We start from the raw sequence: 72,089 nt of genomic DNA on the forward strand, positions 1-72,089 counted from the left end.
CACACCACACAATGGGCTACCACGTCCGGCCACATTGTGGTTTCAAAACACGTCTTTTCATTAACCACACCCTAGGTGTCATGTTTCTAGCTTTCTCAATTTTTGTGTCTCGTTTTTATGCAATGACTCCGTGGCAGAACTTTTCACGTAGGTAATCATAAATCATTCATTGCAAACTTGAAACTAAACTAGCAAGATCATCCAACTCTATTTCACTTTATCATGCTCATGTTCACGGAAACACATTCAAACAATTACCATATGCTTAAAGCATAGTGTCACATGGATGGACACCTTTGGAGTGAAAACCACTTATGCTTTATCACACATCAAACAAAATCCTAGTAATTATGTATACATGCTCATAACCATCCAAAGATCAAAATACGAATACTTTCAATCAAGCGATACTTTCGTATCTTTCAAAATTCGTTCTTTCTTCCTTTTTGGAAAGTTCAAAACAACATATGTTTATTTGGAGTAAAAGTTGAGTTTATTCAACATGCTTATATTTCTTTTAGCGGTTTTAGTAAAATAAGTTTGCTTGAAATTTTTCTTTCATGCATTTCAAATAATATAAGTAATATACAAATTTTCTTTTATACTTCGAGATAGTGAGTAGGATAATCTACCGTTCTTCTTGGTAGTGGGGATGACTACGGAAAAAGATAAGCACGTCGGCTATCGAATGGAATGACCTCCTACGGTAAGCTTCCGGTAGTTTCGAAAGAGAAAAGATAAGACTTTCTTTCTCTCGAAACTAGTTCTTGGCTAAACTACTAAACTTTTTGAATCGAAAGGGTGGTTGAGTGGTGGTTTAGTGGCGGCTTAGGATAAGTTGCTTGAAGAACTCAACAAGAACTTAAGAACACCAATAACAAGAAAGAACAAAGAACAAACACAAGGATTTCTAGAGAGAGAAGTTGGAAGGTTTGAAGGTGTGAGTTGAATGGCAAGAGTGGCGTGCAATTTATAGCAAAATTTTGGACTCCCACCCCGTTCTCTTGGCCGCCCCCCCCCCCCCCCCCCCCCCCCCCTCTTTCTCTCATTTTTTTTTTGTTTCATTGTCTTGTCCAATCAAGCCTTACAAGCATGCCAAGCCATGTCAATCCAATTTAGGTGCAAGACTAGGTAATCATGGAGATTTTCTAAGGCTTCAAGGCAACCCTAGGTGATTATAACCTAGGTTGGCAAGTCTTACAAGTCTAAGAGGTTAGCCTTCCATGTTTAGTCCATCCTAAGTCTAGGTTGTAGTCAAAATCTAGGGTAATTAAAAGTTAGGATCTAGGATGATTAAAGGCTAGATTGTGTGCTTGAAGTAGTCTAGGAATGAGTTGTCATGTGGTAATTAGGTCTAAGGGCTAAGGAAGGAGTAAAGAAGCATAGCTTTCTAGGAGAAAATAGGCACATGCACACACCTCTCTCTCTCTCTCTCTCTCTCTCTCTCTCTCTCTCTCTCTCTCTTCCTAGGACTGTGTACTTATATATATGTCTATGTATATATAAGTATACTCAAGTGCTAAGTAATCCTATTAAGAGCCCGTTCCAGAAAACAAATAAGAACTTATTTTTTGTCCAATAATAATGGTTGTTCCAAAAAAATAAGAAGGTGGTACTTATTTTTTCAGAATTTACATAGGTACCAATGGACGCCGGGGAGGGAAATCATACCGACGGCCGCGCCTGGCCGTCTCCGGCCACCAGACGGCCGATCCGAGCCGTCCAAAAATTCTAAAAAAAAACCCGAGGGGGCCAACGCAGGAATCAACGACATCCGAGGTGTGTAGGGTGCTTGATCCAAACACCCCTTTTCCATGTAAGGTGCTTGATCATATATACATGGAAAAGGGGTGCTCGGATCAAGCACCCTACATACCTCGGATGCCGTTGATTCCCGCGAAAGCCCCCTTGTTTTTTTTTTTTTAGAATTTTTTGACGGCTCAGATCGGCCGTCCGGTGGCCGGAGACGGCCCAGCGCGGCCGCTGGTACGATTTCCCTCCGCCGGCGCCCATTATCATAGCAACAGTCTTATTTTTTGTATAAAGCAATTTCAAGCTCAAAAATCATGTGTTTACGCAAATAATTTTCCTACTACTATGTATCTTGTTTGATAGATCTCATTGAGATCTTTAATACGGTGCAAAAAAAAAATTGATTTTTTTTTTATTTACATTGTTTTTTAGTTTGAAAATGTGAAAGGAACTTTTTATTTGGGTTTTGTGGAATGACCCTTCTTATTTTTGAATGAAAAGTGGCAAAATAAGTACTTATTTTTTAAGAAGGTTTTCGGAACGGAGCCTAAGTCTAAGGAAAGGTAATGATTGAAGTTAAGCTTTCAAGTGCAAAGCATTGTCCAATGGGTAAGAATTTTCCAAGAAAGTATATCTATGTATATATAGCCATGCTTATAATAGGTTATGAGGTATCAGAGCGGTTCCCCTGAGGGATCCTGGAAAATTCTGTGGTGCGGGATCCTATTGTGAGCCGTTGGATTTAATCCAACGGCCTGGATTAGAGAAGCCCTTCAACCTCGCTGGAAATTACACTTTCCCCCTCACACTCACACTTTCCCCCTTCTCATTTCATTTACGGACAGACCAAAGAGAGAGAGAGAGAGAGAGAGAGAGAGAGAGAGGCGACGCGAACCAGAGAAGACGAACGAAGAGGAGAAGATCGAAGACGAACGAATATCCACCCAAAGACGAACGAAGATCCGCCGAGATATCTCTGTCATCTTTTTCTCTCGGAAAAAAAAAATTTCTGGATCGGAAGGAATATTTTCTCAGAAATTAGGGGTTTTTTTTTTTAGGACGAACGACGAAGAACAAAGAGGAGAAGAAGAACGAAGAAGATCGACTGGAGAACGAGGTATCTCTGTCATATTTTTCTCTCTCGTTCAAAAAAATAAAAATCTGGTTCGGAAGAAATTTCTCAAAAATTACGTTTTTTTTTGTTTAGGACGAACGACGAAGAACGAAGCACAGTTCGATCCAAACGATCAACCCTAAAGTCATCTCAAAGCACAGTTCGATATCAACTTTTGTTACAAAAATAAGTTCCACTCTGATCTCTTACTTGAGGATTAAACTCGAACTGTGGTCCATGGAAACAAAAGTCAATATCACAACTGATATATTGAGTAAATACCTTAGTTTCTGCATTTGGCAAGTAATAAACACTGATATCCCAGCTTTTCACTGGGACCAGTAGTGAATACAACGGTTCTAGTATTCATTTCCTGCTGAAAACCCCTTGACTTAGCTAGTACTTGCACAATGGGTGAATGTTGCAGGTGGATGGGTTTACTGCGTGAACGGTGGCCGTACCTTGGAGGTTTATTGTCACCAAAATATAAACAAAGATTAAGAAATCTGAATTTTTGAAATTAAGCACTAACTAAGAAAACAGCTTTTCTCCTCACAATCCTGAACATTTTGAGACATCAAAACATCGACTTCTAATAGATACATTTGCTTTCCCGTGATGTATTCTTTCATTAAACCTATTATGCTTCCTGTGATGTGACCACCATTGACACTTTGCTTTCATTAAACCTACAGAGACATAGTTGGGACTTAAAATATGACCACCATTGACACTTTGCTTCTCCTAATTGTTGTCATGAGTCATGAATTAGACTTGTTTTTCCTTTTGTCATTGTTTTCCCATGTTTATTTCCCATGACTTAAAATATGAGTCATGCTTCAATTGAATGTATTCCATTGTCTCTGCTATTTCCAGTTACACATTCTTAAAGTGGAAAAGAGTTCGAACTAGACCAAAGAAGGAACGAAGAAGAAGAAATGGAACAAGAAGATATTTCCAGCATCAATCCATTTGGATATGTCAAATAGAACTGTTTTACTGCTGCTCTCCTGCAGCAGTTTTGCTACTGTCTTCATGCTAGTGTCTGACTAATCTTGTTGTTGCTGCTATTTTTTTGTGTTGGTTATGGCCGCTGCTGTAATGTTGTCTGCGTGGTGTAACCTAAGGCTACAAGCTGTTCTGCTGCTGTATTATATGTTCTGTTGTTGTTCTCCTGTTGTCCGTGAGGTTCATTTCTAGCTATGGGGCTGTATTCTCTTGATAAGTGGAATGGGCTGACTAATCTCAATGTGGAATTGTTGTTCTTCTATTTTTTGGATGATTGGGCTGACAACTCTCATGTGGAATGGTCTGTATTCTCGGTTTGTTGGGTTGGTTTCATGACTGACTAATGGTACATGTGTTGGATTATAATTTGTATTCTGAAGATGGTTGACGGTGACGTACTTGAAGATGGTAAAGTTTGATTGTATCATTTTGATTGGATCATAGTCCAAGTTCATTTTTTGTTGAATTTTCCTCTGTTTGTATCATCTCAATTTGTGAGCCAATATCCTCAAACCAATTATGTGTAGTTCATACTTTCCATCTGTGGGGTAAAAGTTCTACGATTGTTGTTTAACTGGCTCAAGTTTTCCATCTGTTCTTGATTGAGGCAACTTAGCTTTTGCATGTGTTTGAGTATACGAGCAGTATTAGAAAAAGAGTAAGATGAACCGCGATTCGATCATATGTGGCTGGACATACCCTTTTCCACATGTGATTCCACACACAAATAAAGGGTATAAAAGAAGGCAAGTCAAACAGGCTAAGGGACGGAAATGCCTTTCTTCCAGTTTCCACTTTTTTTTTTCCAGTGTTCCTACACTACTATAAAGGTCATGCAATAAACCAATCAACTTTATCACACCACCATTTCATGGGGTACCTGGATTCCTGGGTGGACTCCTCATATATTCTGAAGCTTGAGTAACGAAAACTCAGGAGAATTTTCAATCCATTTGAAAAAAGGGATGTAAGACAGCTTATACAAATACTCCGTATGATACATTTTCTGTCACATATAACAACAAAATCAACATCCAGTCCCTCCCTGGAGGAGACCCTAATTTTAGTTCGAAATAGTTGATGTTCAGAAAAAAAAAAAAAGTTGTCTGAGTCGGTGCACCACCTTATGTGCCAAAAACTCATTAGGACACAAAACGGCACGGTCCAACTAAATTTCCATACAAATTAGCCATAGGTAAGAAGAAAAAACGATCTCAAAATAAATTAGCCATACATCCAAGGCCAAGCTAGATACACCAAACCAAATCCCAACAGTAAGCAATTTCATATTCCCAAACATACTACAACTACTACTACTTTAGTTCAGTGGCTGCTTTTGCCGCACATGTACGACACAACACAAAAAACAACAATCTAAAGGTAATTCCAGTTCATTTTCCCCCCATTTCTCATTCTCATTTGCATTGCATCAATCTCCTTCTGCATGGCTTCAAATCTTCATCTGCATAGTGATTGTTGTCCTCTGCATATCTTCACTAATGCTCATGGATGCCTCGAAAGTCCTAAATTCCAAACAAGAAGGAGCAACAAGATAATCCCAGGATTTAGTGATTCCAAAGGAAATAGAATCAGCAGCACTAGACAAGTACATTAATCTAGCAACTTAAAACAGCAGCAAGGTTTATACGAACAACGTAAGAGAATTCCATTAATGTAGCAACGTACAAGAGTGAAATGGGCTTTTGTCTCTCCTTCATGTAAGAGAATTCCACTTTTTTTTTTTTTTGTTAGAGATTGGAGAGCAGAGTGCTATTTCCAATTTTAACCTACTCATACGGACCATGATTCTGTAAACTGACTACAATGTCAATTAGCAATCTGTACATAAAATCGCTCCAAAACCCTCAAATTAATGTTAATTGTTAAATAATTGATCAATACAAGTACTGATAGGAGATTCACCATCCCACGGATGTTAATTCCCTATTGTCTAATTAAATCAGTTCATTGCTAGGATATAGATGAGTTCACCAGATTTTCTTCATAGTGCTTTATACGAAAGAAACTCAAAGCTACCAAACGTAACCTTAGTCGTGTCTACATACAGGTGGTCTCGGCTGCAAACCATCAACCTCAAAATAAAAGAATGGATTGAATGAATGGACTGTTCATTCAACAAAGGACATTCAACCACCATGTAGAATGGATTTTCCAGGCCCATTATTTCTTCTTCTTCATTCCTTCTTTGCACACAACAATGGTGGCAAAGGCTGTGGTGGATATTACAACCCCATTATTTCTTCTCTATTTCAAAAAAAAAAAGACAGATTTTTTTTCGGAGGATCCAGATTTTTTTCCCCTTTGAACTAGAATAGGCCAAATTTTTTCCCCCATTCAACCCACCTGAAACTCCCACCCACTACAAATTACCCAACCCAGTTGAAGCCCTAACCTAGCCGAACCTCCAGACCATTCAAAAAAAAGCCCTCATTTTGAACCAAAATCGGCCAAAATCTCGCAATCAACTCGATTTTTTTTTCCTGAGAAAGAGAGACAGAGATACCTCGGTCTCAGTGGATGCTGGTCGTGTCTTCGTTCGTCTTTGATCTTCTTCTCCTCTTCGTTCTTCGTCGTCCTAAAAATATATATATATATATATATATATATATATATATATATATATATATATATATCTGAGAAATTTCTTCCGATTCCAGAATTTTTGTTTTTTTGTCCGAGAGAGAGAGATACCTCGGTCTCAGTCGATCTTCCTTCGTCTTCTTCTCCTCTCCGTTCGTCGGGCTTCAATCTCGTCGATCGCTGCTTCTTCGTCTTGCGTCGCCTCTCTCTGTCTCTCTCTTTCTCTCAGCGTGAAATGAACGAAGAAGGGGGGAAGTGTGAGGCTGTAGGGGGGAAAGTGCAATTACTTGGGGTTTTTTTCCCATCTCTTATCCTGGCCGTTGGATTAAATCCAACGGCTCAGATTAGACTCCCGCACCACAGAAATTTCCGGGATCCCTCAGGAGAACCCCATTGTATGAGGTATATATACATATATATACCAAGGGAAAGATCTAGGAAAGCAACTTTGGTGGATAATTAGGTTTAAGACTATAATCCTTAGGTTTGCATGCATGGCAAGCATAATTTTTTTTTTTTTGATAATCAAAATCGCCCAAAACAGGCTACAATGCAAGAGAAATATCTCTAGATAAAACAACAAAGACACTAGGGGAAGGGGAGGACACTCAATTAACAGGCAAAGAACCCCTCAATGCTTCAGAAGCCACTTCATGAGCCAGCCCATTTGCATCCCTCTTGATCCAAGCACATTTAATCAATCCCTCCTTCTTGGCAAAGCTGCCAGATATTCGAAACCACTGCCATGACTTCCCAAAGGGGTACCAACTCAAAAACACTTAATTTGATGGCACGGCAAGCATAATGATTACTACTTTTGGTAGCATAATGATGACTTCCTTTGATCCAAAAGGTTCAAGTAGAGTTGGAAAGGTTCATAAGGTTCATCTAGGGTTAGGAGGATTTAACTAGGTTGAATTGGTACTTAGGTTTCTCTAACTAATCGGTTGAAAACTAATTCTACTTGCCAAGTAGAATTTCTAGCCAAGAAATATAATTTAAAGATTTTATTTAACTCGCTAGGAAAATATATAAGTGCTTCTACAAGCATACTTGTCTTTGGAAAAGAACTAGATTGCCCGGTGCGAAGGGACTTAATTTTATAAGTCTTAAATTTAATTAAGGCGGATTATTTTGCTAAAAGGAAAACTATAAAGGAGTTTAAGAATAAGAAATTTTCAAATATTAAAACGAGATTTTTATTTACTAAAAATCGAGATTGTTACATCTTCAAACCCCATTTACTGGATTAAAAAAAAAACCTTTTGCATTTGTTTTTGGGGGTAATTAAACCCCATTTACATTATTATATTATATATATATATATATATAAACATATATACAGTACACAACATATATGTATATACCGACACAGTAGAAACCCAAATCAACCGGCCACCACAAATCCTCCATCTCCGACAGCGGCGTGTACCCACCTCTCTCTCTCTCTCTCTCTCTCTCTCTCTCTCTCTCTCTCTCTCTCTCTCTCTCTCTATATGTATATATATATATATATATACAGTCCGGCTCTTATGAGGACCACCTCATTTTAATAAAATGCGGACCTCCCTTTCCCGATCGAATTTCGATGATCCGAGCCGCTCAATATGTTCAAAACGTGATTATAAGGGTACTCGCGAAAATCAGCAAAAAAATGATCGGGAAGGGCTTCATCCGAGCAGTTTTTGTTTATGTTTTATCGAACGGTTCAAACAAAAACTGCTCGGATGAAGCCCTTCCCGATCATTTTTTTTGTTGATTTCTCTTGAGTAACCTTAAAATCACGTCCTAAACACATTGAGCGACTCGGATCATCGAAATTCGATCAGAAAATGGAAGAAATGAGGAGGTCCACATTTTAACTAAAATGCGGACTCCCTCATTTGAGACTGACTGTGTGTGTGTATATATATATATAGACCCACCGTCACCGGCGTCGTCTAGTTCATTTCTGCCATTGTCAATTTTGATTTTGATTCCGGGATCCGTTGTTGATCGGGAACAGGTCTCCTTCGTTGTCTTCGATCTGGATCCGTGAAAGCCAAGGGGGGAGAGAGAGAGAGAGAGAGAGAGAGAGAGAGAGAGAGAGAGAGAGAGAGAGAGACACCTACGCGCGAGAAGCAGGCCAAGGGAGGCTGGAAAACCTCGCCTGGTGGGGCGAGGTACTGTAGCTGCCAAGCAAATAGGCAAGGTTGGAGCGAGCCTCCTGGGTTTGGGATTTCACGATTTTCTCGCCGTTCTTGTCCAATTTTGCTCTGGAGCAAGGCTTCTGGAGATGCCCTTATACAACATCAAATCGGGCCTAAATATGGAGACACATTTTCATTTCGGAGAACAAATTTCTAAAAAATATTATGGATCACTCGACGATTCTCCCAAAAGGTGCAAAGAGTGAAGAAGAAAGAGAATAAATTACAAACACTGTGTTTGGTTTGCAGTTTTGAGATAAAAATTTCTATAGGTTTGCGTATTGTTTTTGTCTTTAGTAAAAAATTTTAACAGACTCTTTTACTTTTTGAATAGAGGTACGCTATGTACATCCAAAAAGTAAAAAATTAGTCAAAAAATCACTAAAGACGAAAAATTATTTCTGCAAGGAGAACCAAACAAAGTGTTTCATCTTCCCTCATTAGAGTGTACCTAAGAGAGCATCCACAGTGAAATAATAAAAAAATTGCCACATCATCTTTTGGTTATCCAGGTTGCTAATGTTAGCGATGTAGATGTCTACAATGACATAATCAAAATTGAATAATCAAAACTTGTCACATCACATTTTCAACCTATAAAGATTTTAAAGTTGTCACCATATAAAACATTTTTTTTAAAATAGTTTTTAAACTAATAAAAACAGGTTATTTGAAATAGAAATTAATTTTTTGAAAACTTTTATTTTGAAAAAAAAACACTTTTCGGAGAAAAGTTTTTAAAAAAAAGAATTTTTTTAAAATAGCAGTTGCAAAAAAATAAAAACTTCTTTTAAATATGAGAGAGAGAGAGAGAGAGAGAGAGAGAGAGAGAGAGAGAGGAGTGTAATGATGAGTGTACTTGATTGAAAACATGAGAACCACTAAATTTGGTTATTGGCAAAAGATTGCTAGTTTTAATCCAAAAGCCAAAATTTAATGAGTTGCTAAGATGTTAAGTTTGGTTATGCGAGCACTTTTTGGAGGAAATATTACTAACTTTAACAACCCTAGTTTTGAAGGAAATATTACTAACTTTAGCAACCCTATTTTTGATTATTCCATTATGGATGCTTTAATGACATAATCAAAATTGAATAATCAAAAGTTATCACATCAGCTTTTGGTTATTCATTTAAGGAATTACTAAACTTAACAATGTTGAGCTCCATAATGTTCCATAATCAAAAACTCATTTCTAGTCTTGAGATAGAGAGAATTAGGAATAAATAGAAGTGAGTTAGTCCATTGAGAGTAATGGAAGGGGAGAGAAAGAGAGATAGTGTCGCCCCCATCAAATTTGGTTATCCAAAGGAAAAAAAATTGCTAGGTTTGAGATTGTGCCTCCTTTTGCTTGTATTGATAGTTCACCAAAAGTGCTACACGAACAACGATTGTGCAAAACTCTTTACACAACTGATCGCTACCCGTCTGTTGTTGTAATGGATAGTCTAGATTCACTCAGGGAATAATAAACTATTCGCGCAAATAGTTTACTTAAAATCTGGACCGTCCAAACACATCTAGACCGTCAAAATTTAATACACAACACACACAACGGTTGTGTGTAGCATTTTTTATAACCCCCAAAGTGCAAATCAAGTTGGGATGCTATGCATTGTGCAAAGCTGCTGTTACAACCAAATGATGAAACCAATCATTTTATGGAAAATCAATCCAAATTGAACACTAACCTCTACAAAGTACCATTTTACATAGAACAAACCTGATCACCAAATCTGATACAAAGTTTTTAACTCAAATACGCATCAGTAAGTATAACTTAAGAAAAGCCCTAAGTTGAGTTTTCTAACTATGCTTGTCCCCTTCAAAACCTCGATCCATTCCATCTGAGAACTGCTTGGTATAAACACGGTGGCGTCTCTCCCTCCCATATATAACCCAGAAAACAAGAGAGAGCATAACAGCAACAGAAACCATCACCAATCCTACATAGATCCACTCACTGTACCGCTGCAGACCAGGACAATGATACAGATAAATGTCGGTGAAGGTTTGTCGTGCGAATGTGCAGTCTTGCAGATCAACTAGGAATGGGCCATAGTGGTATAATCCATAGCTCACATTCACTCCGGCTGTCATTTGGTTATAGATTGAGGGGGTCAAACGCCCCGTTGTTGTGCAAATGTCATTGGCTGAAACCTGACAGACATAGTTTCTCCATACCTGCAAGAAATGAGGGATACAGTTCAAGATTTACATGGGATTTTGGCAGTTTGACAAACCTATCAGTGGATTTCTAGGTTAAAACCAGGTTGTTTTGTATTGTTCTCATTTTAAGTTCCCTCTCTTCGCGTTTTGGGCACAACAGTGAAACTTTGAAAACATACCGCGTCTTGATAGTGTGTTTAGGCAACTTGGGAACACCGTGTACACTGTTTAAAACCAGCTTAGGTTGGTATTGTTTTCGTGCTATATTACTGTTTTGGGAAACAAAAACAGTGCAAAGTTTGAACATTTTGACTGAGAAAACCTCTCTATGTTTTGGGTGAAAACTCCATTACTTCCCAAAACGGTTTTTGGAAAGTAGAAAAAAAAACCTTTCTACTGTTTTATTTACATAAAAAATTTATTGAAACAGTTCCCCAAACAATTTTTCTACGTTTCCAAAAAACCCCAAATAGAAAATCAAAAGTATCATTTGACCAATCTCGGGATGCTGGGCATAATTTCTTAAACATCACAAGGGGTCACTATGAATTTTGCGTTAGTATGCTGATTTTCTATTCCAATGTTGAATGGATTTAAAACATTGAAATTTACCTCTGTAGCGTTGTTCAAGTCCACTTCACCAGAAGCACAAACTCGATTAGTCAAATCGGGATTATATGGGTTGCACAAGGTCGGCATTAAAGGGCCGGACTGATTGTAGAATAGCGGGGTAAAGTTGGGGGCGAAGTTGATATTCGAGACATTGGTGATGACCTGGTTAACCACGTTGACGAGTTGGGAAGTGACTTCCTTGCTACGTAACAAGGTTTCCTGGGCTGTGGCGTTGTCCATACAAGGCAGTATATTGTCTAAAGCCGTATGTGCGGTTGGGTTTTGGACCCACTGATCCATTGAGACGCAAGTATCTGCAGTCACACTAAATATGACAAGCAAATAACAGTTATATTACTGAAGAGTTGGTTAGATATACTGCAAATGGAACTACAAGACTTGAAATAGGCATATATTGAAAAAGAAACAATGGAAGGGCTTTTTCTAAAAATGAAAATGGAAGGGCATTGATTGAGATAAGGTCAAAGGATGCATTTAGATGCAACTCGAAGGTGTGGTGACTGGTGAGCAATGCTCATCATATACATATCCAGAAAACAAGATCCCACGCAGAAAGAGAGAGAATACGAGGAAAAGCTGTTTCCTTTTCAACTGCTAGAATTTCAGTGGTGATTGTTCTGCATTTCTAGATACCTCTGACTTTTACAAGGTTGTGCCTTGCCCTTAGGAGCAGACTCATGTATGGACCAGGGGGCTGTGGCCACCCCCAACTTCTGAATAATTACAGTACCACATACTGCTCAAGCATTTGAGATATTAGCACATATGATCTCATTGCTCCTAATACTGTGAGTCCACCAATTTTTACCTTGAAGGTGATCAATTTGTGTGCATGTGTTTTAAGTCCTAATAAGACCTTCAGACCTGACACCATTCGGGTAAGTATATAAGTAACTGGACACAAAACATGACTTGTTCATAAGAGTCTACTTGTATTGGTTCTCCATCCCTCTCTTGATGGCTACCATATGATATGGATTACACTCTCTTAATATGTAATTACTCAGTATGTAATTTCACCTGACCAAGTGATATTCCTCTCATGTGTAAGTCGAGTTAAGAGGAACAAAATCACAATTTGTTGCTGTTGTGTGTTTGCATGCGTGCAGTGGTAGTGGGGAAAGAGGAAAGAGATGATGCGTTTGAAAGCAAAGAAAACTCAATGTCAAAAGAAGGATAATTTGAAGAATGCAATAACTTACTTGTGTAGAAGAAGAAATACACCGCACAAAATAAAGGTTCCGGTTACAAGTATCCATCCAATGATCACCAAGCTGCAACAAGTACCGTAAAAGCACTCATTGAGAAAGATAATAGATATGTACTGGACCAGAATGTGTACCAAGGAAATTGAGTTTATGTAAAGATCACAGTCTCACTCACATGTACACGAGAAATTGCATCCCGAATATTGAGAATACTGGACCACAAAATGGACAAAACAACAATTCAAGTATCACTAAACCAATTTTGATACAATAGATAAAGGGAAATGCTTTGGTTAAGGGCAGAAGGGGCGTACAGAATCCAAGAAATGTCAAGACAAGCATAACAGCAGCAATTACTATAAGAGCCCGTCTACTGCAAAAGAGAAGAATCCCATTATGTATTTAAAAGGCTAAAGTCAGAGCACTAGAATAGGACAACAGAAAGATTAAAAACTTGTCATTTACACAGAATCCAAGAGATCTTTTATGTTTCCTGAGTTATCCGATGTTCGAACTCTGAGGGTGGTAGCAGAAGAGTTAATCTTGCTTTGAATCTCATCGATGTCAGTTCCGACATTAGAAGGTAGAAAAACTCTATCCACTCCAACTTGCTTAGCTGCTGAAAGATACTCAGAAACATTGTTAAGTTTCTCCACAGTTGTTTCGGCTTGATTCACCACATAGACCAAGGTCGTTGTCGTACTATCGTGAAACTTTTGTTGACCCGTGTACAAAACAACACATCCAACTCTGAGACCACAAAGTAAAATGATAGCATGGTCAGAGGGGATTGAGAAACCAAAATAATGAAGAGAGGAAGAGAGTAGTCTATACATTGCCGCAACAGTGAAGAGTATGAGGAAAATAAGAGAGAGAGCGTATGCTGTTTTGGAGTAGCCGTATGGCTCCCTTCTACAACAGCAATAGCAGAGACAGATGAGAGATAAGCAGAGTCCAAAGAGGAAAAACCAGATAGCCGCAATGATAAAAAAAGGAGCAGCAGTAAACCCCACAGACTGCATGTCAAGAGAAAAGAAGTTAGCAGAAATAACAAGTAAAGAAACTGACTCTTATGTCAGCTGTGTTTAAATCACGGTATCAGGATACGAAACGGTATCAGCAAAATATGGCCATGTATCTACCAATGTCAGATAGTATTGGCCAATACAAAGGTAAATAACAGTATCGGAGGTCCAAAATCGCATTACATAATGCCCCATGGGATAAATAACGGTCTATATTTAGAATATATAGTTCCCAAAGGCTGAACTAGAAAAAGATGTACATGATGTTGCTTTTTAAAAATTATTTGAACTGTTAAACTCTAGTGAGAGGATCAGTGGAAAATTTGAATGTTCTAAAAGTCATTTCGATGTGGATTATGAATTAGTTAATCAAACAAAAACATCTTATGGTCAAGATTTGTTGTCAGTCAACGTGCTTATGTTCACAAAGAAAGTAAGAGGAATTCACTGGCTTTACGAATGTGGTTACTCCAAACACCATAAAAACATCAATGTAATTGTGATGATGGTGTAATTACTTTATGTCAATAATCATCTAATTGAAGTAAGGTTCAAAGCTAGAACAACTCGTCTCATTCGAAAAGGAGATAAAGACTCAATTCCCTCTACCCAATCTACTAGAATCATATGATTCACACGGCAAGGATTCTAACTTGATTCTCAACATGTTATACAACGGGTAGTGTAACTCCAATTCAATGCCAAGGATTTGGACCAAAGAAAGAGTATCTGCATAAGGGAAAATATACAGTAACCAACATCCATTCATGAATCAATACCATTACATCATTGTTGCTTACAGATGGAGTTTGAACATTTGTTGTGGTGATTCAATGTTGTCTTATTTGGATGAAGAAAAATAAGCCGATAGCCTATTTATAATAGCATCGATAAATTTTTTTTTAAGGTAGGAAGATTCATTGGAACTAGCAATGAATTTGTAATAGCATAAGTACGTTGTAAAACCTTCACATCTCCACCAGAAACCTTTTCCCTGAATTAGTTTTGGTACTTTTCATCGCTGGGAGGGACCATGGCCACCCCCCCCCCCCCCCCCCCCCCCTTTTTTTTTTGCTAATTACACCTTTGTAAATGCATACGTAGTTGATTTGTACTCCCTCCCTCCTTGGATTCAAGTGTTTATTATTATTGTTATGGATAATTCTATTGATTAATAGTACATATTAGGGAAAATTTTACAAATGGTCCCTCTAGTTTACACGAGTTCTCATTTTCGTCCCTCTAATATTAATTGTATCAATTTTAACCCTATAGTTTTTATTCCATCTCAATTTCATCCCTCTCCCTGTCGCCGTCAATGAAACAAACGGAATTAAAGGGCAAAATTGTCATTTTCTCTCATAGAGGGACTAAATTGAGATTTTATGTAAATCTGAGAGACTATTTCTAAAATTTTACATTTTACTTTCATTTTTTGCAAATAAAATAAAATAGACCATAAGTAATGAATTTGACAACTGAATTATTTTTTATTGGGTAATTAAACTATATTGAAAAAAATTATATTTCATTACACATAACAAAAATATTAAAAAATGCACAAATCAATCCCTTAATTAATGTCTTTGTATCATGTTCTTATAATCTCCTTATTTTTTCACGCGATAAAAAAAAATGTTCAAAAACCATGTTTATTTATTAGAGTACTGCTATGGGTACCGACGGTACCCATAGGGAAAATGCACCGACGGCCACCGGACGGCCGTCTCCGGTCACCGGACGGCCGATCCGAGCCGTCCAAAAATTTTAAAAAATAAAACCGAGGGGCCCTACGCGAGAATCAATGGCATCCGAGGTGTGTAGGGTACTTGATCCGAGCATCCATTTTTCGTGTATATTTGTATATACGTGTATATACACGAAAAAGGGGTACTCGGATCAAGTACCCTACACACCTCGGATGTCATTGATTCTCGCGTAGGGCCCCTCGGTTTTATTTTTTAAAATTTTTGGACGGCTCGGATCGGCCGTCCGATGACCGGAGACGGCCGTCCGGTGGCCGTCGGTGCATTTTCCCTATGGGTACCGTCGGTACCAATAGGATTTCTGTATTTATTATATGAGTGATCTTATGAGTAAGTCCCAAAATAAATACACTTATACCCATATTTCAATGTATTTGATCTCTTAATATTCAATAGTGTTTCACTGCTTAATTAAACACAATTACAAGATTTCTAAATACTACTCTTACTAAACTTTTTCTTTTTAATCATGTGACAGAGAAAATAACGAGTGAAAATTCAATTGAAAAAAAAATACAATACCAAGACATTTAACATAGGGGTTGCTTTTTGAATTTTCTCATATTTTTTGTGATATATATAATAAAAACTTAAAAAATTTCAACATATTTTGATTATTCAATATAAAATGAGATGAGAAATATATTACATTTGATGTATTTTAAATTTATTTACAAAAACAAAAGTAAAAATAAAATTGTAGAAATAATCCCTCTAGTTTGCATGAAATCTCAATTTAGTCCCTCTGTGAGGAGAAATGACAATTTTGTCCTCCAATTCCGTTTGTTTCATTAATGCCGTAAGCGAAAGGGACAAAGTTGAGACAGAATGCAGATTGTAGGGCTAAAATTAACACAATTGATACTAGAGGGACGAAAGAATTCATGCAAACTAGAGGGACCATTTGTAAAATTTATCCTATATATTATCTATAGAAATCATGGAACTTGGAAGCTGGCCTAGTTAGAGCAAGTATATCAGAGATGGTAAAATGCCTTTTTCTCTATTTTAGAGAAGAAAATCACAAAAATACGCCTGCACCAAATTAGGTAAAATAGGAGGTAAAATACATTTGTGAACAGTACTTCGTCATTTTTGCCTAAGCACTGTTCACACTCCTATCTTTTTTTATTGTTTCTTTCTCTCTCCTCCTCCTTTCTCTTCTCTTTTTTTAATGGAACCCAGCTGCTCGTCGACTGTACTTCGTCCAAATCCGGCCACTTCCGTCAGTCATCAGCTTGTTGGAGAAGCCTTTGACGGCGAAGATGTAGTAAGAATCAAATTTTCCAACACAAAACAGTGGTTTTGGAACTCACGCCACTGTTTCTATATAGGTTTCCGGCGAAAAACGGAGAAGATGTTTTGAAGTTGTATCTGGGTTTTCAGTGATATTGATCTGGATTTCAAAAAGTGGAGAAGATGTATACACGTATATGTATGTATATGTAAACTTATTATTTGAGTAATATTTGTAATATTGGAAAAAGGAAAAAATAGTAATATTTTAATAGATGATAGGTAAAATGGATAGTGTTCGTGTAGTTGTGAAAGATAAAATTGATAGCTAAAATAGAATTGTGAACTGTTCACGAGGCAATATACCTAACTACTGGTAAACTTGCTCTTAGTTGGGTGCTTAGCTTAGTTCAAGTACAGTCAATGGTTCTGGGTGCTTAGCTAAGTTCAAGTATAGTCAATGGTTCAACTCTTGCTCATCGCTAATCTATTACCTTTTATCATGAATACGAGGTCTTTTATTTTACAAGGTCCGGCCTCTTCCAAATTGAAATCCTGACTCCGACACATTCATGTTTCAAATTTGAAATTGAAGTAGCTTGGCAGCATCTAGCCGTATAACAAATTTAAAACCTCATTTACTGATAAATATAAGCAAAATAGTAGACTATTGTAAGCATAAGTTGCATATTAAACAGTTTGTTTAATTTCTTAGTACATGTAATCTAAGGTCATCCACAGTGGTATAATCAAAAAAGGATAACCAAAAATTAACACATCAGCTTTTGATTATTCATTTAAAAGGTTGTTAAGCTTAACAATGTTGAGCTTTACAATTGTCACTTTTAGTCCATAACCAAAATAACAGGTCCACTACAATTTCACTATCTTTCTCTCTCCCCCTCTGTTTCCCACCATTCACTACCTTCCATTTACGATTTTTTTTGGGCAAAAATATATCGATTCCCTCTTTTAATTTTGGGGAAAAATCGGTGATTTTCTTCCCTCCCATTATGAATTTTTTTTGGGGGAAAAAAATAGAAACAGAAAAGAATAGTGAAATACATTAATCCGGCGATGATGGGTTGATTAATTGTAGATGATTGAGAGATATGAGTTTCACTTTTGGAGGGAAAGAAAGAGAGAGTTTGTGGGTGAAGTGAAGAAGATATAGAGTAAGCGAAGAAGAGAAGAAGAAAATACCAGTTGAAACACGTGTATACAAATTTTGGAACTAGCTAACTTATGTAATGTGGGGTCCACAAATTTTGATTATTGAAAAAGATTGCTAATTTTGGTTATCTAAAACCCAAAATTTGATTAATTCTAAGAATGTTGCTAAATTTGATTATACCATTGTGAGCTATTTTTTACATCAATATTGTTAACTTTAAAAACAATTAGCTTTTGATTATAGCACTGTGTGGATGGCCTAAGAGATTGTATTATGCAATTTAGGGAATACAGTCAGAAAAGTTATCCGCGATTTACGCTTGTAATACAACCGCTCCATGTGAAAAGATTTGTTCAGTGTACCCAAATCCCTCTTTTATGCCCAAAACAATGGTCAACTACGATTCTCTTTATTTTTAATAGAAAAATGCCACTCACTTCCACCAAGAAAAAAAAGAGAGACAGCATCAACTATTATTTGCAACTGCCTGAGTTATGCCCGATTGTGGGCCTTCACAGGCTCACTTTAATGATCAAAATTGTTTATTTTGTAGAATTTAACTAGAACATCAACCACAACACAAATTACATTGATAGACTATCATTTGATATGATTTCGGAAAACACCTATACTAAAAATAAAATAAAAAACACAGCGTCCAAACCCATTCAACCATTTATCTCTGGATAAATCTGCTTCCAAATTTTGTTGAGCTATATCCAATCAATATGAACGGTTAATGGACGGGGGGAGAATCTACGTGCACACTAAAACATAAACGGTTTAGAACGTAAAGTGTGCCCGAAGTAGGCTCACAGACAGGCACAGCTGGACGGTCAATGGACGGGGGGAGAATCTCTCGGTTGGTTGAAAATGTTTTGAAAAATTATACGCTGACCCTTGTTTTGAAAACTTACTAACGTGTATAGTGGGCGTAGTGACAAGGATCGGTAGTTGCCAGTATACTACTATAGCATTTTTTCCCACTACTGATGATACCTAGACAACAAAATGTCAAATTTCATCAACCAAATACATTTTCCGAAAAGCATTTTAAAAAACATCGGGTACTAAAAAAAACAAACTCGCCCGGAGACATGATTTTTATAAAAGAAAAAAAGAAAAAAAAGAGGGGCGCTTAAACTGGACCGGAGACCTGATTATTAAGAGGGAAAAACGGGTACGGAAAATCAGCAAAACAGGGCTTGAAGTTTTCATCTGAATAGCGTTTCTGCCAAAAAGAAAAAGAAAAAGAAAAAACTGTTTCCTAAAACAGAGAAACAAAATTACTAATTTTTGAGGGGGACTTACAGCCCAGTAATGGCGCTCAGTGATGTTATAACCTCCTGTATATTTCTTGAACCCATTAAGGGGGTCTCTCCTGTACGTCCTCTTTGCAGCCAACACAAGATAAGATGAGTTCAGAGGAGATTCAGATTCATCTCCACCGGGTCCCTCAGCAAGAAACCTTTTGGTACCCAAATAGACCAACCCATCATGTCCCCCCTCATTAATTTCCCCTGAAACCAAAAGAAGTTTTAGATGACGGATGAGGAAAAACCCACTTTGATTTCTGTAAAATAAGGGATAATTTTGCAAGGGACCGGACCGAACCGGAAGTACCTGAAAATGGTGGAGTTTGAGTGGTGGGAAAGTGAGTTTCTCCATGTGAAAATGAAAAGCAGAGAGTGGAGGTTGTGAGAAGAGTACAAAACAGCAGTGATCTGTAACTGAACATTGTAAAAACTCCTGTCTCTACAACTTCTCTAGTTCGGTCTCATCAATGGGTTGTCAGTCTCAAGACATGTATAGTGGATTGATTAATAAAGCTCTCAACTTTTTGCAAGGACTTGCAATGACCTAGAAGGAGAGAGAGAGAGAGAGAGAGAGGTGGGTTTTAAGTTTTTAAACTGTAAAACAGAGAGGGGAAGGTGGAGTTTTTGGTGAGGCCCCTTTTGGACTTTGTTGATCCTGTAAAGTCGCGACCCCACCCATCATCATAGGAAAGGGAAATTGGGGATGATTTTTGTGTCGGCAATGGTTTTTGATTATTTTTTTTATAATTCTTATGAATTTCTGAGAGTTAAGACCATGTTCACTTAAGGATTTTGAAATTTGAACTCTAAGGCTGGGTTTCAGAAAAAAAAAAGAACTTATTTTTTGTTGAATAAGAAAGGTTGTTCCAAAAAATAAGAAGGAAGGTAATTATTTTGGTAGAATTTATATAGGTACCAATGGGCGGCGGGAGGGAAATCGTACCGGCGGCCGCGCCAGGCCGTCTCCGGCCACCGGACCGCCGATCCGAGCCGTCCAAAAATTCTATAAAAAAAAACCAAGGGGGCTTTTGATGGAATCAACGGCATCCGAGGTGTGTAGGGTGCTTGATCCAAGCACCCTTTTTCCGTGTATATATGATTCCATATATACACGGAAAAAGGGTGCTCGGATCAAGCACCCTACACACCTCGGATGCTTTTGATTCCCGCAAAGCCCCTTGGTTTTTTTTTTCTAGAATTTTTGGACGGCTCGGATCGGCCGTCCGGTGGCCGGAGAATGCCCGACGCTGCCGCCGGTACGATTTCCCTCTGCCGGCGCCCATTATCATAGCAACAGTCTTTTTTTTTGTATGAGGCAATTTCAAGCTCAAAAATCATGTGTTTACGCAAATAATTTTTCTACTACTATGAATCTTGTTTGATAGATCTCATTGAGATCTTTAATACGGAGCAAAAAAATTGAATTTTTTTTTTCATTTACATTATTTTTGAGTTTGAAAATGTGAAATGAACTTTTTAAGAAGGATTTTGTGGAATGCGGCTTCTTATTTTTGAATTAGAAATGGCAAAATAAGTACTTATTTTTTAAGAAGATTTTCGGAACGGAGCCTAATTATTATCATAAGTATTTTTCTTTTCACTCATTATTCTCATCACTAATCGTTATTTTCATTTTTTTTCTCTCTCTCTCTCCAATTATATTGCAAATTAAAAATAAAAAATATTAATAAAAGAGTTGAATAATAAGTTACATTAACTTCTTTCATAAAAAATAAGGAGCAATTGAGACTAATATATATATATATATAGGTTTCGAGATATGATGAGTTAGAAAGATACAGGCGCATGCATATCGATTGAAAATATATATAGGAAATGGAAAAGAACAAGTTACATGAAGCAAAAAATATCATATTTATAAAAAAATTAAAATATTAGATGGATTAGCAACTACCCTAATTTGAGGAAATATAAATAGTTAATTTTGATTCAACATTAAAAACTCTAATTTGAAGGAAAATAGAACAAAAAGGCTTGTTTCTTTAATGTACCTAAGATTCAAGGGTATTTTAGTCAATTAGTAGCAAAATCTAACGGTGTTAGTGTCTAGTTAGCAGAATGGTGGAATCTGGACAATAGTTTGTAATATAAGGGTCAGTGTAATTTCAAAAATCTCAGGGAAGTCTCCGCATTTTTGAGAAAACTCAGGGGAAGATTGAGAAAACTCAGGGGAAGGTCAAGTGAAATTTACCCTTATGTTTTTGGTTGAGAACAAATGAATTAGCCAAGTAACATAAGGCTAGTAATGTCCTAATGGCATCCACAGTAGACTAATCAAAACTAGATAATTAAAAGTTGTCACATCACCTTTTAATTATCCATTTAAAAGGTGTTAAGGTTAGTAATGTAGATGTTCACAGTGGCATAATCAACATTGAATAATCAAAATTTGTCACATCACCTTTTCACCTTTTCAATCTGTAAAAATCTAAAAATTGTTACCATATAAAATAATTTTTTTTAAATAGTTTTTAAACTAATAATAATAGGTTATTAGAAAATGAAAAATAAGTTTCTGAAAACTTTTATTTTGAAAAAAATACAGTGTTTTTTAAATAACAGTTTTTTTAAAGACAATTTTAAAAAAAAAACAATTTTGAAAAAACAGTTTAACTGTTTTTGAAAAAAAAAACTTTTTTTAAAAATATTTTTCTTAGAAACATTGCGGAGAGAGAAAAAAGATTATGATTATTGGCAAAAGATTGCTAGTTTTGATTATCCAATGGCCAAAATTTGATGAGTTGCTAAGAGCATCTTCAATCCATCCTCTAAAACACAAAAATAGAGAATAGATGTGACATATTGAGGAGAGATTTTATAATTTTTTCACTTTTTTTTCACTTTAAGAGAGAATATTGGAGGGACTCAAGGTACTTTTTAGAGATTTGGTCTCCAAATTTACTTTTGGGTCTCCAAAAATAGAGACCCTATTCCCATTTGGACACCAAATCTCTAAAAAGTACCAGGGTCCCTCCAAGATTCTCTTATAAAGTGCAAAAAGAGAGAATAAATTAAAAAATCTCTCCTTAATATGTCGTATTCATTCTCTATTTTGTGTTTTAGAGCTTGGTTGGAGATGCTCAGAGGTTGTTAAGTTTGGTTATGCCACTGTGAGCATTTTTTGAGAGAATATTGCTAACTTTAGAAACCTTATGGTTTTGGTTATTCCAATGGGATGCTCGAAGGTTAGAATTAATTTTCCCATCACAAAGAGCATCAAAATTGGAAGGCTCTCTTTCCTTGGGGCTTGCGCGAGAGGCGAAACCTAGCCCCCATCACCTCTTTCTTCGGCAACAGGGGAGGGGGGAAGTGCCCCCCCCCCCCCCCCCTTCCCTTCACGCCAACCACCTCAATACCTCGTGTTGTTATCCGATCGAAGCTCTCTGCTGCCTCCATCGCCCAACCTCCATCATTGATGGAGGATCTAATCCATCCTCATTGGCTTCGTTCCAAACCTCGGGAGGGTTAGATCTGGTTCGTTCGCAATGTTTTGTGGGTGGTTCAGCATCCCCTCCGGAAAATAGTGGTCAGTCCCGTAGCGGCGGCGGCGGTGGCGGTGGCGGTGGCTCTAACAAGAGTTTCGGCGACTAGAGGTGTCTTTTCTTGTCTTTATTTTATGTTTTGTCTTTGCTTCTCTCCTGTTTGGGAGAGTGTCGTTCCCTGCGTGGAACTTTTGCTACTCTTTATGGGTGTTTCTGTTCCCGTAGTGAGTTGCTTGGAGTAGAGGATGGTGATCAGGCACATCAAATTACAGCTGTCGTCTTCATCTTCTTCGTTTGTGTCTGCTCTCTGCATGGAACTTTCTCTACCCCTTGGGGTAGTGTTCTTCTGTACTCAAAGTATTCTTATCCAAACCACATGAATAACCTGATTATCGTGGATATGTTCCCATCGATAGACTCCGGTTTGGGGTTTGTAGCTCTTTAGACGGATTTTGAGTAATAAAATTTTCTGAGTTTGTTAGAAAAAAAAAGAAAAGAAAGTAATATAAGGCTTCCTTTTAATTACCAGTATCAATTTATGGGTTCCATTCTTATTGTGAGGTATCATTCTCGATCTAAGCCTAGAATTAGATTAGATTAGATTCAGATCAGATATGGTTCGATGTTCTTACATTTAATCAAAAAGTAATGTTATTGCCGGTAACATTTACATTTAATACTCACTTATTAAAAAAAACATTAAATTTACTCCAGTGTTTTTCCTATGGAGTTTAAAATGGTAATTCAGTCATAGGAACTCCACCAACCAACTAATAAGTTCTACATACCACTTGAGGCTTGAGCGATAGCAATTATGATGGAGTAGGTTGATTTAACTTTCCGTAGAACCCAAAAACAAAAAGGGAGTAGATGTTGATTTGAGCTGAAAATCATAGCATTTGGATAAGGATTTTTTCCCTTGCCATTTTATTTAGCTTTTCTATTTTGGGTTTGGATTTCATGTTTTTAGCTTCTGTTTCCCTTGAAAAAGCGAAACAAACGCATTGGCTGTGTGATTGAGATGCGCGGGCATGCCAGGACCACAGTTGGTCTGGTCTAAGTGTGGATGGACTGACTTCTGAACATACGAGTTGTGCCACGGTTGGTTCTTTTTTGCTTCAACGAAGAGGACTTCACAATCTTCTTAAGCGACTGATGTAGAAGAAGTAGTGAGCGCGATACTCAAACGTAATCCGTTGAAATGGAAATGCTCGGGATTTTCATTTCATTGCTGAAAATATATAGGATATGATGATATCATTAATTGATTTATTGGAATCATCTAAAGATCATAATTGCATGAAAGAAAAGATAAATAAAGTTGGTATAGTTGGCTAGCTAGCTACACCTTTAGAAATTGAAATAGATTGGATAAAAGACGGAAGGGAAAATTTTACGTAGGCACCTGACCTTTTACACAAATCACATATAAACACTTGACCTTTCTTAAATTTCATATAAACACCTGAGCTTTCTAAAAATTCATCAATTCAACACCTGACTTTTCTTAAATTTCATATAAATACCTGAGCTTTCTAAAAACTCATCAATTCAACACTGCCGTCACCCTTTCGTCTAAAACCAAACGGAAAAAAAGTTAAGTGCTTCAATTTTTTATTTGTTTGAATCAGTGCAAAGATCTTATTTTTCTAATCATTTTATTCTAAAGAATCATAATTAATTTTTTACTCTAAAAATCTCGTTAGTCAGCCCTAAGAAAGTCGTAGAATCAAATATCTCTCAGGGCTAACTAATGAGAGCCTTAGAGTCAAAAATTAATTATGATTCTTTAAGATAAAATGATCAGAGAAATAAGATCTTCGCACCGGTTTAAGCGGATTGAAAATTTGAGCACTTAATTTCTTAACCATATTTTTTAATATATAAACAGTCTATACATGGTTGAAAAATTAATTGCTCCAATTTTCAATCCGTTTAAACCAATGCAAAGATCTTATTTTTTTGATCATTTTATTCTAAAGAATCATAATTAATTTTTGACTCTAAAGCTCTCGTTAGTTAGTCCTAAGAGATATTATACAACTTTCTTAGGGCTGACTAACGAGAGCTTTAGAGTCAAAAATTAATTATGATTCTTTATGATAAGATAATCAAAAAAATAAGATCTTCGCACTGGTTCAAACAAATAAAAAATTGGAGCACTTAACTTTTTTTCCATTTGGTTTTAGACTGAGGGGTGACGGCAGGTGTTAAATTGATGAGTTTTTAGAAAGCTCAAGTGTTTATATGAAATTTAAGAAAGGTTAGGTGTTGAATTGGTGAGTTTTTAGAAAGCTCAGGTGTTTATATGAAATTTAAGAAAGGTCAGGTGTTTATGTGTGATTTGTGCGAAAGGTTAGGTGCCTAGGCGAAATTTTCCCAAGAAGGAATAGGATTTGGTTGTGTCTAATAAGTCTTCCTCCTCTGATTTTAGATACTAGGGTTTGCTTGTGCCTGAAGGCACGACGCGATGCATTTTGAATACAATTAAAATGAATTACGAAACTATTGACCACCCCCGCCAACGAAACTGATTTATACGGGAATATATTTTTTTAAATTAGGTTCAAACAATGATCTTTTAGTGAATGCTCGTACCCAAAGACGCGGATCGAACAATCAACACACATGCAAATCAACACTGTAACCGTGAACAAAGTATCAACTTGTTCATGTAACACCGAAGAGTCATTTAAAATTTCAAAATAGCACACACATACACAGAATATGGAACGTTTGGTTATTATTATTATTATTATTATTTTTTAGTTTTTGGGGGAAGGGGGAAGGGAATCATTGCAAAATCAAACCTCGGACCCAAAGGAAGACAATCTTGTTACAGATTGGACAATGGTGGGAGCTTTACAATCGAAATAGCCATTTAAACTAAGGAAAAAAATGGAGTCAATCTGGTTTCGAATCGACTGCCATTGGGAGTGTGTGCATTTAAGAGAGAGAGAGCCGGAAAATGGACTTGCTTCGTGATTGAAATGACAAAGAAAGAGAGAGGAGGAGTCATTGATTGGATTCGTGACCAAAACTAATCTAGAGGAGTGTTCGTTCTCAAAGAAAATCACAGGGGAGCGTTGGCTTTGGGAGCGGAGAGCTAGAAGAAGATGAGAAGGAGGGGGAGGAGGAAAGAGAGTAAGGTGTGAATTTTGAACGTGAGATCTAATTAGTGGCAATTGTGCAATTACTATTATTTGAGAGAAAGATGGAGAGCCGTAGGATTTATGGAGCAAATCAATTGTTAGAATTTATAGAGAGATAAGATTTAAAAACCGTTCTCCCTTATTATGTAGATAGCCTTTGGACCGTACGTGATTGCCATTCCATGTTTTGAGGTTCATGGATTCATATATATATATATATATACACACACACATACACACACACACACCACGGATCAAGTGAGAAATCCCTCACTTTGTTAAAATGCGGGACTTTTATTTTTCGATCAAATTTTGAAAATTCGAACCGTTCAATGTGTGCAGAACATGATTTTAAGGGTCCCCGCGAGAAATAAGCAAAAAAAATGACCGGGAAGGGCTTCATCCGAGCAGTTTTTTTTTGAACTGTTCAATGAAAACTGCTCGGATGAAGCCCTTCCCGGTCATTTTTTTTGCTGATTTCACGCGGGGACCCTTAAAATCACGTTCTGATCACTTTGAGCGGCTCGGATCATCGAAATTCAATTGGGAAGGGGAGTCCCGCATTTTAATAAAATGCGGGATCCCTCACCGGAACCTGACTGTATATATATATATATATATATATATATATATATATATATATATATATATATATATATATATATATATATATATATATATATATATATATATATACAGTCAGTCTCAAATGAGGAAGTCCTTATTTTAGTTAAAATACGGACCTCCTCATTTCTCCCGTTTTCCGATCGAATTTTAATGATCTGAGCCACTCAATGTGTTCAAAACGTGATTTTAAGGGTACTTGCGAGAAATCAGCAAAAAAAATGACCGAAAAGGGCTTCATCCGAGCAATTTTTGTTTGAACCGTTCGATAAAAAACAAACAAAAACTGCTCGGATGAAGCCCTTCCCGGTCATTTTTTTTGCTGATTTCTAGCGGGTACCTTTAAAATTACGTTGTGAACACATTGAGCGGCTCGGATCATTAAAATTCAATCGGGAAAGGGAGGTCCGCATTTTTATTAAAATGAGGTGGTCCTTACAGGAGACGGACTCATATATATATATATATATATATATATATATATATATATATAGTACATTAGTACCTTTTTGCCATGTGTCCCGGCCATGACTGAACACCGGCCCACTACAAGAAAGAAACATGAAGCCATGTCCACGACTTCTCATCTTGTTGGCACATATCAGGCCGACTTACCCTCTAGATACATCCTAAGGGCTTGTTTGGCGGCCAGATTTGCAGTCGGATATGCCAAGCACCCTGATTTCATCTCCCCCTCCTCCTCATCTCCAGTGTTTTGTTGTGAAAACTCCCACCCGAATTTGGCCCGAGCTGGATTTGTAATCCACTAGAAGGTGGATTTGTGAACGACAGGAGTACGACATGGGTACCCCTATTGTTGGTGAAGTGGGGGTGTGTAGGAGTGCTTAATGACCATTTCGCCCTTGCTTATTCGTGTAGAGAGAGAGAGAGAGAGAGAGAGAGTACTTACTACTGCACTACTGCAGCGAGAAGACGAAGAAGAATGAAGAAGGAAGAAGAAGAAACTCGTAGACCTAATTTTTTTGTTGAGCGCATGTCATTCACATGAAACATTTTATGTGTTATACGAAAATTATGCTTTGCACCATGGAATTTTGAGGTTTCAACCATAGAACCACTAACATTCACGTGAATTTCTTTTTCCAAGTATTACTACAATTTTAAGGTACCAACCATTCCAAAATTTATTTAAAACTTTAACGAGTTCTAAAAATTTTTCTAACTAAAATTTATACATTGGTTTCCGTCGATATCTTCTACATTAGCTGCCCTTAAAATTTAAGTGGGGGCAATTTAGTCATTCAACATCTAATCCCATCATATCCATCCTTCATATCCTCTTTCTCAAAAAATCATTCAAACACCTCATTACAAAATCACTATTCTTAAGAGGTGGGGCCACCATTCTTAACATATCCCCTTTCATTACAAATTCACCCTCAAATCCACCCTCATTCTATATCCACTTGTGGGCTCCCCGACCGGTGCACCTGAGAGTTGCCACCTAGATTTTTGAAATGGATGATCCGAGAAACTGAAAGTTTGATTTGAAAGAAAGGCTTTTGGCCTAGCGAAAACGTTAAAATTTTGGGTCCGGAAGCCACATTACGAATGGAGAAGATTTTGTTGAAAAAACACCCTATTCGCCCGGTAAGAACCGGTCTCTACTTAACATTTTCAAAGGGAGAAATTTTAAATATCATTTAGAAGATTAAACTCTTAATAAGCAAATAGGGGAAAGGGACATGTGATTGAATATATCACGTTGGCGTGCTTGTGGTGCTTGTGGTGCAATGGATGATAAATGGATGATATGTAGGAACGGAGTAGCAGATTAAACAACAGATTGTCCCAATCAAATATGCCCTTACGGTATACCTAAATACCTCGCACGGTCTTTTGGTATACCGCATGGTATAACTCTTCTCTGTCAGTCCACTGTTATTGCTCAGATGCTTGCACAATATACTAGTTACAATGTACGATGAACATCGTTCGATGTGGCTCTTTACTCGTTCCAGAATGTCTTTGTATTTTCAGATTGAAGCGAGTCATGAACCCATGCATCTTTCTTATTGCCTTTATTGAAAAACAATTTGCAGAAAGGTTTGATGCAGTTGATCATCATAGATGATCATAAAAACTCATTTCAATAAGCCAAAGGTATAGTTTTAGATAAAACTACATTCTATAATGCATTATTAACAATCCCTGAGCAATATTAGTGTGACTAACAATAGATGAATGTCATCAGAATAGACAGAATGAATAGCTGATGAACAAAATGATGACCGAATGGTGAAACTCACTACATCGTGCGGTGTATCATAACACCGCATGGTGTAGCGCTTCCAATATAGTTTATGGTTTTGTTTTTTGTCTCTAAAAATGGTTTTTAAGCCAACACTTAACAAAACAGGTCATGTGTGATTGCAGAAAAGCCCCCCCTCAGGGCCAAGCTCAACCTTGGCCCAAGGAAGCTTGCTTTTACCTTCGGTTTTGAGCTTGAACAAGGATGGATGAGTGAGGGTGAGTGTGGATGGTTTAATAGCTTGGAGTTTTGGAGTGGAGAAGCTTCAAAACTAATAGTGTACTACCTTTGGAAGTGAGAGAGGTTGGAATATTTTTAGAGAGAGAATGTCAGAGTAACTTTCTCAAAATTTGGAGGTAATGGGTGTAAGGGCCCTTTTCATCTAAGAAGAGGGGTGCATTTATAGGCAAAAGCCAAGGAATATTAATGCAAATGGGGGAGTATCTTCTAGGCCAACTAGAAGTGTATTTCCTGCCAAGCCGTCCTTGAGTTGTGGCTCAAATGAGCGTGGTCGACAGTTTTCTGAGCCAGTCAGAACTTTTCCTGGAAATGCCGTGCGGTGTACCCCATGACCACGTGCGGTGTAATAAATTTCATTACACTGTTCGGTGTAGCGGAGTACCATGTGGTATTCTAGGTTCAATCCTGGGTTTTTGGGATTTTCTGGGCTTTGCTGGGCTTTTTTTGGGATTTTGTTGGGTTCTGGGAGTCCACATTCAAGCTCTCGAAAATATTGTTTTCTTTATTTTATCATCGGGGCATTTTAAGAACCTTCGAGGTCCGGATTGGGGTGTCTACACCACCCAAAACAAATCCTCCATCCAAATGGTCAGTAAAACTTTAGGGAGATTTGCCCCATCTTTTTCACCAAATACCCGCAACGCGGCACATTTCTATTGAATGGTTATTTTTGGGTACAAACAGTTTCATACGGTCAATATAAATTTATATCAAAGTAGTTTTTGTTTTTTGTAAGTTGGTGAAAAATAAATACCAAGAAAATATGAAGCGTGGAAAAATCAAATACTAATTTACTTTAAATGTGCTCTCAATTAAGTGCTTAATTTCGAGGAAGACCAAAACCGGTAGTGATGGTGATGGTGATGGTGATGGTGATAGGTGATAGGTCAGTGCACCGTGACTAGCTGGATGAATTATTTGTATTTGCTTTTTCAAAAAGGAAAAAGATTTCTTTTTTGCATTTTACAGCAATCGTAGTATTATCACTATCTTGACACCTCAAAACAATTATTTGTGGTTGTGAATTTGTTGTATTTCCTACACGAATTATGAATCTGATTTGACAAATCTCATTTAAACTAGTAAAAAAAAATGGTATTGTTTTCCAAATGGTACTATTTTTTTTTACTCATTTTGTCTTTGTGTCTTTCAAGACAAGTCATTCTCTCTAATTTTTCTTACTTATTTTGTCTTTACGCTAAAGACAAGAAAAATGTCGGGAAAATAATCAGTTCCATCTCCATTTTACGTAGGAATCTTTCACTACGCAATTAAGCTCCATTGGAAAAATTGCTCGTATATAAAATCAAATTATTCGGATTTCGATAGCTACTAAATGTCTAAATTGTATTGCAATATTTGCCTTGAAAACAAATTATTAATGGAAAAATCGGGGTCTTTCTCTCTCTCCCCCGTTTCTTCTAGGTTTCTCTTCATCTTTTCTGCTGCGGGAGGGGCTCAGATCTCTTATCTTCCCGGCCCCTCATCATGACTGGTTCTTCTCCCTCCCTAGTGAGGGTTTTACATCTCTTTTGTGAGATGTTTCTCTTTAATTTCTTCTCCCCTCACTTCGATCTCCTTCCCTCAAACCTCCACCTCTCCTCACTAATCTCCTCAGTCCTCCACCCCTTCGCCTCCCTTCCATCCCTAATCGACTTAGAGCGCTCTCGCCGCCGCGCCCTTCTCTACCACCGCCTTTCTCATGGTATCCATTGCTTCTCCTTTGTGGTTGTTGCAGAGGTGGATATGGAGCTAAATTTCAAAGATGAGAGATCTCGAGTTCAGAGATCCCCTACTCGAAGTTTCGTTGCAACTTATGGATTTGGATCTTTCAGGGAGTTTTTTTTTTTTTTGCATGTTCTTATATTTTTCTGATATAGGGTTCTATCATATATTTTTCTTGTCCTTTGAGTTGGATCTTTGCTTCCTATAAGGGCTGATATATTGTCTTTTATCTTTAACTTGCACTATTATTGAACTTGATTTTTGGTCAATAAAATCTTTTCGCTTCGCTGTTAAAAAAAGAAGAAGATTTTTTGTCATTTTTGTACTAGTGAGTTTGAGGCATAAGTTTAAGTCTTATTTTGATCTAATTTGTTTGGGAGCCGGTTCCCCTCACACAAAACTTGACACAAATTTAACACAATACTAATTGGAGTTTCATGCAAATGATTGGACCCGTTCAATTCGTTCAAAATAGGTTTTTAACAGTCTTCATACAAAATCAACCCATTCCGATATCAGTAAATGCTTAATCAGTCCATTCAATTTTATTCTATAAAATTTGATAAGAACCAATTGAATGAACCAAACAAATACTTATCGATATCCAAATGAGTTATTTTTTTACGAGAACCCTTAAAAATATGTTTTAAACAAATTGAACAGTTTCAATAATTTGCGTGGGACTCTAAAATGAGTCCCACAAAAAACTTGTGTCAACTTTTGCGTGAGGGGAACCAGCCCCATTTGTTTATCTTTTACTTGATGGGTTCTCATAGGTGTTCGTCTTTGTACTTGGGATAGAATATCTAATCAGGTTTGTTTTAGCTTAAATTTATTTGGATTTTTTTTTTGTCCTAGTTCAAAGTTTTTTCGCATTTGTTAGTTTTACGTTGATTTTTTTTTTGAATTATTAATTCATCTCTTTGAATTATTAATTCATCTCAACAAGAGAAATTTAAAAAGTAAAAAATTATGGTCAAAATCTAAAAATAGTAAAATGTTTTGGATTATTTTCTTTATTCAACAAAAAATTAGTTTTGTTCATAATTATTTACTTTTAGATTTCTCTTGTCATTACAAATTAATAATTCACAAAAAATAACACAAAATTAATAAATGCAAATTTTTCCCGTGTAAGGACAAAAAAATAATGACTTAATTATTAAGCTAAAACGCCCCTCAATTAGAGAATATATTCAGCTCAAGTAAAAAATCGGATTAAAAAGGTGAGACCCCTACTAGATCTACTAGTATGACGAAGAAGTCTTGCGGTCCAAAATCTTGAAATTCAGCTCCGGTTGAGATGTTGAAAATGGTAAACGAAAGGAGAGCATTTTTGGTGATCAACAAAAAAGAAGAGCGGATCAAAAAAACTAAAGGAAGAGCATATCTTCGTAATGGAAATTGATTTTCGTAATTCACTTTTTACTGATGACATTACACTTTTAACGTGAAGTTAGCCCTTAGTAAAAAATGAAGCGCAAAAATCAAAAGTCTATCGGTAATTCCGAATCCAAATAGTGGTAAATCTTAAAGCAACATCATAAAGGCCACAATTGTGCTATTGATATATATAAATAGGACACATATCACGTACAGATTTTGTGTGGGGCCCACTCGGGTCCCACACAAACAATCCAAGCCGTTCACTAAATGTAAAATATATTTTCAAGAGCTTTCGCAAATAATTAGCTCAATCCGATACGTATAAGTGCTCAATCCAATAATCTAACTTTTCATTCGGATTTTAGAATAATAAAAAGTTAGAAGATTAGATCAAGCACCTATAGTATTAGATTGAGCTGATTTTTTGTAAGAATCCTTGAAAAATGTATTACATTTGATTGATGAATGGCTCGAATTATTTATGTGAGACCCGTAGTGAGCCCCACACAAAATTCATGCGTGATCTATGTTCAATTTGTATGTGTCAACAGACTTATTGTAAAAGCCAAAGCATCGGGATCAGATCCAAGAGGGACAGCAAGGACGCATGGCCGGGTCCCACTAAACGTGTTAACCTTTAACGGCTCGTTTTCGTAAAAGGTTTCAAACATATACTACTACTACTGTATTACTTTTTGAAACACAAAAAATAGTTACATTGTACCAAATCACTACATCATTTATTATATTATGTGCGGAGTTTATTTTGGGTCCTACAAAAATAAAAAAAATATCATAAATTTTAAAATAATGTTTTATGGGGCTCTGAAAAAAATCAGCTCCAAAGAATATCGGGAAGTATTATTTCTCGATATGTAGGAGCGAAACTGCTCAATTGTATAGTTTTGTTCCTACCAATCCACAAATAATACTTACCAATATCCATTGAAACTGATTTTTATAAGGCTCCATAAAATATTATTTTAAAATTTATGGACATTTTTTTTGTATTTTTATGAGATCTGAAGTGGACCCACAAAAATATTATAAATTATGTAGTGGTTTGATATAGTTTATGTATCATCTCTTTTTTTGAAATGAACCCACTGGCCTCCCCTTGTTCCCGAATCCTGCCTCCTGTTTCCAATTTTAAAATGTTCGGCGGTTTAGTAGGGTACATTGAATCTCAATCCACGGAGAAATTTTTTAGTGCCGAGGGGGTATATTCTACATAGTGCTCGCTCGACATTCTTGAACCGTTCGATGCACTTTTGAACGACTCATATTGAAACTTTTTCTCTCCTCTCACCCCTTCTCTTTCTCTCTCCTTTTTTCTCTTCAAATCTGAGCAGTTCAAAATCGCAGCGAACGGCTTGAATGTGTCGAGTGGGCACCCGGCACTTAAAAATTTCTCCAATGAAAGTGTACATGAAGGAAAATGAATTATTCATATTCGTAGCAGTGTAAATCTGAATCGTCCATTTTTTTTATGTACACTTTCATAGATTGAGATTCATGTGCATTCCCATTTTCGAATAAACTAAAGTGTTGTTCCACTAACAATTTTTTGCACTTTCTGGACTTTTTTTAGTTTTATCCTTATTCAAAAAAAAACTCACGTTTGTTAGTTTGTGCCTCATTTTTTTTGGTTGAAAAAGTAAAAAATTATGACTTTTACCTATATATTTTGAAAAATATTCTCTCCATCTGTGTTTATTGGTCCATTTCTACATTCGTGTCATGATTTAAATTATCTATATCTTTCAATTTATAGTGGATTTCAAGATTTTGAAAATTTCGTATACTATAACTAATTGAGATTTATCAAATAAAATTCATAATGCATATTTTTCCAGATTCGTATTAAAAGATATGTACAGTTTTTTAAGGTGTGTGAAATAGTGCAAGTGGACCAACAAACATGGAGGGAGTAACCACTTTTTAGTAAAAAAAAAAATCAAAAAAGTTGACTTTTTTGGCTTAATATTGGATATTTTCAAAAATATTTGAATAAAAATAAATTTTTTTATTTTTTTATTCCTCTAGTCAATATGAATTAATAATCCACAAAAATTTGGTGCAAAATTAACGAACTCGATTTTTTTTTAAATAAGGACAAAACCTTCCAAAAAAAGTAGTAAAAGTTAAGCGAAATGGGGTCTAACCATAGTGTTGCACACCTGTAGTATGACAAAGATCATGGAGCGTGGTAGAAATGTGTCAATTATCAATAAGTCTATAACCACAAATATTTGTAACCGCAAACACTAAAAAATATTCACATTAAGGATGGGGTCATGTATCGATTTAAAGAAAGTTTTGATTGGTAGTGAGTGTGTGGCCCCATACTTAAAGTGAGCAAGTTTATGCATTTGTGTGTGCAAATATTTGTAGCTCTAGCACAATTGATATCCTCGTAAAGGATAGGACAAAGCTTCTGACCAGTTTTTCTTTCTTCTAGTTCAGTCTTGTAATAACTCCAATTTTTAGTAAATAAAAATTTCGTTAAATATTCAAATTTCTTTAATTAATTCTTGAATTGCTTTATAAATTCCATTTTACCTTCTAATAGTCCGTCTTAATTAATTTCATTCTTCTTAAAAAATTGAATTACTACACATCGGCTATCTAGCCATTTTCTAAGGACAAGTGGTCCTAGATTTATACACATGTATAATTATTTTGTAACAAGAATTAAATTCTAAAAAAAGAACACATCATTTTAATAAAATGCGGACTTCCCTTTCCAGATTGAATTTCGGTGATCCGAGCCGCTCAATGTGTTCAGAACGTGATTTTAAGGGTACCCGCGAGAAATCATCAAATAAAATGACCGGGAAGGGCTTCATCCGAGCAGTTTTTGTTTATTTTTTATCAAACGGTTCGAACAAAAACTGCTCAGATGAAGCCCTTTCTGGTCATTTTTTTTTGCCGATTATTGAAGGGTACCCTTAAAATCATGTTCTGAACACATTGAGCGGCTCAGATTATCGAAATTCGATCAGAAAATGAGAAAAATGAGGAGGTCCGCATTTTAACTAAAATGTGGACCACCTCATTTGAGACTGACTAATATATATATATATATATATATATATATATATATATATTTATATTTATACACACACACATATACTTTCTAGGAAAATCTTAACTATTTCTTACATTGTGTTGTCACTTTCAAGGGGAAGATTTACCATTTCATCATTTCTAAAATCTAGCCTTTAATCATCCTAGATTTTACTTACAATCTAGACCTAAAATTGACTAAACATGGGAAAGACTATTTCTTTTAGCCTAGCTATCATTTTCTTTTACTTGTAAGACTTACTAACTAGGATATAATTGCCTAGGATTTTCTTTTAAAGCCTTAAAAATCCTTCATGATCACACAGTCTTGCACCTAGGATGGAATGACAAGAGAGGGGAAGGCTTAGCATGCTTAAAGTTGGATTGGACATGATCATGGAGCAAATAAACCATCGGGGGGGGGGGGGTGGGTGGCGGCGGCCATATGTGGGAGGGAGAGAGGTCCTCACTTTCTTATAAATAGGTCTCTTTGTCAAGTCATTCAACTCACACCTTCAATCTCTCCAACTTCTCTTTTTAGAAACCTTGTATTTGTTCTTTGTTTTTACTTTGTTCTTGGTGTTCTTAAGTTTCTTCTTGAGTTCTCCAAGAAATTAAACTCAACCCAAACCACCACTCGACCACCCTCTTGATCCAAAAAATTTAGTAATTTAGTCAATATTTAGTTTCGAGAAAAAAAGAAAGTCTTTTCTTTTCTCTTTTGAAGCTACCGTAAGCTTACCGTAAGAAGTCACTTCGTTCGATAGAGCTACATTCATCTTTCGTAAGCTGACGTATTTTCTTTTCCGTAGCCATACCATCCGCCAAGAAGAATGGTAGAATATTTCTACTCACTTTCTCTAGTAAAAATTTTAGTTATATTTTTTTCTTGTGTTTAAAAATGCATGTTAAGTTATAAGTACAAAAAATAGCTAGCAAACTTGTTTTACTAAAATTTCGAAATGAAATATAATCATGTCGAATATCTCAACTTTTATTCTGGAAAATATATGTTGTTTTGAACTTTCCAAAAAGGAAGAAAGAACAAACTTTTGAAATGTAAGAAATAATAGTTTGATTGGTAGCATGGTTACTTAGATTTGTTTTTTTTTTGAAAAGGTTATGAGCATGTATACATGTTTTTAGTTCTTAATTTACTTGATGTTGAGTTATGTCCATATCTTGCTGAATTTATAGACTAGTCGATAGATTAAGCATGAAAAACACCATAGAGTTGGATGATCTTGTTGTTTTAATTATTCTAGTTTAGTTTCAAGATTACGATCAATGATGCATGTTTTTGAGACACTGTCTATAGTGTTATTATGTGCAAAGTCCGACTGCGGAGTCTTTGCATGAAAATGAGACACGAAAATCGAGAAAGTCTAGAAACATAAAATGTAAGGTACTAGTAATGAAAAGATGTGTTTTTCAAGAAAGGAAATATTTTTGCGACTGCAATGTGGCCGGACTTGGTAACTCATTGTGTGTGTGTGTTTTTTTGCCACCGTAATATGACCAGATTTGGCAGCCCATTGTGTGTGTGTGGGTAGCCAATAGGGCCGGACTTGGTAATCTCATTGGAGATGTGACTTGGTTATCCGCGGAGAGGAGCCAATGTAACTGTGTACCAATGGGAGCGCGAAACATTGGAACCATTGTGATGATACTCGAGAGCCCGGGACAGCGGAACCGAGGTTGGGTGTGTAAATGATTTTGGAAATGTTGATTTGGAAAATGAAAAGACGTATTTTCAAGAAATAAAATGTTTTTGCGACCGCAATGTGGCCGGACTTGGTAGCCAATTTTGTGTGTCTGTGTGTTGCTAATGGGGCTGGATTTGGTAGTGTCATTGGAGGTGTGACTTGGTTATCCGCGGAGAAGAGCCAATATGATTGTGTGCCAATGAGAGCCCGGAACAGCGAAACCATTGTGAGGATACTCAGGAGCCCGGAACAGCGGTACTGAGGTTTGGTGTGTAAATGATTTTGGAAATATTGATTTGGAAAATGAAAAGTGAAATCGTTAGAAAATAAAAAATAGTGGCACGGTTTACAAAAATATTGCGAAGGAGAAATTCTGATTATACGGACACTGACGCCAGTTGAATAGTGAATGTGTATGTGTTATTGTTAATCTCTGAATTGGAAGTTGTTGAATGCACATGTGTTATTGACATGTTATCGCTGAATATTTACCTGCTATAGTATGTTGCTACTATGTCATGTTATTAGAAATTATGGATTAGCGGATATGAGATTATTTTACTGAAAATACTTTTGCAATCCAAGTTGATACGAGGAACAATTTTTTTTTTTTTGGCACTAGATATGAGAAATATGTTTAGTTTTATATGTATTGGTGTTATTTTGTAATTTTTTGCGTCTCTCTCTCTCTCTCTCTCTCTCTCTCTCTCTTTAAAATCTTTTTGATTGTGTATATTCGCTCCCGCTACGCGAAAATCTTAGCTCAATCCCTGACTATTTAGAGAAATGCTAAGTACAACGAAAATGGACAAAGAATTGACCCTTAAAGTGTACATGAACGGCTCAGATGCACTGCACACTGAATCTGAGCCGTACATGTATACTTTAAGGGTCAATTCTTTGCTTATTTTCTTTGTCCCTAGCACTCCTCGACTGTTTATCAGATGATTTCACGATCCAACTCCAAAGCCAATTGGATTAACAGATGCAGGGCCTGAACTAAAAGATACACTTTTCATCTCTATTTTTGTGGTTTTAATTTTTATCATGGAAAAAAACTTGATTAAAAATGACTTTTAATTATACCTTAATAAGCCACAGTTTATAAATAGTGACACAAGCACAAAGATAATTAATAGGTAAAAATTAACTAGGATCTTTCTTACTTTTTTGTAGTATATGTATTCGATCATTGAGATTGGAGAGAGAACATATTTCCTTATTTCTGTTGCACAAAAAAGTTGAGGTAGCTTGTTGGGTACTTATGGGCGCGGTGTGAGACTCCGACTCCTTTACCAAATGCAAGATTCAGATCCTGGCCTCTATTGGACGAGCAAAAAATTAATTACTCTGAGGTTCCGTTTGTTTGAATGTAAAATATTTTTGTGTAAAATATTTTACTTATTTTCTTTTGTTTGGTTGGATAAAAAATTGAAAAACATTTTCCATTGTAAAATATTTTTCATGATCCGGGTGAAAATAATTTCCTCTCAAAACTTCGAAAATGTTTTTCAATAGAAAATGTTTAGAGCCAACCCCGTGCACCAATAAGGGATCCTTATTGAGTTAAATTAGGACCTCCCCGATCCGCGTCATGGCAGAGACTTTTCGACGAGCACTCGCACTTTTTTCGACGAGCGCTTAGACTTTTTTCCCCGATCCCCAACTAATGCAACCCCAAACTGAGGCATTCACTTGTAACTTCTACCATTTCAGACTGAAATTTTCAGTACCCACCAGTCAACACACACTCTCTCTCTCTCTCTCTCTCATTTGTGTGTGGATTGACTATTTTGTTATTTTCTGAAAAGTGGTTTCACTCATATTGATTTGTATTTTCCATTTCTATTTTTTGGCCTTTTATAATTTTTCAAATGTCAACCAAACAACAAAAACTAAATTTGGGGAAAATAACTTTTGTAAAAACGTTTTACATGGAAAATATTTTATTATCTTAAATGTTTTACGTCGAAACAAATGGAGCTTGAAGTTCATTGTTTTCTTTGGTTCAGCTGATTGAAATTGCATGAATTGTATATGTAACTAAAAAGTGCGATTATGTGCAGTCTCTAACTGGGTTAGTAGGTAAGAGCAACGTACGTTCAAACTTCCCTTTAGGCACGCGTTTTGCTATTAGTATAAATATAAAATGCATGTATTAGGTTTTACGTTTTTTTTTTTTTATAATGAAGAGTGGTCTCCGGACCAGTTTGCGCACACCACAGGATTAAACTCTCCAGCCCCATCAACCTTTGCTAACCCAAAGGATTTTACGCTTTAATTTGGCAACGCAAGAACATCAAGGAAGGAAGGATATTGGACACGCTATAAGACCCGAATTTAGTGGTGGGATTTGTCTACAACCAAATGCCTATTCTAATTTGCCCATCATTATATCCTTGCAAACCTGTAGTAGGGCCGATTAGCATGTATATTTCCGCCATTTACACCCAAGTCCCACCAGGCCCATAGGCCCAAAGCATGAGCAAGAGCCCATAAGATCCGTCATTCATTTGGTAGTTATCCGGGTCGGAGGATTGTCCCGGGTCATGGCCGAGACCGCAGCAAACCGCAGTTGGTTTAGTACAGAGAAGATTGGATTGGCCACGTGGCACCATTCTCATTCGGCCACATGGCGAGAGGACAAACAGATTAAGACGCGAGTTTGGTTCAGGAACCGTACGGCCCACCCACGCGTCATTGCCACGAAGGGCCACGTGGAGCAATCCCCTCACGGGCAGAGATGTGACTTTCGGCGGTCGTCGGTATGGATGCGTAGAGCCAACCCCGCGCACCAATAAGGGATCCTTATTGAGTTAAGTTAGGACCTTCCCTTTTCCGATCGAATTTTGATAATCTGAACCGCTCAATGTGATTAGAACTTGATTTTAGGGGTTGTCGCCAGAAACCAGCAAAAAATATGACATGGAAGGGTTTGATCTGAACAATTTTTCATAAAAATGCATTTATAGCGACTGAAAAATTGTTCGAATCAAGCCTTCCCAATCATATTTTTTATCGATTTCTCGCGAGTACCCTTAAAATCATGTTTTAAACACATTGAATGGTTCGGATCATCAAAATTTGATCGGGAAAAATATCAAACTCATGAGGTCCTAAACTTAGTAAGTTAAGGGATCCTTTAATAGAAGCTCACTGTATATATATACGGTTTGTTTCAAATGATAGGGTCCTCATTTTAGTTAAAATGTGGACTTTCCTTTCCCGATTCAATTTTAATGATCTGAGCCGCTCAATGTGTTCAGAACGTGATTTTACGGGTACTCGCGAAAAATCGGCAAAAAATTACCGGGAAGAGCTTCATCTGAACAGTTCCGAACAATTTTTTATTGAACGGTTAAAATAAAAACTGCTCAAATTAAGCCTTTCCAGGTTATTTTTTTTGCTGATTTCTCGCGGGTACCTTTAAAATCACGTTCTAATCACATTAAGCGACTTGGACCACCAACGTCAATTTTTTATTCTGTTTACTGACCCCCGGCAGTTTTCCCAGCTACTTACCTCCTATATTTAGTAAAACAAAGAGCAAACAAAGGGAGCCCAAAGAGCCACTTGAGGACATTTTGCACTGAGACTATCGAGCTTAGAGGCGACAGATGCTCTATTAATTAGGTTATTCCTTAGGAGTTTAGCTGAAACAGTCCTAAAATAAGGACCCCCTCATGTGAAATGTACTATGTGTGTGTGTGTGTGTGTGTGTGTGTATATATATAGTCCATTTTTCGTAAGGACCTTAATAAAATACGGACCTCCCTTTCTCAATAGAATTTCGAAAATTCGAGCCGCTCAATGTGTTCAGAATGTGATTTTAAAGGTACCCGCGTGAAATTGGCCAAAAAAAAAAATCGGGAAGGGCTTCATCCGAACAGTTCCAAACAGTTTTTCACTGAACGGTTCAAATAAAAACTGCTCAAAACAAGCCCTTTTCGGTATTTTTTTTTGCTGATTTCTCGCGTGTCCCTTTAAAATCACGTTCTGATAACATTAAACGATTTGGATCAATAAAATTCGATCAGAAAATGGGGAGGTCCGCATTTTAAATAAAATGAGGACCTCCTCATGTGAAACAAACTTTGTGTGTGCGTGTGTGCGCACATATATATATATATACACACACACACACACACACACATATGCACACACACACACACACTCCCCATCACATAAGGTCGCCCTTACCTGGGCTAAAATGCGGACCAAAATTCAACGGCTGTGAGTTGATCTGGCCAACTCACTTACCTGGCCAAACAAAAGACCCCTTCCACTGTACGTGTAAGGACTCTCACCTAGATAATACGATTACGATTAGGTATTATGGTATAATGAATAAGTTAGTCATTTTATTAATCTTCTTAAAAAGATTTCGGTCACTCGTTGACTTAAGGGTCATAGAAATGACTTGTCTTGACGATTCGACGGTACCTTCCAGGCAACCTTGCGGATAGCCTAGAGGTGATTTTCAAACGATTTAAATTGAACTAGTTCAGGAATTCAGTATCAGAGGTAGAACGTCGCCCGATTCTAGCTGACATTGCGTATCGACTACGAATTAGGCCGCAGGCACGTTTCGAAGTCGAGAGGCCTGCTGGATTAAAATTTAAAAGTTTTGGATTTTTCCTTAGAATTCCAAGAGTAGGACGATTCTTAAAATTTTCTAATTAGTCTATGGTGCGAATTTGGTATTTTTCTGAGATCGAATTCCAGACAGTTTTTGTAGGCGCGCGCGCCTACACACCGAGTTTTTTTCTCTTTTGCATGGACCGGTGGCATGGATGAGTCAACAAATGTCCAAATCAAGGACACTTGTCTCAGTCCACCAACATATCCCTTGCCGATAAATAGGCTTGACTTGCTTGACTTGTGTGGTTCTTTTTCAAAGCAAAGCAAAACACATATATATATATAGAGAGAGAGAAGTCCGAGAGTGAGAGAGAGAGAGAGCTTAGGAGGAGAGAGGAAAACCCATTTGAGCTTAGGTTCGGGTGTGCGAGGGTGAACCAGTAGGACACGTCTAGTCTTAGCTGCGTCGGCAAGACGAGAGGTGAAACATGCACTATCTTTGCTATACTTTGTTTTAATGCCTAAATCGCCTTTGCATGTTATAATGAAAAAGGAATTTCTTATGAAATAATGCTGAAAAGGAATATATAATTTTCTTGTCGATGCATCTGAACTTGTGTCCTAACTTGAGGACGGTAAAAAGACAAAGTGGAATTGGAGTAATAAGGTTGGAGGATATTGATCAGATATCCTTATGGTTTGACGTCATTCCCTTTTATGTAGAGGTAGCTCCTCTAGATTTCTGATTGAAACTTGTTCATGAAAGATGCATGAAATCGACGAACAGAGAGGATAATATGATATCTTGAATATCTTGAAGGTTTTCTACTTAAAGCTAGAAATGATAAGATTTCATTTTACCGATTTAATTTGGGTTGATCAATCCATGACGTAACAAGGATGCATGGTTTTGAGGATGGAAGAAAGAACTTGTTTGTTTCTCAAGAAGTTTTTCAAGTTAAACTTTGAATTCGATGTGTCATGTTTCACACGAGCTTTAGCTTATGAATTTTCAAAATAGCTCTTTTCAGGTCAACAGCAGTAGATGGACTAATCTTCGCCTAAAGTTGAAGTTCTTTTGTTGTATATATGCTCATATGTGCCGTTTTCATTAAGATCTGTTATATAGGATAGTTTTTGTTAGCCGGTTTGTCCCGGTCTATGATGACTTAAGCTGTGTAATCTATGTACCCGTATGACTTTTTGCATCCGCACGCTAGAACTCTGGATAGTTTGCGATATGAAAGTTAGTAACTTTAAAAAAAAAATGCTACATTTATAATCGCAAATCTTAAGTCCTTTGAATACAGTATGAAGGGGTTTTAAATAAATATTCTCTTAACTGTTTACAACTTTAGGCCTAAGGTGACTTAATCACACTGGTCGGTCATTGACCCATGTCTCGTTGGGTTGGGTCGTGACAGTTGTGGTATCAGAGCTATAGTTTTGGAACTTTATTTAAAACCTAGAGTTATTGGGATTAACACATATATATTTGCACTTATGTGATACTTGTACAGTTAATAGGATTAAATGTAATTATGTCAACACGTATGTTGAACTTTTTGGCATTAGGCCTATGACACCTTAAAAGATATTTTGTGATCCTGATTAGGATTGATTTTGTAATTGTAGGATGGACTCCATTGACACATATGATTCACGTGGAGGCCATCACATGAGTTACGCGTCCACGTCCGCGAGCCACTCCACTGAATCCTACCTTGTACTGTTTGAGAAATGAGATAGCTGTCGAGGAAATAATTTATGATGAAATCTCTCGTGTCTTCCAAGCTAGACCCATGCACCTCGAAGTGATGAATCGGGCGGAGGTTTTATACCGAGTAGAAACCCGAATACGTATTCTTGAACTATGTGAGCAGTATGTGTTTAACCGAATCTTGTGACCCAAATGATTGGGTGTCCCACTCCTCCGGGTCTTCTTCTTCCTTCATATTAACTTCATGGCCGGGTAGGGGACCAGGAATTGGTGGAACGCCAGGGGCAGCCATCGGTGCACCGGCCATCGGTGCAAACTCCGGTGCAGGTGCGGGGTTTGGCACCTCCGGAGCAACCATAGGTGTCGGCGGGAGAATAACAGGAAGGGCTATTGGGTGCTGGGGTGGCCATTGTCCCAAGTCTCCTTCTACCCTATGATCCCTATTGTTAAATTAATCTTGTATCGATAATTGTCAACTAGTTAGTGATTGTATCCTTCTACCTTATGTGAAGGAGAACATAATGGATGCTTGTCATACTGCATCATCAAGTCAACCGTAAGGGGACGAACATTTAGATCGTATGGAGCGGATGATACAAGATTTAGTTGGTACGGTAGCAACTCTACAAAGAAATGCCCAAAACCAAGGACCACCGAATCCGCCTCCACAAGGACCACCGAATCCGCCTCCACAAGGACCCCCGCCCCCACCTCTAAACATGACTCTTGAACAACCAGCCGGACCCGCACGATAAGTTAGCATTAAAGAATTTCTGAAACTGAACCCCCCAACCTTTGACGGAGAAATTAATACAATTAAGGCCGAGGCGTGGCTAGCATCACTAAGGAAAATCTTTAGAATCCTACCATGTACCGAGCAACAACAAGCGAGTTTTGCTGCTTATCAACTCCAAGGAGATGCAGATGCTTGGTGGCAGATTGTAGAACCAACAGAACCAAACCTAAGTTGGACTTGCTTTGAAGCATTGTTTAAAGAGAGGTTCATTCCAAAGGCGATGCGAGATGCACTGAGTGCTGAATTTCAACTGCTAAAGCAAGGTGAAAAGATGAATGTAGCTGAGTATGCTACTGAATTTACAAGGTTATCCCCATATGCTTCGCATTTGGTGGATAGTGAAGAGAAGAAGACAAGGAGGTTTGAAGATGGATTGAGGCCAGATATTGCGGCAGCAATTAAACCTATGAGGTTGGAAATGTATGCACAAGTGTTTGATCGAGCGGTGATAGTGGAGCAAGGGAAAATATCTCTCCGCCAGTTTCATGATAATAAAAGGAAGGTAGGGACAAGTGGAGGAAACAACTACAATAACAGTAACAAGAAACCGAACGCTGGGAATGGAAGTCAGGGGAATAAGCAAAATAGGAATTCAAGGGGAGGAGTACCCAAATGTACAACTTGCGGGAAGAATCACTACGGGGCTTGCCGAGGCAACAATCTAGGGTGTTTCAACTATGGACAACAAGGTCACATTTGGAAGGATTGCCCAAAGCTGACAGGGGCAAATGCAATATCCGTGGGCAGAAATCAGCAAGGTGGAGGCCAGAGGAATAACAACAACAATCAGAGGAATAACAACAACAATTAGAGAAACAACCACAACAACTCGGGGAACAATATTAACCGCAACAATAATCAGGGCAACCGCAATAACCATCAGGCCAATCCGAACCACACGCAGGGGCAGAATCGAAACAACAATCAGGGACAAGTGGCTAACAACCAACAGCAAGGAAGGGCATTTGCATTAGTACCAGGAGATGCCAGGAATGTGGAAGCTGTGGTGGCAGGTAATATGCTAATCTGCTCAATACCAGCATATGTACTTGTAGATTCGGGATCGACACATTCGTTCGTATCATTAAATCTAGCTGCAAAATTCCCTAAACGACCTGAACCACTAGGGTATCAATTACTGATCCATCAACCCCAGCATAAAGCACCATTTGTTCTTCGATTCTTAGAAACTGTGATGTTAAAATAGGGGACCATCAATTACCCGTCGATCTAGTACTTATGGACATAGGGCATTTTGACGTTATTCTCAGCATGGATTGGCTATCCAAGAACTTCGCAACAATCGACTGTAATCGGAAGATTGTGGACTTTCGAGATCCGAGTCGAGAGAAGTTTCAATTCAAAGGGAGCGAAATAATCGTACCACCCTATTTAATCTCTGCCATTAGTGCCCGACATCTTTTGAGACGTAAGTGCGTGGGATACCTATGTAATGTGATTGATACAATCGCATCTAGTCCCACGATGTCTGACATTCCCATAGTTTGCGATTTTCCGGAGGTATTTCCAGAAGACCTTCCAGGAACCCCTATTGAATGAGAGATAGAATTCACTATTGAAGTGGCACCTGGAACCCAACCTATCTCTAAAGCACCATACCGAATGGCGCCTTCAGAATTGAAAGAATTGAAGGTACAGCTGCAAGAGCTATTGGAGAAGGAATTTATCCGACCCAGTACTTCACCATGGGGTGCGCCTGTTCTATTTGTAAAAAAGAAAGACGGAACTATGAGGTTGTGCATCGATTATCGAGAACTTAACAAAGTCACGGTTAAGAACAAGTATCCGCTACCACGGATTGACAATCTATTCGATCAACTACAAGGAGCTCGAGTTTTCTCAAAAATTGATCTGCGCTCGGGATATCATCAATTGAAAGTGAAGAAGGAAGATGTGGAGAAAATTGCTTTTCGTACTCGATACGGCCACTACGAATTTCTGGTTATGCCATTCAGAGTGACGAATGCACCTGCTGCATTCATGGATTTAATGAATCGAGTGTTTTCAAAGTATCTTGATGATTTTGTTATCGTTTTCATCGATGATATTCTGGTTTATTCGAAAGATGAGGAACAACATGCGAAACACTTGCAGATTGTCTTAGAGACACTACGGGAGAAGAGGTTGTATGCCAAATTCAAGAAATGTGAATTTTGGCTGAGAGCGTAGTGTTTTTAGGGCATATAATTGGAGAAGATGGGATATCCGTAGACCCGGCTAAGATCGAAGCCATACAAAACTGGCCGAGACCAACCACCGCAACAGAAGTTCGAAGCTTTTTCGGGCTAGCAGGGTATTATCGTAGATTCGTGCTAGACTTTTCGAAAATAGCCGTGCCTATGACCGAATTAACACAGAAGGGCGAACCATTTGTGTGGACTGACAAGCAAGAAAAGTGTTTTCAAGAATAAAAGAAGAGATTAATGACTGCACCAATACTCGCATTGCCGAATGGAGTAGAAGGATTTGCAATCTACAGCGATGCCTCACGTTTGGGCTTGGGGTGTGTGTTGATGCAGCACAGGAAGGTAATCGCGTATGCTTCCCGGCAGCTGAAACCACATGAGAAGAATTACCCTACCCACGACCTAGAGTTAACAGCAGTCATTTTTGCATTGAAAATTTGGAGGCACTATTTGTATGGGGTAGAATGTGAAATTTACACAGATCACCAAAGTTTGAAGTACATTTTCACTCAAAAGGAGTTGAATCTAAGACAACGAAGATGGTTGGAACTGATTAAGGATTATCATGGCAACATTAACTATCATCCTGGAAAAGCGAACGTGGTTGCAGATGCCTTGAGTCGTAAGGCGACGGGTCAACTAAACGGATTACTAACCGCTCAACCCGTGTTACTAGAAGAGATGAATCGGTTGGAGGTAGAAGTAGTTACCTCGGGAATGAGTGCGTTCTGCACAACAATTACTGCACAACCTAGGATTCATGACGAGATTCAAGAGAAGCAAGGTGAAGACGAGAAGTTGGTGAAGATACGTGATGGGTTGCCTACCAAATCTGCCTCGGATTTTTCGCTTGTAAACGGAATGTTGAAATTTAAGAATTGCATTTGTGCACCAAACCTACCTGAACTGAAACAACGAATTATGAAAGAGAGTCATGATTCTAAATTTTCCATTCATCCAGGTAGAACCAAAATGTATCAGGATCTTAAGAAAATCTATTGGTCGATGGGAATGAAGAAGGATGTGGAAAAGTTTGTGAGTAGATGTCTTTTGTGTCAGCAAATTAAGGCAGAGCGGAAGAGACCGGCAGGGTTACTACAGCCATCACCTATACCGGAAGGAAAATGGGAACATTTGACGACCGATTGGGTAATAGGGTTGCCAAGAACACCAAAGGGAAACGATTCTATTTGGGTTATTGTAGATCGTTTAACTAAGACAGCCCATTTCTTACCAGTTAAAACCACCCATACCATGGACTAGCTGGCTGATCTTTATGTGAAAGAAATAGTATGACTACGTGGAGCACCAGTATCGATTACCTCGGATCGAGATCCCAAGTTTGCGTTGAGATTTTGGAAGAGTTTTCAAAAAGCTCTAGGGACTGAACTTCGACTTAGTACTGCATATCACCCTCAAACCGATGGACAATCTGAGAGAACTATTCAAACGGAAGATCTCTTGCGAGCATGCTCTATGGATTATCGAGGAAGTTGGGAGCAACACTTGCCACTAATTGAGTTCGCATACAATAATGGCTTTCAAGCAAGTTTGGGCGTTTCGCCATTCGTGGCATTATATGGGAGACAATGCAGAACACCGGCATGTTGGTCTGATGTGGGAGGGGAACAACTATCAGGGCCAGATATGGTACTCGAATCTATCAATCATGTTAAGGTGATTCGAGAACGATTGAAGATTGCTCAGGCTCGACAGAAAAGCTACGCGGACTTAAAACGAAGGGAACTAGAATTTGAAGTTGGGAATCGTGTTTTCATAAAAGTATCACCTATGAAGGGGATTGTGAGATTCGGCAAAAAGGGAAAATTGAATCCGCGGTACGTAGGACCCTTCGAGATGTTAGAAAGAGTCGGACTGGTTGCTTATCGCTTCGCATTATCGCCAGAATTGGCAAATGTTCATGACGTGTTCCATGTATCTATGTTGAGACGCTATGTTGCTGATCCTTCGCATGTTCTGGAACAGACTCCAATTGAACTTCATGATAATCTTAGTTATGAGGAGAGGTCTGTTCGTATTCTAGATCGAGGAGTGAAACAACTAAGAAGCAAAGAGATTCCACTCATAAAGGTTTCGTGGGAGAATCAGTCCACAAGGGAGGCTACTTGGGAAGTGGAGGCCGATGTGCGCAAGCGATATCCGGAACTGTTCAGTGAAGGTACTTCGTGACCTATTTCCTTTTAACTACTCTATGTGCTTATGTATTAGTTAATTTGGAGGACCAAATTTCCTAAGGAGGGAAGGATGTAAGGACTCTCACCTAGATAATACGATTACGATTAGGTATTATGGTATAATGAATAAGTTAGTCATTTTATTAATCTTTTTAAGAAGATTTCGGTCACTTGTTGACTTAAGGGTCATAGAAATGACTTGTCTTAACGATTCGACGGTACCTTCCAGGCAACCTTGTGGATAGCCTAGAGGTGATTTTCAAACGATTTAAATTGAACTAGTTCAGGAATTCAGTATCGGAGGCAGAACGTCACCCGATTCTGGCTGACATTGCGTATCGACTACGAATTAGGCCGCAGGCACGTTTCGAAGTTGAGAGGCCTGCTGGATTAAAATTTCAAAGTTTTGGATTTTTCCTTAGAATTCCGAGAGTAGGACGATTCTTAAAATTTTCTAATTAGTCTATGGTGCGAATTTGGTATTTTTCTGAGATCGAATTCCAGACAGTTTTCGTAGGCGCGCGTGCCTACACACCGAGTTTTTTTCTCTTTTGCATGGACCGATGGCATGGATGAGTCAACAAATGTCCAAATCAAGGACACTTGTCTCAGTCCACCAACATATCCCTTGCCTATAAATAGGCTTGACTTGTGTGGTTCTTTTTCAAAGCAAAGCAAAACACATATATATAGAGAGAGAGAAGTCCGAGAGTGAGAGGGAGAGAGCGCTTAGGAGGAGAGAGAAAAACCCATTTGAGCTTAGGTTCGGGTGTGCGAGGGTGAACCAGTAGGACACGTCTAGCCTTAGCTGCGTCGGCAGGACGAGAGGTGAAACATGCACTATCTTTGCTATACTTTGTTTTAATGCCTAAATCGCCTTTGCATGTTATAATTAAAAAGGAATTTCTTATGAAATAATGCTGAAAAGGAATATATAATTTCTTGTCGATGCATCTGAACTTGTGTCTCTACTTGAGGACGGTAAAAAGACAAAGTGGAATTGGAGTAATAAGGTTGGAGGATATTGATCAGATATCCTTATGGTTTGACGTCATTCCTTTTATGTAGAGGTAGCTCCTCTAGATTTCTGATTGAAACTTGTTCATGAAAGATGCATGAAATCGACGAACAGAGAGGATAATATGATATCTTGAATATCTTGAAGGTTTTCTACTTAAAGCTAGAAATGATAAGATTTCATTTTACCAATTTAATTTGGGTTGATCAATCCATGACGTAACAAGGATGCATGGTTTTGAGGATGGAAGAAAGAACTTGTTGTTTCTCAAGAAGTTTTTCAAGTTAAACTTTGAATTCGATGTGTCATGTTTCACGCGAGCTTTAGCTTATGAATTTTCAAAATAGCTCTTTTCAGGTCAACAGCAGTAGATGGACTAATCTTCGCCTAAAGTTGAAGTTCTTTTGTTGTATATATGCTCATATGTGCCGTTGTCATTAAGATCTGTTATATAGGATAGTTTTTGTTAGCCGGTTTGTCCCGGTCTATGATGACTTAAGCTGTGTAATCTATGTACCCGTATGACTTTTTGCATCCGCACGCTAGAACTCTGGATAGTTTGCGATATGAAAGTTAGTAACTTTAAAAAAAAAAATGCTACATTTATAATCGCAAATCTTAAGTCCTTTGGCAACAGTATGAAGGGGTTTTAAATAAATATTCTTTTAACTGTTTACAACTTTAGACCTAAGGTGACTTAATCACACTGGTCGGTCATTGACCCATGTCTCGTTGGGTTGGGTCATGACAGTACGCGTCCAAAACAAACGAAGAGAGAGAGAGAGAGAGAGAGAGAGAGAGAGAGAGAGAGAGAGAGAGAGAGAGAGAGAGAGAGAAGCAACAACAGTAGCAGCAGGCGATCGAAGAATCGAAGACGAAGAAGACAACGAAGATGAAGCCCTAACCCAGGTATCTCCTTCTCTCTCTCTCTCTCCTAATTCGGACTGATATGGATTTTTTTAGGGTTTTTTTTCTGATTTTTGAAAATCTGGTTCCGATCAAAGATGAACGACGACACGACGAAGCCCTGACTCAGGTATCTTCTTTTCTCTCTCTCTCTCTCTCTCTCTCTCTCTCTCTCTTTCTCTCACTCTGTCTCTCGATCTCTTTTTCCGAATTTCGACTGATATGGATTTTTTTAGGGTTTTTTTTTCACAAAAGGAATAACACCCCTTTCCCTTTGCATCCGAAAATTTGATTTATTTTTTCCAAAATCTAAATTTTGTTTGAAAATATTTTTTTTTCCTGATTTATGTTATTTTTTTCTGATTTATGTTATTTTTGTGAAGAAGGAAGAACAAATCGAATGTGGGTACAACATGACGACGACAAACGACGCAGTAAGGTTGATTTCTCTATCTCTCTCTGTCTCTCACTCAAAAATTTAGATTTTCATTCAAGTGACTTGGGGATTTGTTTTTTGAAATTACGGTTAAAAGGGCAATCAAAATGAAAATCAATTTGTGGATTTTGGTTCATCGCCATTTTCGAAAGTTTCTAGCATAACTTAATGTATCAAGAAATGTAAGATAATGGTGGCTGAAGGAGATCAAGTAACATTTATGCCTAACAGATGGCATCATCATCAAGTTCAACACGTTATTTTGTATTTGTGGAGTATACATGATGTTATATGAAAGCCAATTTTTTGGGAATCAAGTTAATGGTGACCGATGGAATTAAACTTTTAAGGATTTTGTTTCAATAATTTGCATGGCATTTAGCATATCTTACAACATAGAGCCTTTTATATACTGTAACATTAATGTTCCTATGGTATTTGTTATGCTGTCATAAAACAAACCAGATATGGAGACCGATCAACAAGAAGAAAACATTATGCCACTACCGACCGTCCACCAACCAAGGTCTGCCTCTCTCCCTCCTTCCTCGGGTTAAAAAAATTAGGGTTAAAAAATTATACGAAGTTGATCAATTGTTATTGTTTTGTCTTTTGGATTGTAGTATGCTGTGTGAATCTTCTGCAAATTCTTTACAAGTATTTTACACTCCCCAAGTTAAGATTGACCTCATACAGAAAATTAACCAAGAGTTTGACAGTTTAGAGAAAGTTAAGGTATTTTACAACCGTTATCCTAAAGAAGGTGGTTTTAGTACCCGATCACATTCTAGCAAAAAGAGTATAGTTGATGTAAATGTAATCGTTACGAAGGAGTATTGTTGTTTCAAACAAGGGTTGAGGGTCCAAAAAAGTACTCAACCAAACAAACGACATCGGGGGATAACTAAATAGAATTGTCGTGCGAAATTGGCTATTGTGAGGAAGGGTAAAAGGTATGTTGTGTCCCAATTTGTTGAGGGTTATAATCACTCACTTGCGTCTCCGAGCAGGGCGCATTTGCTTCCATTCCATTGTAAGGTGTCAGCTGCCAAAAAAGCTTTAATAGAACAACTGTCAGCAACAAATGTGCCAACTTGTCAACAAATGACTCTATTTGAGTTAGAATCGGGAGGTCTTGAAAATGTTGGATGCTCACAACAAGATCTGTATAATTATAAAAGGGATAAGAAGATGACGCCGATATGCTGTATGAGCATTTTCAATCTGAAAAAGCAAAGAATGACGGTTTTACTTTTACAATCGAGAAAGATAATACAAACCGTTATTCTATGATTTTCGCACCTATTTTAGGGGTTAATCACCATAGACAGACTACTCTTTTTGGGTGTGTCTTCTTATGTGATGAAACAACTGAGACTTTTGAGTGGCTTTTGAAGGAATGGTTGAAAGCAATACCCGCAGGTCCTCCCAAAATGATCATAACTGATCAAGATCTTGCAATGACAAAAGCAATTAGTATTGCTCTTCTAAATACGCTTCACAGGTATTGCATGTGGCACATTACGAATAAGTTTTCCGAAAGAATAAGTGCATTGGCCTACAAAGAACATTGTGCGGAGTTTAAGAATTGTATATGAAATTCCGAGACCCTTGAACAGTTCGAGGCTGGATGGGTAGAGGTGGTAAATAAAGCTCAATTATTCTGCAATGATTGGTTACAAAACTTATACGAAATTCGTGAGAGATGGGTTCTCGCATACGTGAGACACATTTTTTTTGCCCACATGACCACTAGTTAAAGAGCCGAAATTACTCATTCCTTCTTCAAGAGATATGTGTCTAAGGAAAATTCATTGTTGGACTTTGTAACGCGGTTTGAGAGGGCACTTGCACGTATACGACATAATGAGTTGGATAAGGATCATAAAGACGTCAAGGAGAGGCCAAACTTGAAAACTATGTACCCCATGGAGTTGACAATGAGTGAATTGTATACAATTGAGATATTTAACATGTTTCAAGATGAGCTCTTTCAAAATACTGCTTATAAGGTGATGGAAACAAATGAGGACGAACATCGGGTTGTGTACGTCGTTCATAGGGAAAAGGGGAGTGGTTCGAGGGTTTGTGAGGTTGTGGTAGATAAGTCGTCAAACCATGTCCGTTGTAGTTGTAAGATGTTTGAGTGTGTCGGAATTTCTTGTCGGCACATGTTGGCTTACTTTTCTAGAATGCAAATGGAAGATTTGCCTAATGAATACATCTTGCGGAGGTGGACACAATCAGCGAAGGCTATGCGAGTTAGAGCGGCGAAATAGGTGACATGAAAAAAGTAAGTGAGGATGGAACTTACTTGTCATGTGACACGTAAGTTCAGGCATGAAAGAAATATGTGACACGTCTTTGTTAGAGCGGCGAAATAGACTCTTCCAACTTGCTACTACTTTAATTGATGAGGTCGTAGTAACTGAGGACGGAACACAATTTGTGGAAGAACTTTTGAGTTCCGGTCAAAAGAAGCTGTGTGACATGAAAAAAGTAAGTGAAGATGGTGAAGGGAGTGCTATCCAAGTGCCGATTAGTCGTGAGATTGGTTTGAAAGAACCGCTTCAAGTGAGGGCAAAAGGATGTGGTAAACGACTCAATGGAAGGAAAGAGAAGGCTGCCAAGAAGGCCAGGCGTTGTCACGGTTGTGGGTTAACAGGGCAATCGCACGACAAAAGGAATTGTCCAAAACTTCTCAGCACATATGTGTCTAATACTTGTAATCTAAATTTAATTATTTAATTTTTTGCATTTTAATTCCTCTCTTATTTTGTTAGCTCTTCGCAAAATGCTTGGTTGAGTGATGACGATGACGGCATTGACTATGCCAATGCCGATGACTGTAAGTGTTTATTATAAAATGCTTCTAAAATAACTTGCACAGTTGTTTCCCATGGGATTTTGTGGTACATCTATTTTGTTTCATCTATTGATAATATTGCCTATTTGACTTGCAGGATGGATTGGTGTAGTAGTTAGTTTGGAACTACTGTTGCATGCTTAATTGCCCACATGGAGTTCTCTGAAATACCCCTGCTGCATGGAAGCATTTTTGGATTGATATGGATTTGTAAAACTGCATTCTGAAGACGAAACTTTTGGCTCTGATTGAGCTCTTTTTGATTTGTAAAACTGCTATTTTTTTTATTTACCTAATTTGTATCAAATTTTAGTTGGAAATTTGATGTGTTGAGGCAAAAGAGTTATAAGTTTGATTTGTTTGTATCCTTGTCGTGTTCGAATTAGTATTGGGCACATAATGAGAAGAGAAGTGTTTTGATTTCTTGGACTGAAATTTTGTTTATGGATATGGGGTGTATGTGCGGGTTGGGGTGCAGGGTGAGTGTGAGAATAGTAGGAATGCTAAAATTCAGACTGCCATGTTGGATGTGGCCCGTGTGGGTTCTTTCTCTTTGCAGCTCATATTACATTACAAGAAGCAGGAATTCGAAGTGTCTTTTTACTAGCATTTTGGATGGCATGAAATATACAGTTGTCCTTTTTGATTTTCGAAAATCTGGTTCCGATCGAAGATGAACGACGACACGACGAAGCCCTAACCCAAGTATCTCCCCCTCTTTCTCTCTCTTCGTTTGTTTTGGACGCGTATAGTGGAAGAGTGGAAAGAGTATTTTGTTTGGCCAGGTAAGTGAGTTGGCCAGATCAAATCACAGCCGTTGAATTTTGGTCCCCATTTTAGCCTAGGTAAGGGCGACCTTATGTGATGGGGAGTGTGTGTGTGTGTGTGTGTGTGTGTGTGTATCTATATTTATCGGCGCGGTTCCAGAGACACCCAAAAAAATACCTAAAAAAATACCTCATAGTTTCCGATCAAATTTTGATGATTCGAGCCACACAATGTGATCAGAACGTGATTTTAAGGGTACTCGCGAGAAATCAGCAAAAAAAATGACCAAGAAGGGCTTGATCCGAATAGTTTCGAACGGTTCTTTATTGGACGGTTTAAATAAAAGCTGCTCAAATCAAGCATTTCCTGGTCATTTTTTTTGCTAATTTCTCGCGGGCACCCTTCAAATCACATTCTGCATACATTGAACGGTTCGGATCATAAAAATTTGATCGGGAACAATGGGATTGAGATTTGTGGTATTTTTTTGGGTGTCCCTTGAACCGCTCCGTATATATATATATATATACACGCACACACATATATCCAAGCGGTTCAAGGGACACCCAAAAAAAATCTAAAAAAATATCTCATAGTTTTCGATCAAATTTTGATGATCCGAGCCGCTTAATTGATCAGAACGTGATTTTAAGGGTACCCATAAGAAATTAGCAAAACAAATGACCGGGAAGGACTTGATCCGATCAATTTGGAACAGTTTTTTATTGAACCAGTTAAAAAAAACTGCTCAAATCAAGCATTTTTCCGATCTTTTTTTTTGTTAATTTCTCGTGGGCACTCTTAAAATCACATTCTGCACACATTGAATGGTTCGAATCATAAAAATTTGATCGGAAACTATGAGATTGAGATTTGGGGTATTTTTTTAGGTGTCCCTTGAACCGCCCCGTGTATATATATATATATATATATATATATACACACACACACACACACACAATCCACTTCCCGTAAGGACTACTTTAACTTAATAAAATGCAAACCTCCATTTCTTGATAGAATTTCGATGATCCGAGCCGCTTAATGGGGCCAGAATGTGATTTTAAGAGCACATGCGAGAAATCAGAAAAAAATGACCGAAAAAGGGTTTCATTCGAGTAGTTTTTATTTATTTTTTATCAAACGGTTCAAACAAAATTGCTCGGATGAAGCCATTTTCAGTCATTTTTTTTGTCGATTTCTCACGAGCACCCTTTAAAATCACGTTCTGAACACATTGAGTAACTTGGGTTATTGAAATTCGAACAGAAAATGAGAGAAATTGAAAGGTTCTTATTTTAGTTAAAATAAGGAACTGTTCATTTGAAAATGATCGTGTGTGTGTGTGTGTGTGTGTATATACAGGGCGGTTCCGGACCCTTAAAAAAACTTCTAAAAAAACCCCTCAAATCTTAATCTTATAGTTCTCGATCAAATTTTTATGATTCGAGCCGCTCAATATGTTCAGAACGTGATTTTAAGGGTGCCCGCGAGAAGTTAGTAAAAAAAATACTCCCTCCGTCCCACTTTGTTTCGCCTGTTTCCTTTTTGGGACGTCCCAAAAAATTATTTATATTTCACAATCTATATTATTTTATAAATTCAATATGGATCTTGTTTGATAGATCTCAATTTATTTTTTTAAACAAAGTTTTCGAAATCATAAAAAATATTATAGATTGTGAGATATAGACAATTTTTTGGGACGTCCCAAAAATGAAACAGGCGCAACAAAGTGGGACGGGAGTAACCGGCAAGGGCTTAATTTGAGCAGTTTTTTATTGAGCCGTTCAATCAAGTTTAATAAAAAATTGTTCGGATGAATCATTTTTCGGTCATTTTTTTTGTTGATTTCTTGAGGGTACCCTTAAAATCACGTTCTGATTATATTGAGCGGCTCAGATTATCAAAATTTGATCGGGAGAATTTTTTTAGAGGTTTTTTTAAGGGTCTCCGGAACCGCCCCAATATATATACATATATATATATATGTATATGTATAATTATATGACTGTATATCAGTCCGTCTCCTGTAAGGGCCACCTCATTTTAATAAAATGCGGATCTCTATTTCCCGATTGAATTTCAATGATCCGAGCCCTCAATGTGTTCAGAATGTGATTGTAGACACCCTATTCTGGACTATCCAGATTAGTTTACTGATGGTCTTTGATTCCCCAATGATGAGTAAGGTCAAGAACTTCCCGAGATTATTTGTGTGTTTGAACTTTGAGCGTTCCGAATCTCATTCAAACCCTATTCATAACCCTTTAAGTCAGAACCAAAGGGCCTTAGCAAAACCCAATTTGCATACGCTGGTACACAATTGGTGTGCACTGATATACTGCCACGTGTTAGTCATCGGTCAATTTTGATCGTTGACCAGGTTGTTACTGGCGCACGCGAGTGCCATACGGGCGTACGCCAGTCGAAACCAGTCAAATCACCTTTATTCAACCACGTGCACAAGACTTTTGGACCCCCCGGAATCTTGTACATCCCAATTAGCTCCTTGAACTGGTTACCACCACCACTATCTCTCTCTCTTTCTTACTATGATGCCTTATAAATATCCTATTGCATTTATATGTAAAGGGTTAACACCACAAATCTTTCTCTCTCTTTTCCTTTGGTTTCTTTCTTACTCTCCTTTTATTTATTGAAAGAGTAAACAAGAGACCTTCTCATACACCATCAACACTCAAACACCCATCATCTATCCCTCAAACCTCAAATTCAAGCTCAAACATTCCATCAAAGCTCAATATCAAAGGTATACCATCTTTGTAAAGCTTTCTGTTCTAACCTCTATGGAGGTCTGACAGGGTCAAAGCTGGTAATCAATACTAGTCCTAGCCCTAAAGCTGGAAAGGTTTCAAAAAGCGTATGCAGCTATCACCGGCGCACACCAGTGGTATTGAGCTGTACGACAGTTAAGGCTGTACGTGCAGTATTGACGTGGGGATCAGTGACTAGCTGTTTTTTGCTTTTTTCCTTTCCACAGTCATCACCTTTTTGCATGTTAAAACCAGTTTACTGCTTTCAATGTTTAGACCTTCTTAGTTGTAGTGCTTAATATCCATTTATGCTGCTTTGGAATGCCTCTGCGATCTTTCTGGTCATGCTCCAGAACCCAGAAGATGTAAAGCCAAGCACTGGACAAAAGATGTGACTGGCGTACGGTACCCCGATACTGGGGTACGGCGGTAACATCTAGTCCAGTGGCTGACCCTTACATGGTTACTTGGCCTTGGCCTCTATTTATCTCCTTACACTGTTTATAGGGTGTTCTATTATTCTATGACTCTGAGGCCATTCCAATTGTCTGTAACTATATATATAAATTGTGATATAAACTGCATGGTTTGTTCTGAGTGTGCACTGGTCTTTTCTAGAGCCCAGAGGGTTGAAAACAAAGGCTGTGAGTTTAGACTTACTGGCGTACGCCAGTCTATGTGTGGCGTGCGCAGGTCAAGTTTGCATGAGTGATTTAGCCAGTGCATGCCGATGCAGGTTTCTTCTTCTGCACGTCACTCCGAACTAGTGTTCTTCAGTCTGCAAAAAATGCTCACAGAAGTTTGTTTTCCATCTATATTAATTGTTTCAGTAAAGCAAGCATCCTATTTTGTCACATACTGCAAACTTATTACAGTTTTAATCTCCTTTAACTATTCTCCCACTTTAACTGGCTAAAAAAATGGTTAATGAGAGAAAAATGCAAACGTTTTACAAATGCCCGAGTAGAGACTGATCTCCGAATTGGAAAAGAGGGATGCCTTAAAACCCTTCCCCTCTCGTAATCTGACTCTCGAACCTCAGATATTGAAAGTGATGACGGTACACTCTTCAAAACCTTTTCCAATCAAAACGTAGCAAACGTTTCAAGTTCGATTCCTCGCGTGTGTACCGCAAAACTCAAGTAGTGACTCTGAATCAAAGCCTTTCACCGCACTTTTCCAAAAGGGCGCACCTGAATTTTCAGTGGCGTGTGCCTACAGTGATTTAAGGGTACCCGCGAGAAATTAGCAAAAAAATGACCGGAAAGGACTTCATCCAAGCAGTTTTTGTTTGCTTTTTATCGAACGGTTCAAACAAAAACTGCTCGGATGAAGCCCTTCCCGATCATTTTTTTTGTCGATTTCTCCCGAGTATTTTTAAAATCACGTTATGAACACATTGAGCGGCTCGGATCATCGAAATTAGATAGAAAAATAGTAGAAATGAGGAGATCTATTAAAATGCGGACCTCCTTATTTGAGACTGACTACATATATATACACCACAAATCCAATAAGGGATCCTGCACGGTGCTACTGTGCGGTACTCCCCTTTTCCGAGCAAATTTTGATGATCCGAGGCACTCAAAATGTGCAGAATGTGATTTTAAGGGTAACTGAGAGAAATCAGCAAAAAAAATGATCGGGATGGGCTTGATCTGAGCAATTTTTTACTGAACCGTTCAATAAAAAACAGTTTAGATCAAGCCCTTCCAGATCATTTTTTTGCTGATTTCTCGCGGGTACCCTTAAAATCACGTTCTGATCACTTTGAGCGGCTCGAATCATCGAAATTTGCGCACCGTGCGGGATCCCATATGGGATCCGATATATATATATATATATATATATATATATATATATATATATATATATATATAGTCCCGTTCTTATAAGGATCACCTCATTTTAATAAAATACGGACCTCCCTTTCCCGATCGAATTTCAACGATCCGAGCAGCTCGATGTGTTCAGAACGTGATTTTAAGGGTACCCACGAAGAATGAGCAAAAAAAAAGACCGGGAAGGGCTTCATCCAAGTAGTTTTTGTTTGTTTTTTTATCGAACGGTTCAAATAAAAACTGCTCAAATCAAACCCTTCCCGGTTATTTTTTTTGCTGATTTCTCGCGGGTACTCTTAAAATCACGTTCTGAACACATTGAAGGGCTCGGATCTCGAAATCCGATCGGGAAAGGAGAGAAATGGGGAGGTTTGCATATAAGGTCCTCATTTTAAGGTCCTTACCTGAATAGAAATAGCAAAAAAAATGACCGGAAAGGGCTTAATTTGAGCAGTTTTTATTTGAACCGTTCGATAAAAAACAAGCAAAAACTGCTTGGATGAAGCCCTTCCCGATCTTTTTTTTTGCTGATTCTTCGTAGGTACCCTTAAAATCACGTTCTGAACACATTGAGCGGCTCGGATCGTTGAAATTCGATCGAAAAAGAGAGATCTGCATTTTATTAAAATGAAGTGGTACTTATTAGAAGGGGACTCATATACAAATATATATAGACACATACACACACACGGGGCGGTTTAAGGAACACCCAAAAAAACACCCCAAATCTCAATCTCATAGTTTTCGATCAAATTTTTATGATCTGAACAGTTCAATGTGTGCAGAATGTGATTTTAAGGGTGCTCGTGAGAAATTAGCAAAAACTATGACCGAGAAGTGCTTGTCATGAGCAATTTTAATTGAACTGTTTATCAAATCTAATTTAAAAACTACTCAGATCAAGCTCTTTCCGATCTTTTTTTTTACTGATTTCACACAAATACCCCTTAAAATCACGTTCTGATCATATTGAGCGACTCAGATAATTAAAATTTGATCAAAAACTATGAAATATTTTTTTAGGTATCTAATTAGTTGTCTACGGAACCGCCCCGATGTAAACACACACACACACACTCCGATTCCCCTAAGGGATCCCGGATTGTAACACCTCGATTTTTCATGAAATTTCGGAAGTATTAACCCTGAAATATACTGAATTCTATAAACTACTAGGCCCCTATTTATCCTTATACAAAAAAACTTATAATTTCAAAATAATACAAAAATCTATGTACATTTATTTAACAAAAGCAACTCCAGAGCGACTCTAGTTTTGACACGAATTTCAAGCAACGTTGACCTAGACTCCGTTTCAAGGGTCCCACCTGTATCAATTGCTCCACTGTGAAATCCTGCACATTCTGGCAAATTGAACGCCGAAGCAAACGATTTGCCAGGATACAAACGTATCCTGAGTGATAATTCACCAAGTAAAAATCTTAGAACCCAATACCACAATATGCAGATCAATAATATAATAATTCATAATACATAGAAGGTACAAAATAATAACACATCGTCCTTTTTTTTACTATCCATCATCTTACATGAAATCTAAGGATCATCTCCACGAGATCCTTTCCTCCCACATCCACTAACTACAACCGTCTCATGGGTCCACCATTCCTCTTGCTTATCCTGCACCAGGGTCTTAGGTGAGCGCACCTAAGTTATGTACCGAGCATGTTCTCACTTAAGACCATAACAGGAGGATCGACTCATCCCATGACGTATCGTACATTAGCGTCGGACATCCACTACCTCACGCTAACTATAACCGTCTCATGGGACCCATTCTCTTCCCCAAAGAGAAACTTCCCATGACGTATCATACGTTAGCGTCTCACTAATTATAACCGTCTCATGGGACTCATTCTCTTCCTCGAAGAGAAACTTCCCATGACGTATCATACGTTACCGTCTCACTAACTATAACCGTCTCATGGGATCCATTCTCTTCCTCGAAGAGGAACTTTCCATGGCGTATCATACGTTAATGTCACAACACTGGGCCCCGCAGGTAACCCATTTCAACATAGGGTCCCATAGGTTACCCTTACCATCGCCATGACTCAATTCACAATCCACACAGTACTCACACTTTCAATACTTTACCATTTTCTATTTACTTATTATCGTATATATGATTCACTACTCGTAACCACCCCAGGAACCTATTTGTCCAATCTACAACTACAACAAAATATCACACGGTTCAACATTTCAACTTAAAGTACTAAATGCTAACAACATATAACCTGCGATAAAATTTATCCTGTCATAGAATTAATCATGCGAGTAACAAAATAATATTCAGTCAAACAATTAATTACTACACTTAAAATTAAGTCTATTTCTCTCATTTAGAAATTTTATAAAACATTTCTACTATTTATACAGTATCTTTAACTCTCATATTATTCATAGATTTTACAAACTAATTTTTATTGAAAAATACTTATTGCTAAATTTAGTATTTACTATCTATATTAAATATTAATATGAGATTTTCATAACAATAAAATTATGCGAGGCTATTCTAGTCCATATTTATTAAAGTTAAAGATTAACTAATATATAATCTAAAATATTTCTTGTTTACAATCTAAATAAATTTTTACTAGTAAAATATTCTTGTTAATATTTCATAAACATTTATCTACCCCAATAATTTATTAAACACGTAAACGTCCGCTCAAATACAAATCAACAATGCATCATCAATAGTAATTTCGCAATCAAACACTTGTTAAACGATCATAAATTTTCATAGGGTATAACGCTAATTATTCCAGCACAACCGGACTGAATTTTAATATAAATAGGACTAAAAATAAATTAACAATTTAACAGCAGGTCATCATCTTCAATAAACTTTAAATCTAAGTCCTAACTCCATTAAAATGCAGATTAAGGTTTTGGGTTTTCGGAAAACTACCTCAAACGCGATTCTAAGTCTGGATAAGTGTTTGTACGATGTTTGTAGATCGTCATGGTGGTTCTGAAATCTTGAGGCGGCGTCCGGCGGCACTCCGACTGGGTCCGTAGCGACGGTGTGCCCACGAAACTCACGGTGCGCACACACCCACGACCATAACTCTCTCTCTCTCTCTCTCTCTCTCTCTCTATTCTAGACTCAACAAAAGAATTTGGAGTAAAATAATATACTGGTGTTCAATTTTTTGATTTATGTGGGTATGTATAATGAGAGAGAATAGTGAGAAGGTGAGAGGATAAATGTGGATGTGGTGGAATGGGGAATGAGAATGAAGGAGATGGATACTGATTAATGATAAGAGGATAGGGGTCAAATGCCACATTTAGGGGGTTTTCAATTCTAATGTATGTGGACGCATGTATGTACAGGGTGACAATGTATCTGGACGCGTGTATGTATAGGATGAGAATGTATGTGGACGCGTATATGTATAGGATGAAAGAGAGAGAGAGAAGTGGAGAGTTAGTTTGAATAGAGTTCTAGTTAGGGTTTAAATAGGAAAGATAAGAAATAAATATGAATCCCCGAATCCCTATATATCTGAAGTTTAAATATATATCTTATACAATAGTGTAAATAATATCAATTGTACATATAATACTATATTTTAATTATTCAATCTAATTAATTATTGAATTAGGAATTTAACAATATAAATTTGTATTAAAAAAAAATTGGGTCGAAAATCCGGGTCGTTACATGGATAGCAAGCAAAATGCGGGACTCGGCCCAACCAATGTAGCACTCCTACTCCGGCAAACCAAGCACGCACAAAATAGACTCCAACAACTATATTCGCAAGCTAATCCACAAACCTGAGAAGCACTTTAGTGACAAAACATTGACGACTACGTGATGGAAATGGCGGAAGAGGTGCGGCGGTGGAGAAGACGAGAGGGTCAAGGCGGCTATAGGCATTGGGGTAGGACAATGGTCGAGGACAGTGAGGAGAGGAGATAGATCTCTAATCAACCGACGGAGAGAAAGCCCAAGTGGAGAGGAAAGAAAAGCCCCCCCATTTAGGGTAGAAACCCTCCTCAGGGAGGGGAGGAGGAGGCTAGAAGCGGCAGCCAGGGTTTAGAAGGTTTTGGAGAGAGAACTAAGGTTTAATCGAAAGCTAAGACTATTGGAACCAATCACTGCCATCCTTTTCAAGACCCTACAATTCAATAATCCTGTCCGACTGGGACTCTACCTATGAAATGCTTATATGAGAAAGGCCAATTTTAACGGATGCCCTTGGGGCACAACTTTAACCGTATTAAATGAGGTAAAAGTTGGTATGCACCCTTCTAACTTGGAAGGATAATTAATGACGTACATTGGTAAATTAAGAGTTCTCCAATTACTTTCATTAATGATCGTAGTAGTATCAAATAGGGTCAAATCTACCCTCCCATGTATCAAATTTTACTAGCTCTGTATTACTTATGTACTTTGGTTATTAAAAATTCATAACTATTAACTACTTCATGTTTTATGTTTGCTTTATAAAGTTATGTTAAAATAATTTCTGACTTAAATTTTTGTGGGTACGTAAATTACAACTAAATGTATTGGTGGGCAATTATTTGTAATGAACTGATTTTTACAGGTTATGAAATTTGTTGTTAGTAAGGTTGAGGAGGATAACAATGGGAAGTACATAGAAGTGGCAATCTTAACTCATATTTTTTAATCCGTCCAAATCCGCCACTTATAACCCAGCTCAACTCGCCCATATTGTATAATGGGTTGATATGGGTTCAACCCCATATCAACCCACATTTATATAGATTTAGGTGGGTAAAAATAGATTCATGGGTTTGGATTAAAAAACATAGACCAACCCAATTCACTGCTTGAGAGTATTGGAACGAGAAGATGACTGGGTAGAATTATGTCCACTCACTGCTTGAGATTTCTCCATTGCTAATTGTAGCAGCTATAACACAAAAAGTCGGGAAATTAAAAAAAAAAAACATAACTTCCAAACAATTTTACTTCCATATTTACGTCTCAATTCTGTTAAACGAAAAAAATAATAAAACTAACGAGGCAACCGACTGTGTGTACCAACGGTGGGCCCCATAAGGATGATCCGAGCTGTTTAATACTTTTTTTTCTGTCACTCTAAAAGCGTACATGCATAAATTGAGTGGGAAAGTTCCATCGAAACTGAATTATTAATTCGAAGGTCCAACTCAAATTCACATGTTATATACTACTCCCTCCGTCCCAAATTGCCTGCCCACTATGAAAGTCATGCAATTTTTTTATTAAAAAATAAAGTAGTTTCGAGGATTATTTTTAAAGTTTTTTTACACGAAATTAAAGTACTTTATGAGCTCTTTAATATGGTGTAAAGAAATTCAAAAAATTATGCTTGGACGTATTTTATTTTATTTAATCTCAAAATTGCAAGTCATTCCGTAAGGGTCCAGCAATTTGAGACAGAGAGAGTAATACTTTGTTTTGGAACAACACCCAAGATATAATTACAATTGAGGCATGTTTTTTTTTTTTTTTTGCTAAATAAGCTAATAAATAGATTTTTTCATCTTTATTAAAAAAAATTAGTTTTGGACCATAATTTTTTACTTTTTCGATTTCTCTTGTTGAGTCGAACTAATAATCCAAAAAAAATTAACGTGAAACTAAACTAAAGTCCAAAATCTTAGAGATTACAAAAAAAATTTAGGGTAAAAGTAAAAATTATTTTTTTATTCCTCGCATCAAGACGAATCAATAAGCGTAAAAAGTTAGGGGCGACGCTATTCGCAACCCTCTATTTTCTCCCATAGCCCGTTAAAAATTTTCAATTATACTCGACAGTTAGTTACCGAAATTGAGATATATTTTCAGCATCCAATTACCGAAATATAATATTTTTTTCAACAGATATTTACCGAAAATGTATGTTCGGCAGTTGTTTACCGAAAGTTGAACATATTTTCGACATGTAGTTACCGAAATATAATCTTGTTTTCAACAGCAATTTACCAAAATGTTATTTATGATTTTTAACAACCATTTACCAAAATGTAGTGGGCTATTGGAGAAAATAAAGGGCTGCGAATAGAGGCGCCCAAAGTTAGTTGCAAAACAAACCAATGTGGAAAAAATTGAAGGCTTATCTGCTTTTTTGGTCCCTATAACATACATCAAGTTTCATTTTCGTCCTCATAAATTTTTTGTGTCAATTTTACCCTCATGGTTTCTAATGAATTTCAATTTTGACGGAAACTTAATGACGGAAAATGCTTTTGTACGGCAAACGGTTGGCTGATGTGGATCTCCCATGGCACCACCTCACGGTTTTTATATGTAAACCCAAATTGATCACGCTGCTCACTCATCACCAAAAAAACCAAATTCCGGCATTTCGCTAAATTGAAACATGTATGGCTATGTTTGGTAACATTGCCACTTTTTTGTTTCCTATTTCCTATTTGTTAAAATTAGTTTCTACTTTTCCTAAAAAAAGGTGAAAGCGAAAAACATGTTTGTGTCAACTTGTTTTCCAAAAAAAAAAAAAAAAAAACGTGAACATGATTGACATGAATAAAAGAAGACTTGCATTGCCACTACCAGTCTACCATAGACATTTCTACCTGAACCCGTAAGGCCACAACTACTCTCTTCGAAGAATTGAAACCCATTATCTAATGGAAATCCTATGGCTATGAAAAGAAGCTCAAATAAGTAAAAAAAAGGATGGATAAGCTGTAATAAGAGTTTGCAAAATCACATCTTCTGACAGAGTCTTAATCAGATTGAGAGAGAGAATCCAAGCATTGTATGGAGTTCGTCAATTAGATCGAGAGTGAGAACCACAACTCTTTGTAGATTTCTTTCAACCAGATTGGAGAGAGAGAGAGAGAGAGAGAGAGAGAGAGAGAGAGAGCCTGGGTTTGAGACCCAGGGAAAAAAAAAGAAAGAAGTTCCTCCGGCCAAGTCTGCGTCTGGCGTGGGTAAGGTGCACAATTGGCACTGTAGTGGAAGATGGCAGCCTGTTTTTACTTTTGCAAAAAGTGAAAGCGTGGTTTTTTAATTTCCAGAAATTTTGCAAATAGTGAAAGTGATTACCAAAATTTGAAAGTGAAAGTAGTGCACCAAACAAACTTCCAAGATTAATTTTTGAAAATTTTGGAAATGAAAACAGAAAACAGAAAATAAAATGGTTACCAAACATAAAGCTTTGTTCGTTTGTCATTTTAGTTTTGTTTTCCAATCATTACCCTACTTCTTTCTCCAATCATTACCTTATTTTTTCAATTATTACTTTCACATCTCTCTCTATCTCTCTCCAATCATTGCCCCTATCTTCAATCATTACTCTATTTCTCTCTTTACCCACTACCAAAACTAAACTAAACTAAACTAAACTCTCCACCAAACACACATACAGTTTTTAGAAAGTATGTGAATATATGTCCGTAGATATATTCATATCAACAACCGTTTGTGTTCGTTCGATGCATGAGACCAAAAAAAATCACATTAGTATTTTTCGGTCATGTGAATCGAGCACCCACAATGCTAGTTGATAAAAAAGATAGATTAATTTTTTTTCCATTCACATTCAATGCACGCTAGCAGCGTTCCCGTTCTAAGTACTGATGTGTGGTGGAGAATGAGTTTAGGGTACAACGTGACGGTGCTCCATGTGCGTAGAATAATTTTTCCTCAATATTACAACCCCCACTGATTTTTATAAACAAAAGAAATTTAAAAATCTAGAAAATTAGAATTGGAAATTTAAATGCTTTTGAAGACAAAACACATTTGCTTAGTAGATAGATAGATACAGAAGAGATCTTAAAAAAAGGATAACATGATAAATGCATTTGTTTGAATACCCCATCGCGGCTGTTTGAATACCCATCGTCGCCGTCATTCAATTGTCCAGAGCTGCACGAAGCCGTTTGTTCGATTGTGTAAGCATGGCACTTAGGGCAACTGTTCGACTTTAGAAGACCAACATAGCGTCTGATTATAAAGCAAGGAACAGTAGGATATCCGATTAAGCTAACACGAGTTCCTATCAAGCTTTCTGCAGAACTTTTTGAATCAAGAACTTACCGATATCTGATTAAGCTAAATTTTTGCAAAGTCTTCTAATTTATCAATTTAAAAAAAAGGGAAACGGTTTGGATCATCACAATAAAACCCACAACAAAATATCGTGTAATTCGTTGTGTCCATAAAACTGGCCCCAATGTATTATAGACAGAAAAAAAATACTATAATTATCCTGAATGGGTTACCATAAGCATCCTTAATTTACTACTCCTTTTGAGGGAAGGTTTTTTTTTTTTTTGGTCAAAGAGTTCTGAATTAGCATAACATTTGTCATGGAGATCATTAAGTATCCACATTACCTCCATGTCAACAAACCGTTAGCCACGTAAGTATTTTCCGTCATTAAGAACACAGAAGGGCAACATTGAAATTCATTAGAAACTATAAGGATACAATTGATACGAAATATTTTGTAGGGACAAAAATGAAACTATGTGTATTTTGTAGGGACCAAAATAGTAGATAAGCCAAAATTGAATTAGGACAAAACGGAAATGAGAGAAAATGAAAAAACGGGTCCCACTCCTGGATTTCACCGTAACTGATAGTAATTCGTTTTGCAATACGACAACTAGGTCAATATTTGCACTTCTCTAATTGAAACATACCTGCAAGTCTCAGGCAATTCCTCTGGATTTGGGGATTTAGGAGCCATAGTACAATAAACAGTATCCTCCAGTTAGCCATATTTGACCCGTATAGAGAAAAAAAATGAAGAAGAAGAAGAAGAGGAGGAGGAGGAGGGAGGAGGAAACGGGTCGGGTTGGGTCGGGTTTTCACTGACCCATGTTTGACCCGTGATCCATTTCAATCCGTCCAAACCCCCCTATCTGTCAGCTCTAGCAGTACCCAACCTGTGGTGGGATAATAATTTTAGGTTAGGTTTTGTTGTTGGCCTGAGTTTTCAGCTGCAGTGATGTCCTTTCCGTGCTTGGGTTGTGCAGGCGGTTTTGGTGCGCGATTGGATTGTAGTTGAAGATTTTGGTGTTCGGGGACGGTGTAGTGGGCAATCAACCCCTGGTGTGTTTCGGCTTCAACGACTCGATCCGACAGAGGAGGCGTGCAGATCTTTGGGAGCCATGGACTCCGGTAGGAGAGCTGTACTCTTCTTTGGTTGTTTCGTTGTTGTTGTTGTTGTTTTTTTAGATTTCAGCTGGGTTTATTGTTTTCTACGGGTTTGAGTTGTGATGCGTTAGGATTTTCTACTATCTGGACCTAGATTAGTTCATAATCTAGGTGTTTCGTTGGTCTTGCTTCTGCAGGGGTGCCCATGTCGAAGTTTTGGTAGTTTTGGCTCATTTTTGTATCTTTTGATGAAATCTGTATTACCTTCAGGCTTTTGACATAATCAAAAAAAAAAAAAAGGCCAGTACTCAACCCCAAGGGGTTTGGCCAACTGGGTATGAGAAAACAAATAAGTGATTCACCTCCATGAGGTCTAGCATGTACGAATTCCACAGAAGCTAAAAACTCCAAACCTAAGTGCCACTGAAGGGTTTGTCTAGTCAATAACTTCACGGCCTCGGAATTAGTCGAGTTACGCAAGCTAACTTGTACCACCTGTTTCAAAAAATAATATAATGAGTAGTACCCATCCCAATCTCTAATTAAATATAGCCCGTTTTTATTTTTTATTTTTTGTAAAATTTATTTTCGTCTAAATAATAAGTATTAAGGAATAACGGAACAACAGTAGAACACATGCACCTATGACCTACCTAATTTTTTTATTTGTACGTACTCTTTTTGCATCTCCTTGTAGCCAACCAAAAAAAAAAAACTTCTCAAATGGTACCGTTTGAAAGACGGTACAAATTCTCCTTGTACATAATCATTTTATTTGCAATGAAAACCTTTCACCTACCTAATTTTTAAAAGAAAATGAGGGTAGTATTGTCATTGAAAAAACATTACAAACATTTAGGGGTACGTAGTTTAGAAATAGTGGTGCAAAGTAATACTTTGTGAGTAACCATAAACACAACTCATGGCTGTAGGTATATTTATTGCACATAAACTATTGCCTCAAGAGCACCTATTAGCGGGACCGTATAAAAAAATCTCCATACACCTATCGGTAAACGTGTTTCTGGGAAGATTTCACATGATCTAGAAGGTCTAAGTTGTCTAATCTTGTGCTACAATTTCACTAACATTTTCGAGAAATTTCCTTCAAAATTCATTTGCCGTAGTTGCTCTCGTTAAATTTTTAGCTGTAGTCATTTTCTTATCTGAAGCCATAATAAATTCAAAATTCTTTTGTGTGCAAACTGTTTCCTTTGCTGTGGTTGTTAATCAACGGGCGGTAACAAGGAAGAATTCTTCCAACCCCAAAGAGGGAGTATTAGGCAGGCCTGCCCGTTATCCCGTTATCTCTTTTTCTTTGTGCGTAAGATTTCCACTTCTTGACCTAATTGCTGTAAATTCGGATGTTCTATGTAGGATATGATATGCACGCAAATGAAGTTTCCTTCAGAATCACAGAAATATATAATGGCCCAGATAATAAATTATGTAAAAACATGAGAAAAGAAAATTGAAACGTCAAATTTATATCTATATTATAAAACAGAGCGGCTTTTATCTACAGGTTATTCGTAAAAGAATGTCACGATACAAATTTTTAGTGCCGTGAAATGTAATGTGTGTTGACTGCCATACTCTCGCAGCAAAACAGATTTCCTCATCACTATCTGCTGTGTCATTCTCTCTCTCTCTCTCTCTCTCTCTCTCTCTCTCTCGTCTCTCTTTCTCTCTACCCAACTTCTCTCTCACAATACGGAGCAACCCATGTCCTTTCTCTCTCCCTGCTCCCTTCCCTGGCCTCAATTGTTAGCACGACAACTTGCCGTTGGATCCATCCCCTTTCCTCCCTTCTGTTTCCACAAGGCCCAGTTCCACAACTGCATGCCTCGACTCTGTCATCTGTAATTAATAAAAAAAATTCCCCTCTCTGAGCCCATAATCTACATGCATACATATAATGTAACGACTCTGATTTTTAATAAATAATTTTTTTGTTATATATTGGAATTTCTTTTTAATGACTTGGTATTATTTTTAAAAAAAAATTCCTTTTTGATCCCTATAATCTGTCATAATTAGATTTAAGCCCTTTAAAATTATATTTCTTGACTAGAAATCCTACATGGCAAGTAGAATTAGTTTTCCACCGATTAGTTGGAGGAACCGAACTACCAATTCACCTAGTTACAATTTCCTAACCCTAGATGGACCTTTTTGACCATCTTTGAGCCTTATGAACCCTCCTAACCCTAATCGAACCATTAGGCCATTAAAGGTAATCATTATACCCATGACTAGTCATTTCAAGGCCATACCTATAATCATTACCTCTTTATCCATTGGTCAATAATTGTTAGGAAAATTTTTATCCTTTGGATAATGGACATTAGATTACCAATGAATATGTGATTTGACTAGACAAATCATGGACCATAGGAAGCCATCATTTTGCTTCCAAAAGACGCAAACTTAGCCTTGTCATGCATGTCAACCCTAGACTTATAGCCCTAAACCTAAATTTCCCACCAAAGCTACTTTCCTAGATTCTCTAAGTACATATATGTGCTTATATATAGGAATATACACCTCATAGCCTATTATAACTATGTCTATATATGTCTATATGAACATATATACACTTTCTAGGAAAATATTACCCAATGGATAATGTTCTTGTCATTGAAAGCCTTACCACTCATCATCTCCTCTTCCATAGAACTATTAGGGCTACTTAATACTTTAGTATACTTACATATATGTATATATATATATATGTACATTGAACTAGAGAGAGAGAGAGAGAGAGAGAGAGAGAGAGAGAGTGTGTGTGTGTGTGTGTGTGGGCGCGCGCGCTTGTGTTTGGTCACTCAATCAAGTCACCTCTTTTAGCCAATCTCACACTCAAGCCTAAGTACAACTTTACAACCCATTTCTAGTCATCCTATGCTCAATCTAGCCCTATCATTTTGTTCTTTCTTACAAGCAAGCATTTCTTAGGACAAGACAAGCCATAAAACCCTTCATGATTACCTAAGTTATGGCCTAAAATGGAAGTGACAAGTAATGGCATGCTTGAAAGGCTTGATTTGACCAAACAATGGAGCAAAAGCCATGAGAAAGGAGAGAGAGAGAGGGGGCCGGCCATGGGGGGAAGAGAGGGAGCCAAATTTTGCTATAAATAGCACCCCCCCCCCCCCCCAACTCACACCTTGAAACCTTTCAACTTCTCTCTCTAGAAATCCTTATGTTCTTGCCTTGTTCTTGCTTGTTCTTCCTTTGTTCTTGAGTTCTTCTTGTGTTCTTCAAGAAACTCATCCTAAGCCGCCACTAAACCACCACTCGACCACCCTTTCAATCCAAAAAGTTTAGTAGCTTAGTCAAGATCTAGTTTCGAGAGAAACCTTTCTCTTTCGAAACTACCAGAAGCTTACTGTAGGAAGTCACTGCGCTCGATCGTCAACTCATTTTCCGTAGCCGCCCTACCGCCAAGAAGAACGGTAGAATGTCCTTACTCTCTAGTTCTAAATATAATGTAGAACATCCCTAACCGTCTTCTCTAAGTTTATAAAGTTGTTTATCACCTATAAAGTTTGGAATGCATGATAGTTAACAAACATATTTTTGCTAATGGAAGTATGTGCATGTTGGAATAATTGACATATATTGTTTTGAACTTCCCACAAAGGAAGAAAGGACGGCTTTCGAAACATAAGACTTTATCGTTTGATAAGTGTAACGCCCCGATTTTCTAAGAAATTTTGGAAGCATTAACCCTAAAATACACTGAATTTTATAAACTATTAGGCCCCTATTTGTCGTTATACAAAATGTACATAAAAAAAATACAAAAAAGAATCTAACATTTTATTTAAACTTCTTCAGAGCAACTCTAGTCTTGATACAGATCTTAAGCATACTCGGCCTTCGCTCTTGGTATTCCTCCTGTGTCAAACAGCTCCACCATTGAACCCTGCACCCTCTGGCAAATTGATCGCCTAAGCAACTGATTTTTCAGGATA

At 37.5% G+C, this 72,089-nt stretch overlaps 2 protein-coding genes and 2 long non-coding RNA genes across 5 annotated transcripts; 3 read left to right on the forward strand and 1 right to left on the reverse strand.

Annotated features, from left to right (window-relative positions):
• The first annotated feature begins 2,483 nt into the window (after positions 1 to 2,483).
• Positions 2,484 to 4,448, forward strand: LOC131331915 (uncharacterized). Its single transcript, XR_009201545.1, has 2 exons — positions 2,484 to 2,869; positions 3,743 to 4,448. It is a non-coding gene; the product is annotated as an uncharacterized LOC131331915 (long non-coding RNA).
• Positions 4,449 to 10,306: 5,858 nt separating this feature from the next.
• LOC131331916 (uncharacterized) lies at positions 10,307 to 19,809 on the reverse strand. Of its 2 annotated transcripts, none has more exons than XM_058365879.1 (9): positions 19,499 to 19,809; positions 19,187 to 19,395; positions 13,509 to 13,690; positions 13,140 to 13,424; positions 12,989 to 13,047; positions 12,850 to 12,886; positions 12,669 to 12,740; positions 11,446 to 11,770; positions 10,307 to 10,848 (listed from the first exon to the last, which is right to left on the reverse strand). In XM_058365879.1, exons 1-9 carry the CDS (start codon positions 19,611 to 19,613, stop codon positions 10,471 to 10,473), a joined length of 1,662 nt encoding a protein of 553 aa, XP_058221862.1. In that variant the 5' UTR covers positions 19,614 to 19,809; the 3' UTR covers positions 10,307 to 10,470. The 2 variants fall into 2 exon arrangements, with proteins under 2 accessions (XP_058221862.1, XP_058221861.1); XM_058365878.1 differs by having other exon boundaries at positions 19,490 to 19,784.
• LOC131331917 (uncharacterized) lies at positions 16,647 to 18,290 on the forward strand. Its single transcript, XR_009201546.1, has 2 exons — positions 16,647 to 17,431; positions 18,139 to 18,290. It is a non-coding gene; the product is annotated as an uncharacterized LOC131331917 (long non-coding RNA).
• Positions 19,810 to 44,185: 24,376 nt separating the features above from the next.
• LOC131332861 (uncharacterized) lies at positions 44,186 to 45,525 on the forward strand. Its single transcript, XM_058367172.1, has 3 exons — positions 44,186 to 44,704; positions 44,828 to 44,978; positions 45,173 to 45,525. Exons 1-3 carry the CDS (start codon positions 44,186 to 44,188, stop codon positions 45,523 to 45,525), a joined length of 1,023 nt encoding a protein of 340 aa, XP_058223155.1.
• The last annotated feature ends 26,564 nt before the right edge of the window (positions 45,526 to 72,089 follow it).

The sequence above is a fragment of the Rhododendron vialii genome, chromosome 7a (assembly GCF_030253575.1).
Source record: "Rhododendron vialii isolate Sample 1 chromosome 7a, ASM3025357v1".
Taxonomy (NCBI): Eukaryota; Viridiplantae; Streptophyta; class Magnoliopsida; order Ericales; family Ericaceae; genus Rhododendron; species Rhododendron vialii.

Bases quoted from the DNA above. Each gene is read 5' to 3' on its own strand.
- LOC131332861 (XM_058367172.1), top strand. From the start codon at position 44,186: ATGCGAGATGCACTGAGTGCTGAATTTCAACTGCTAAAGCAAGGTGAA. The intron at 44,705-44,827 runs GTGGGCAGAAAT...AACAATAATCAG, and splicing joins CAGGGGCAAATGCAATATCC to GGCAACCGCAATAACCATCA. The intron at 44,979-45,172 runs GTAATATGCTAA...ATGTTAAAATAG, and splicing joins TGTGGAAGCTGTGGTGGCAG to GGGACCATCAATTACCCGTC.
- LOC131331916 (XM_058365878.1), bottom strand. From the start codon at position 19,613: ATGTTCAGTTACAGATCACTGCTGTTTTGTACTCTTCTCACAACCTCC. The intron at 19,396-19,489 runs GTTCGGTCCGGT...TTTTGGTTTCAG, and splicing joins ACCATTTTCAGGTACTTCCG to GGGAAATTAATGAGGGGGGA. The intron at 11,771-12,668 runs GTAAGTTATTGC...TGTCATATTTAG, and splicing joins GTATTTCTTCTTCTACACAA to TGTGACTGCAGATACTTGCG.